The 72,089-nt window shown below is 37.4% G+C and overlaps 1 protein-coding gene and 1 long non-coding RNA gene across 3 annotated transcripts; one reads left to right on the top strand and one right to left on the bottom strand.

Moving 5' to 3' along the window:
• Nucleotides 1–16,566: 16,566 nt before the first annotated feature.
• LOC583105 (cubilin) lies at nt 16,567–65,739 on the bottom strand. Of its 2 annotated transcripts, XM_030994672.1 has the most exons (26): nt 65,545–65,739; nt 64,613–64,657; nt 62,744–62,952; nt 61,678–61,745; nt 40,361–40,428; nt 39,593–39,616; nt 38,402–38,574; nt 37,416–37,602; nt 36,880–37,085; nt 36,308–36,449; nt 35,721–35,753; nt 34,709–34,875; nt 33,086–33,245; nt 32,671–32,697; nt 31,358–31,636; nt 30,658–30,869; nt 29,878–30,025; nt 29,250–29,282; nt 28,455–28,624; nt 27,520–27,700; nt 23,998–24,033; nt 22,986–23,158; nt 22,220–22,379; nt 18,570–18,819; nt 17,992–18,165; nt 16,567–17,551 (listed from the first exon to the last, which is right to left on the bottom strand). In XM_030994672.1, the coding sequence occupies exons 1-26, from the start codon at nt 65,615–65,617 to the stop codon at nt 17,407–17,409; spliced, it is 3,543 nt and encodes a 1,180-aa protein (XP_030850532.1). In that variant the 5' UTR covers nt 65,618–65,739; the 3' UTR covers nt 16,567–17,406. The 2 variants fall into 2 exon arrangements, with proteins under 2 accessions (XP_030850532.1, XP_030850527.1); XM_030994667.1 differs by lacking the exons at nt 61,678–61,745; nt 62,744–62,952; nt 64,613–64,657; nt 65,545–65,739 and adding exons at nt 40,914–41,122; nt 42,242–42,286; nt 48,979–49,108 and having other exon boundaries at nt 40,361–40,496.
• Nucleotides 65,740–68,988: 3,249 nt separating this feature from the next.
• LOC582548 lies at nt 68,989–70,996 on the top strand. Its single transcript, XR_143713.3, has 3 exons — nt 68,989–69,182; nt 69,563–69,736; nt 70,430–70,996. It is a non-coding gene; the product is annotated as an uncharacterized LOC582548 (long non-coding RNA).
• The last annotated feature ends 1,093 nt before the right edge of the window (nt 70,997–72,089 follow it).

Here is a 72,089-nt window from a genome sequence, read left to right as displayed (position 1 = left end):
TGTTGTCTGTTCTATCTAAAGTAACTGCCATTGACATTTACTTTTAACGGCACATTTTAGTACAGGAAGTTGTTTTTCTCGTCACATCGATTGAATGTTAAACCCAAGCTTTGTCTTCTGTTACAGATGTTCAAACTCTTTGTCATGGACGAACATTATGAGTGCCATGGGCAGAATTCACTTAGAAAAAAAGATAAATACATGCCTATAACTGTGTGTTCTGTACTTTTGTGTATATATATTTATTATTATTTACACAACACATGTGTTGAGAAAGCCAGTTTTTAAGTGAAATAGATAACATAATCATGATAATTATGTGGATGCATACATACAGCACAGACAAAATCAATAATCGCAAACGAAAAATGGACATAAACATAATTATAGCCTTTCAGTCTCCATGCACACACAATGAACCGGATCGATTTACGATGAAAACTCACCTACTGTTTGCTTTGTACATTATGTTTAATATCTATTTTTTCTTACTATTTCATTCCCCCTCCAAATTTAAGAAAAAAGCTTAGTGGAGATGTAATGATTATGCTTACATTAATCACTACAAATCTTTTAAATTCAAACTTGAACTCACCAACATGAATTTTGATTGTTAGCAGATAACACAAAATGTTAATAACAATATTTGGTAACAAGATTTACTCTTTGAAACATGATTATGCTTTGTGATTAAATCGCAAATAAATTTCTAATGCAACATGATTTTACAACCAATAACACGAACATAATGAATAAATATTCGAAGTCAACAAAATGTCCCACTCTTACAATCAGGAATAACCGAGACATCACTAGGAGACACAGTTCCCACATCCCCGAGACCGTCGACATCTACATCAGTCGCCATTCCTTATCAAGATTCATCAGCAGCAGCCGCTGAAGTTTCTACTGCCAGAGACAGGTTAGAATTGAATCCTTATCGCGAAATAGCTAAACAAAAAAATGGCTTCTTAATCATTCTTGATCAAGATGACATTGATAAGATAGGATAAAGCTTGGGAAATAATATTCCTTCCGTAAAATGTTCTTAGATATTATTATTATTATTTTATTTGGCAAATCAAGTCACATAATACAACAATATAACAAACATGAATTGAGATTAAAAAAATCAATAGAAAGCATATATAAATAATGCAATAGCAGGTGCATCCGGTCGAGCTGCCCGGGTATGGAAAAAGTTAACCAAATAACTGTGATCCGCAGACCTTCCTCCCCACACCCGACTAGATGCACCTGATATTAGTTATAATAAAGCTTTAAAAAGAAAAGATAGATGAGAAGAAAATGGAGGAAAGAGGGAGAAAAAAGAAGGAAAAAGAAAAAGAAAAAAAGAAAAGAAAGAGAAAAAAAAAAAAAAAAAAAGAAAAAAGAAAGAAAAAGAAAACAAAACATTGCATGACAATTTTTTTAAAGTTGTGATTTCATGACAGGTATAGTAACATATTATTACTGTTAATCATTAACACCATCATCACGTTGTAAAAAATAAATATAATATCATTATCATTATCGTTATTAACATTATTACTACTACCGTCACTATCATTTTTTTAAAAGTGCTTGTTACTTTACCAACTATCAACTATAGCAAGCGTAGATCTAAAGTGTATAAACGAGATATGTTTGCGTTCTGATACAACGATTTTGCAATGTCTTTATCAACAACTATTATGGCTACAATTCAGACTTGTATTAAAAGGTGTATGAGTATATCCCCCTTAAAGATAAAGGTGAGTTCTGGTAATGCGATTGCATTGTGAAAGAAAAGGTGTGGAATGGATCAGAAACAGTTGATCATGTAGCGTGTAAGTATTGGTCTGCACTGCAAGGTTCTGGAGTCATCAAAATCATCATCAATTTTGCCGAGCCTTGGTAAAGTAACAAGCACTGTACACAGAAAGCTATATATGGGACAGCACACATGGTGTCGGGCTAGTACTACCTTGATTTCTTTGTCTTTCTATGCTCATTACTCAGCCAGTATACATTTTCTTCCAAAATTGTTTGGCACATGTCATTTATTTGTAATCTTGAACATTCAGTGTAAGTTTCGTTTGATTCTGTGAGAAATAATTTTCTTTTTTTTTACCAGAACTGGAGTTTATCTTTAAGAAACAAAAAGGAGAAATAAGTATAGAATAGAATAAGATTTTCCGAATTTGAAGAAATTGGGTCGTCCATTTTCACTCCTTTACTTAACATTGTTGAGCACTCAGTATAACAACGCAAAATCATACCAATATGTAAAATTTGGCCTTTAGATTACGTTCAGCCCCACCCCCCCCCAAAGAAGAGAAAATAATGAAGTAAATGAATACACATGGTAATGATGATAATAGAATTTAAAAAAGAAAATAATAGATCAACATGATGATAATAAAATGTAATCTATAGATAATTAATACAATTAAAAATAATGCTTTACAAGGCTTCAAATATTCGAAGAGAGGAAGCATTTGATATCCGTAACATGCGATAAAACATATTTATGGAGCGGAATATCATGTTGCTGGGAAAAGCACACGTCGTTGACGTTCTTTGTAAATAAAGCAACATTCATACCAGTATATGATTATACCTCTTCCAAACAACTGCCAGTAGCGTAATAAGGTCTAACATTTTGGAAGGGGACGGGGCGCAGATGCTACACTCTTGGTCAATCCAGTTTGAAATAGCTAGAAGCCCATAACCCCCCCCCCCCCTTCCCCGGCCATCGCAATATATTAGCGAGCTTTCGATTTAGGCACCGGACGTGGGCTACTACGCGTGACGTCATATTTATCCCCCTGCGCATGGGCGAGCTTCTCGGTCCACGTTCCCTTCCAAATCACACGACGGGAGTCGAGGGCAATTTCCGTAAAAACGTCAACGTGGGTGCAGTTTTATTGGTATTCCTTATCAAACTTCCAAGTTGAAGCACCAGACGACTCGGTATGTTCTTTATTTTAATTCTTATATGTAGTCATTGGGTAATTTCATCTTCTGGTATATTTTGTTATTTCTTATCATTCTATCATATTCATTGTCTGTTTTTCCATCTTTCATCTTCTTTCCTTTCTTTGAATTTGCTATTACTTATCAATTTCCCTTTCTGTCTATTGTTCGTTTATTTTTTTTTTCTATCTTTCGTCATGCTATTCTTTGTTTTAATTCTATCATTTCTCTTCCTGATTTTCTTATGTTATTTCTTGTTTTTCTATCTTTCATCTTTTCTTCTACCTTTCCATTATTTTTTCCTTATCACTTTCTCTTTCCTTATGTTTTTCCTTTTTTTTAATCTTCAACCATCTCTTATGTTATTGTTTGTTTCTTCTTCTATCACCTTCTCTTATGTTATTCTTTGTTGTTATCATTCTATCACTTTCTCTTTCTGTCTTTCCTTATGTTATTATTTTTTTTTCTTCCTTCTGTCACCTTCTCTTATGTTATTCTGTGTTTTTATTATTCAATTATTTCCTCTTGCTATCGTTTGTTTCTTTATCACCTTTTATTATGTTATTTTTGTTTGTTTTACCATTCTAACTTTCTCTTTCTCTCATCCGTATGCTACTCTTCGTATCAGATTGTCGCGCACTGTGCATTTAGTACCGGATCAGTCACCTGGTCTCAAAAATTGGTCACGTGACCGACGCAAGCACCATCGTGAAAATAAAAAGCACTGCCACGAAGGGAAGGGAACGGACATTGAGCTGCGCAACGTCTATGCTCCAGTAACTCGTAGTAGCCCACGTTCGGTCCAAAAATCGAAAGCTCGCTATTCTCAAACCACGCATTATGTATAGGCTCATAAATGTTTGTTGGCATTCATAAAGCCGAATAAGTTGATCTAAATGATTGAGGAAAAGGAAAGGTAAAAAAGCAAGTTGTAATCAATTGATTATAATTTAGAGTACTCCCTTACCTCTAACATTCTTACCTCTGACACTTTTACCTCTCATATTTTCACTATGATATTTTAACTCTGACATTCCGATATCCGACCCTTTCACCTCTGTCTGTATATTTCGTATATTTAAACAGGGAAGTGAGCGACGCAATGCTAAATGAGTTGGCAAGATACATTCCAAGTCACGCCTACAATACGTTGAGCGAAAAGCTTGGGATCCAGCACACCCAGGCCCAGAACATTGTGGTTAAGTTTAACAGCGACTATGAGAAGGCAACAAGGGAATGCTTTGCGAAATGGATGAATAGATCAACCCGTAGTGTGGCTGACTTACATGATGTTTTGAGAGAAGTTGAACTTGGGGGTTTAATTGTTCCCCATTGTGATTAACGCCAATAACAAAGCGTAAGCCACGTGGGAAAAATTGTTGGCCAACAAACACACACGCGATCGTGAACTCATTGTATACAGTGTATACGTATATATCTAAGAGATTATTATGTGTTGCGAGGGAGGAGATACGTATAGACCCCAAAACTAGAATAAAAGACTTAGTTGGCATGAATGTAGGTGAAAACGATCTATACCCCATAGGGCTTCTTCAAGATATTTATATATATGATGATGTAATGAGGCAGCCATGCATGAATGCCAATGAATTATTCTCCTATGCATCGAAAATAAAACGTGTTTTGAATTATTTTGTAGAGTTTGTCATTCATGAATTGCAATATCATTATTTATACCTCTGCCCACCGAAGGTGAAACAGTAGGCTGTATGTTTTCGGGTTGTACATATGCACGTCTGTCCCGTTTTCTCGTTATCGCGATATTTCAAGAACCACTTACGTAATAACTATAGAGTCGTTAAAATTATGTATCCCTATATGATTTACTTAAATTGTGGAGTAAATAGGTCAAACGTCACAGAGGTCAACTAATGAGATTCCAAGCATTGGCCTCTTTATCGCGATATCTCAAGAACCACCACATATGCTAAAAGTTGTTGATAACATGTATCACCGTAGGAAGACGAGAAAAGGTTTTGGGTTAGTAGGTCAATAGTCACAGAAGTCAACTCCTAAATTTCCAAATATTAGCCTCGGTATCGCGAAATCTCTAAAACCACTAGAGATATGAGGCTCAAAATAGAATATGATCTGATCAGATTTTTGAGTAACTAAGTCGAAGGTGACAGAGGTCAATTTCTGAGATTTCAGGTTTTATCCTTGTGTTTACGGTATCCTAAGAACCATTAGAGTCTGCACATGATAATGGTAAATGTTAAATGCATATATATTTCATTTAATATCATACTGAGATTACATTTTCATGCATAAATCTGCACATTATAATGGTTAATGTCAAATGCATATATATTTCATGTTATATCATACTGAAATCGGATTTTCGTGCATAAGTCTGCACACTATAATGGCGAATGTCAATTGCATATATATTTCATGCAATATCTTACAGAGATCACATACGTTTGCATAAGTCTGCACATGACAATGGTGAATGTCCTTTGCATATACATTTCATGTATTATCATACTGATTTTGGATTTTTGTGCGTATGTCTGCATACCATAATGTTCAAAGGTATTATGTCCCATTTGCAAGGCCAAAAAAATGAAAAGGTTAATTTCCAACGGCATTTGAAAGATAATAATAATTTAGAACTTTCCTAAAAAAAGGGGCTTGAAATTAAGTGGGAAAATAACCACTATTAGTTGTCAAATTGACTTAAGAGCTATAGAGCCAGTAAGTAATAGTCTGATTTTCAGACCATTGTATTGAATGGTCGTACGTTTTATGCTGCGCCAAAGATTCAATCAGTTTAATTTCGGTCATTACAAGAAGTGGGTTATTGTTGTACACAAATGCTCATGTACCCTTTAAAGCTCATGTTATGTATGTTATTACCAAAGAAGAAAAAAAGCCAGTCAGTCACTCAATAGTGTCTGACATTGAAGTCTAGCAAGCAAACGGGTTCCCTTGCATAATTTCAATATTAGGACACTGTTAATGTTTAAATTTCACAGATAGGACATGCATGACATATTCATAGTTCCTCCAAAGTTCTACAGAATTTGATGTTGGCTGCAAAAGGGACATAGTATCTTTAATTTCCAATGTTTATATATATTTCATGTAATATGAACTGAGATTGGATTTTGTTATGCATAAGTCTGCATATGATATTAGCGAATGTAAAATGCATTTCTATTTCATGTAATATCATACTGAGATTGGATTTATTTGCATACATCTGCAGACAACAATGTTTACTTTCCAATGTTTAAATATTTTATGTATTATAATACTGAAATTTAACTCTTGCGCATAAGTCTGCACATGATAATGGTGAATGTCAATTGCATATATATTTTATTTAACTCTTATCCTTCCACAGGGCTAATCCCCCTTGTGCCAAGCCACAAATCCCCCCAGTACCAAATTTATAACGAGAACATCGGATTAACGCGATGGTACTGCCAATAGCGCGTGCAAAACACTATAGGCACAGTCCAAAAGGGCATGAACAATAACTGATATTACGAAAGCGTGCATTCATGCAAGAAGCAGAGTAACAGTAGCTTGGTTGCGTGTACAAAGTACTGCAACAATAGCGTGCATGCAGCCGTATAGCAGGCTATGAGTTAATATTATACTGAGATTGGATGCTTGTGCATAATTCTGCACATTATAATGATGAATGTCCATTGCATATAAATTTCATATAATTCTCTGATTAGATTTTTGTGCATAAGTCTTCACATTATAATAGTTAATGTACAATGGAAATATATATTTCATGTAATATCATACTGAGATTGGATTTTCGTGCATAAGTCTGCACATTACAATGGTGAATGTACAATGGATATATATTACATGTATTATCATACTGAGATTTGATTTTCGTGCATAAGTCTGCACATTAAAATGGTGAATGTCCATTGCATATAAATGTCATGTAATATCATACTGAGATTGGATTTTCGTGCATAAGTCTGCACATTATAATGGTAAATGTACAATGGATATATATATATTTCATGTATTATGAGTGCATCTTCAATGCGAAGTCAGCGTTTCTCAAAGATCTCATCAAGAATGCTGACACTAAAGAACTGTTTCGTCTTGTGAAGACACTCTCAACGCCCACTCAATCTTCACCTCTTCCAGATCATTCTTCTGATAGTGAACTCGCCAACAGATTTGCTACATTCTTCAGGGAAAAAGTCGCCAAAGTTGTATCCTCTTTCCCTAATGTAGTACCAGCACCAGCTTCAAGATCTTTTGCTCCAGGCCCTCGTCAAGAACTCTCTGATTTCTGCCTTGTATCCCTCTCACAAGTCAGGAAGCTCATCACTTCACTTCCTTCTAAACACTGTAAGCTAGATCCGATTCCTACCTGGCTTCTAAAGGAAGTCCTCGATGAACTCCTTCCTCACATAACCAAACTGTTCAATCTCTCGTTATCATTCGGAATAGTTCCAGAGTCTTTTAAGACTTCTCTGCTTCTTCCCCTCCTAAAGAAGCCGAGTCTCGACACGAATGGACTTAAGAACTACAGGCCCATCGCAAACCTGCCATTCCTTGGGAAGGTTTTGGAACGTATTGTGTCACTACAGCTGAAAGCCCACATTGACAATCTCGGTTTGTTTCCAATCCACCAATCTGCCTATCGGAATCATCATTCTACTGAGACTGCAACTGTCAAGGTCCTAAATGACCTACTTCTAGCTGTAGATAAGGGTAATGAAGCTGTCCTCATCTTGCTTGATTACACTGCCGCATTTGACACTATCAACCACGACCTGTTACTCCATCGCTTAGAGAACGACTTCTCCATCACCGGCACCGTACTTCAATGGATTCGCTCCTATCTCATGCACCGAACTCAGAAGGTGATCATCAATGACACCAACTCGGAATCATTTCCCCTCATCTGCGGCGTTCCTCAGGGTTCCGTGGTCGGCCCCCTCCTGTTTATTCTTTACACCAGCCCTCTCTCAAATGTTATTAACCTTCATCAGAATATTCAACACACTATGTATGCAGACGACACCCAGATTTATGTAACTCTTCACCCAAACAGCAGGACAGTAGCCGCGAACAAACTCACCAGTTGCCTCAATGAAATCAAAACCTGGTCTTTTCAAAACTGTCTCTGCCTTAATGATTCAAAATCTGAAATGATTCATATTACTTCTAAATTTCGGAACTCAGACCCCTTTCCTGATCTTGTTATGAGTGATGGTTCTCTCAGTTGTTGTGCTTCTGTGCGTGACCTTGGTTTAAATATTGACAGCAATCTTACTTTCAAACAACACATTAGTAATATTTGTAAGTCTGCTTCCTTTGGTATATATAAGATCAGTAGAATCAGGAGGCTACTTGACCGACCCACAACTTCAAAATTAGTCCATGCTTTTGTCTCGACCCATATCGATTACTGTAATTCTTCTCTTTCTGGCCTCCCTCAGTCACATCTAGTCCCACTTCAAAGGGTACAGAATAGCGCTGCTCGGCTTGTGACTCTCTCGCGTAAATCAGAGCACATAACTCCAATATTGAACTCACTACATTGGCTTAAAATTCACCACCGCATATCCTTCAAAATTCTTCTCCTGTGCTACAAAGCTATCAATGGCTTAGCCCCCTCTTACCTTTCCGATCTCATATCCTTACGTTCCCGTACGTCGTAACGAACACTTCGTTCATCTTCCACATTACTGTTAACACCTGGACCCCGCACTAACACCCGGTATGGTGACCGCGCCTTTTCAGTTATTGCCCCCGCTCTCTGGAACAAACTGCCCGCCTTTATTCACTGCGCCCCCTCTGTATCTCAATTCAAATCTCTACTCAAAACCTATCTTTTCAAATTGTAAATTGCAGTTGTGCGTCGGTCAATGGATGTGCGCACCATATTTGTCTTTATTTAGTTGATTGCCACTGTTTTTCTTACCTTATCTATGTTACTTTTGTATTTTTGCTTTTTCTTCTAATTTAATTCTACGGGTTATAGTCTTCTCTTAATCAGAACACTGTGCGCTTAGAAACATCAGTATTAAGCGCCTAATAAATGTTATGTATTATTATTATTATTATTATTATTATTATTATCATACTGAGATTTGATTTTCGTACATAAGTCTGCACATTATAATGGTGAATGTCAATTTCATATATATATCATGTAGTATCATACTGGGATTGTATTTTTGTGCATAAGTCTGCACATTATAATGGTGAATGTACAATGGATATATATATATATTTCATGTAATATCATACTGAAATTGGATTTTCGTGCATCAGTCTGCACATTATAATGGTGAATGCCCATTGCATTTATATGCCATGTAATATCATACTGAGATCGGATTTTCGTGCATAAGTATGCACATTATAATGGTGAATGTACAATGGATATATATATATATATATTTCATGTTATATCAAAATGAGATTCGATTTTCGTGCATAAGTCTGCACATTCTAATGGTGAATGTACAATGGATATATATATATGTCATGTAATATCATACTGAGATTGGATTTTCGTGCATAAGTCTACACATTATAATGGTGAATGTCCTTTGCAAATATAGGTCATGTAATATCATTCTGAGATTGGATTTTCGTGCCTAAGTCTTGTCATTATAATGGTGAATGTCAATTGCATATATATTTCATGTATTATCATACTGAGATTTGATTTTCGTGCATAAGTCTGCACATTATAATGGTGAATGTCAATTGCAAATATATTTCATGTATTATCACACTGAGATTGCATTTTCGTGCCTTAGTCTGCACATTATAATAGTGAATGTCAATTGCATATATATTTCACGTATTATCATACTGAGATTTGATTTTCGTGCATAAGTCTGCACATTATAATAGTGAAAGGCCATTGCATATATACGTCATGTGATATCATACTGAGATTGGATTTTCGTGCATAAGTCTACACATTATAATAGTGAATGGCCTTTGCATGTATATGTCATGTGATATCATACTGAGATTGGATTTTCGTGCATAAGTCTACACATTATAATGGTGAATGTCAATTGCATATATATTTCATGTAATATCATACTGAGATTTCATTTTTGTGCATAAGTCTGCACATTATAATGGTGAATGTCAATTGCATATATATTTCATGTAATATCATACTGAGATTTGATTTTTGTGCATAAGTCTGCACATTATAATGGTGAATGTCAATTGCATATATATTTCATGTAATATCATACTGAGATTTGATTTTTGTGCATAAGTCTGCACATTATAATGGTGAATGTCAATTGCAAATATATTTCATGTATTATCACACTGAGATTGCATTTTCGTTCCTTAGTCTGCACATTATAATAGTGAATGTCAATTGCATATATATATCACGTATTATCATACTGAGATTTGATTTTCGTGCATAAGTCTGCACATTATAATGGTGAATGTCAATTGCAAATATATTTCATGTAATATCATACTGAGATTTGATTTTTGTGCATAAGTCTGCACATTATAATGGTGAATGTCAATTGCAAATATATTTCATGTATTATCACACTGAGATTTGATTTTCGTGCATAAGTCTGCACATTATAATGGTGAATGTCAATTGCAAATATATTTCATGTAATATCATACTGAGATTTGATTTTTGTGCATAAGTCTGCACATTATAATGGTGAATGTCAATTGCAAATATATTTCATGTATTATCACACTGAGATTTAATTTTTGTGCATAAGTCTGCACATTATAATGGTGAATGTACAATGGATATATATATATATATATATTTCATGTATTATCATACTGAGTTTTGATTTTCGTGCATAAGTCTGCACATTATGATGGTGAATGTCAATTGCATATATATGTCATGTAGTATCATACTAAGATTGGATTTTCGTGCATAAGTCTGCACATTATAATGGTGAATGTCCATTGCATTTATATGCCATGTAATATCATACTGAAATTGCATTTTCGTGCATAAGTCTGCACATTATAATGGTGAATGTACAATGTATACATATATTTCATGTATTATCATAATAATAATAATAATAATAATAGCTAGTTCTTATATAGCGCTTTTCAAGACCGAAGGCCCTCTTGAAGCGCTTTACAGATACATATATTTTTACCCCGGTGTTACCCGCACAAAATGTATGCACATTTTCAACTCCCTGGGGAGCATTCCTGCCAGGCGTCGTTTTACAAGCGCACACTTGCTAATCTAACCACATTAGCTTTCGCATCCTACCGGGTACCCATTTAACACCTGGGTGGAGAGTGGCAAATGTAGATCACTGTCTTGCCAAAGGACATTAGTGCCGCGGTGGGACTTGAACCGCGAACCTTGTGATCCACAGTCCGGTGACATATCCACTCGTCCACGACACCTGTATCATACTGAGATTGGATTTTCGTGCATAAGTCTGCACATTATAATGGTGAATGTACAATGGATATATATATTTCATGTATTATCATACTGAAATTGGATTTTCGTGCATAAGTCTGCACATTATAATGGTGAATGTCAATTGCATATATATGTCATGTATTATCATACTGATATTTGATTTCCGTGCATAAGTCTTCACATTATAATGGTGAATGTCAATTGCATATATATTTCATGTATTATCACACTGAGATTTGATTTTCGTGCATAAGTCTGCACATTATAATGGTGAATGTACAATGTTTATATTTATTTCATGTAATATCATACCGAGATTGGATTTTCGTGCGTAAGTCTGCAAATTATAATGGTGAATGTACAATGTATACATATATTTCATGTATTATCATAATAATAATAATAATAATAATAGCTAGTTCTTATATAGCGCTTTTCAAGACCGAAGGCCCTCTTAAAGCGCTTTACAGATACATATATTATTACCCCGGTGTTACCCGCACAAAATGTATGCACATTTTCAACTTCCTGGGGAGCATTCCTGCCAGGCGTCGTTTTACAAGCGCACACTTGCTAATCTAACCACATTAGCTTTCGCATCCTACCGGGTACCCATTTAACACCTGGGTGGAGAGTGGCAAATGTAGATCACTGTCTTGCCAAAGGACATTAGTGCCGCGGTGGGACTTGAACCGCGAACCTTGTGATCCACAGTCCGGTGACATATCCACTCGTCCACGACACCTATATCATACTGAGATTGGATTTTCGTGCATAAGTTTGCACATTATAATGGTGAATGTACAATGGATATATATATTTCATGTATTATCATACTGAGATTGGATTTTCGTGCATACGTCTGCACATTATAATGGTGAATTTACAATGGATATATATATATTTCATGTATTATCATACTGAAATTGGATTTTCGTGCATAAGTCTGCACATTATAATGGTGAATGTCAATTGCATATATATGTCATGTAATATCAAACTGATATTTGATTTTCGTGCATAAGTCTGCACATTATAATGGTGAATGTCAATTGCATATATATTTCATGTATTATCACACTGAGATTGGATTTTCGTGCATATGTCTGCACATTATAATGGTGAATGTACAATGTATATATTTATTTCATGTAATATCATACTGAGATTGGATTTTCGTGCGTAAGTCTGCAAATTATAATGGTGGATGTCAATTGCATATATATGTCATGTAACACCATACTGAGACCATACTGATTTGCAATTTTCTGCAAGAGTCTGCAAAGTTTGTGTTGATTCTCTTGTTGCAAATATATTTTCCGACATCTGTAGGCTTTTAACAAAATTGGATGTGCGTCCATAATTCTGTACATTGTTTCTTGGATATCTGTAAACTACTGTGCGTATAATCAAGACAGACATTTTCAGAAAAACGCAACACTTCAACAGGGCAAAACCTGGGCGCTTATTATGATGACGTAGCAGTTGTATACTTGAAAATACAGAGCTCAGTGAATACGCGCAAGTCCTTTGTTGCGCGCAGTTGTTATTCATTTACACGTTACACAAGACGTTCCACATCTGACGAAGCCTCTAATGCTGTAAAGGTAATATGCTCAATATCATATACCACTGTTTAAATAACATTTCAGTTCATACGTCGGCAATGATTCCTTGTTCCTTGACGGATTCTCCTTGTAAATTTCGTTGCATTCGATGTAAATATGTTTTCCGTGCATAACTCTGTATACTTTAATGGTGAATTCGTTATATAAATGCTTAATTTTATATCATATTTTTATGACTGATTAGATATGAGCCCGTGAACTTTCAATGAATTAAAATGTGTCGACTTCGTTATCTGACTATTTATACCAAGTTTACTTTATTACTTGCGTAATTGTTTTCTTTTTCATAGTTTTTACGTTCATGATGTTGATGTTATGTTTACCTTTACGATTTTATATTGAATATACAGATGATGTGTTACTGTAATGCTTCTATTAATTTATATAAGCTTGTTAAAATAACTGGTCATTTAAAGAGAATGAAAGGGATTGAGAGAGAGATATAGAGGTACACAATTGTACAACGTAGGGGGCGTAACTTAAAAGGCAAATGAAAACGAGATCATTGACATGACAGATGCAATTAACAGACGGAGAAGAGAAAAAGAGAATGGAATAAGAAGCAGAAGGTGGTAGCAGAAGTCCGGAGAAGACGGAATAGATTAATTGATGTGATGAAGAAAAAATAATAATTTGAAAATGAGAAAAAGATTGGATGACTCAAAATAAAAAGCAAGGAGGATTGGAATATTGGTAAGAAATATTCATAGATGGTTTTCTCGCCCAGTTTCTTATTTTTGGACCTCAAATCGATCAAGGTGCATTGTAGATTGATGTCGGTCTTTCATATTTAAAGTCCGTGCATAGGAATTCATTTAGAGACGCGAACATTGATTCATGAGCATCCGAACTAATTAATCGGCAAACTTATTCCAGTTAATGGCATTCCGATTTTTGATATCAGCATTCGATTTAATTTAGGGCAAAGCAAGTTTTAACGTCATAAAAGACGTGGAAAAATCCGGAACTTCGTTACTCCGAGTGTTTGTAATTCCGAAGCTTCGTTACTCCGAAAGTTCATAATTGCGAAGGCTCGTTTTTCCGAAAATGAAATAAAATTCAATATTCCGAAAATTAATTGAGGTTCATAATCCCAAGGATCCGGAAAAAAAATAGAATCCTGTATCTTTTAAACTTTCACCCTGACGAGGTTTTTATTATTTTTCGCAGTTCATATCTGCAAAATTATATCATCTACTTCAAAACATGTGATTAGCGTTAGGAAATATTCGAATGGATTACAAAATTTCTTCGTACGACGGAGACGGAGAATGTGCTGTTTCACGCTCGTCGCACGGTGAGTTTATACACGTGTACGAATGGAGAAATGGCGGTCTCGTTCACGCAAAGTTCTCTTCAGCAATGTGTCAATTAAAATTATGTTTTATACTCACATGCAAGATTCATTTGCTGGAACCACAATTTTCGCAACAAGTGTATTTTTATATTTTTACTAACATTATCTTAGTCTTGTACCATTAATCTATGCAACGAACTTGAACGGAAATCGCGCTCGGCCCACAGCCTACTAAGAGTTTAACATCTTTATGAAATGGACTAACGGGTGATTCATTTATACTAACCGCATGTGTATTTGTTGTTTTATGAATTTGGTCCCCCGTTTCAATGTCTGTGTGAGTTGTATTGGTGCATGGTGCCATGGTCTCCGCCGGTAACTAATACTTTTTAGGCGGGATCGAAGCATCAAATTTAGTCAAGCGCAAGGCATTAAAACACATATGGGTGTAATTAATTACACCTAAAACGTCCCTTTCCTTCGCTTGCTCTGTGTCAGAAACTAATTCGGTACTATGCGTTACCCCCGCCCTTCATGTTCTACACAAATTTGGATCATCGCCTGATGCCATCGAGTGGGGTGGTGTGGAAGAGGGTACAAACTATAACATTCCCATCTTCTTATATTATCCTGGCCCCTCTTTTCGCTGTGTCGTGTGGTTACAGCGGGCGGGAGGGAGGGAGATGGGGGGGGGGGGGGGGGGGGGGGGGGGGGGGGGGGGGGGGGGGGGGGGGGGGTGGATGGCAACCGGTATTTATTCACCTTACATGAAACAAAATTATCGGCAAAACATAGGGGCTGTCACTGCTTTCCTTGAATCCCCCATCTTCTCTCTATCCTCTCGTCTCCTTTCTCTCTCTTTCACACTTATTAAGTGTCTCTATTCTTTCTATGCATCTCTCTCTCTCTCCAGATTCACCCTCTCCTGTCGACCCCACCTCTCTCTCTCTCTCTCTTCAGTCTCCTTATTTGTTTTTCTTCTCATTTTATATGTTACTTCTTTCACATTATAGGCCATTCTCCTTCAACTTTCTCAATATAATACAGCGAAACCTCAGTATAAAGATCTCTGATATAACGAGGTATCTATTAAAACAAGGTTATTTTGCTGGTCCCAACTATTTGTATTCTTGTTTTGCTGGTCCTAAGGACCTCGTTATAACGAGATTCCACTGTATTCTAGTCTCCTCTCTTTCTCAATCTCTCTCCTTTACCTACCTCTTTATCAAATATTCCTTATTTTTAGTTACCAATTCCCTATCTCCAATACTCCTCTCATTCCCCATGTAACTCTTTCATACACACTTTCCTCGTCTCCTTTGTCTTTCTCTTCATTGGATTAATATTTCCGTCTCTGTTTTTCCCTCTCTCCCCCATCCACCCTCCCTCGATCTTCCTTGTTTTGTTCTATCTCTCTCGTTGATGCCACTGAGCTGAGAACACATTCAACTACCCTTCGATGGCACAAGCATGACATACATGTACATGAACTCTAATACAATTAAGTTGAGTGACTCAAGAAGTCGTAATTTCTGTATTGCGTTATTACCAGTCTGTGCTAATGAAGGCTGTAGCTGAATATTCACAAGTAACTCTACGTAATGTTGGCTCTGTTTAATTATTCATTTACCTTTTTGGTATGATATCATTCTGTCATGTCGAGTCATTTCAGGGAAAGATGCTGACGCAGTCCTAAAATACGTCATCCAAATGACGGCGCATATGCAAGGGCATTACACACAATACGGCAAAAAAATATAACTTCAACTCATCATCCATACGAAGGCAATTTGCTCATAGAGTAGTAATTCAACCAGGGGCGTACGCAGGGGAGGGGGGGGGGGGTGTTTTGGGGGGGTTAAACCCCCCCCTTTGGTATTTTAATGTGTGTAAACCCCCCTAAAAAATCCCTAACCCCCCCCCCCCCCTTGATTTTTTTTTTTTTTTTTTAATTATTTAATAAAAAAATAAAAATTACCCCCATGGCTGACCTAAGAAAGGTGACCTTACCCCCCCCCCCCCAACGGAGCAAATGTCAATTTTTCAAATTTTTGAGACAAAAAAAAGAAGTGTCCTCTCCCCCCCCCCCCCCCCCCCCCCCCCCCCCCCCCCCCCCCCCCCCCCCCCCCCCCCCACTGAGCGAATTTTCGTCTGGCTGAGTCGTTGCGTTTTTTTTTGGGCTCCCAAAAAAAATAAAAAATGTCCGCTTAACCCAAGAATAATTATACTAATAATTTAACAAACACACAGCAATCAACTCAATGAGATCTTTATATCTCTTTATTAGTCACGTGATAATACAGCTAGCGTACATGAACGTTCATTGTTATCTATTTACACATCTTTAGAAAAAGATACAAAAATCGAGCCTTTTAGTTTGGAGAAGGATAAAGCTTCATTCTATATAAACCTGCAGTCACTTTTAAAAATGATTTACATGACATGTTTACTGTAAAAAGGTCATCCAGATGGACAAACGGTATTGAAACACATTACTATAATGGTCATAGTTCACAGCAGGAATCGGTGCAATATCGTATTTACTTGGTTTGGGGTCTATTTAAGGATCATTGTATACTGATATAATCTAATGTCACCAATACAGATTCGTTCTTTTTCTCTCTTTAGAGGTAGGTAAAAAGTTTCCTTTTTCCATACAAGAAACAAAGTACATAGGCATACATTGTAGACTATTGGTTTTTACATTTAGGTTTTAGACTAAACATTATCAACATAAAAAAATCTACATTAACGACACTCATACAAGTTTAAATGGAGAACCGACAGTCTTTTTAGTGGTATCGAATCTTCCAACATTGTCTACAAAATATTCAATATTTGTACCAATTTATTCATTTAACTGTATATTTTATTACATTAATAAGAAGTAAAGAAGATGAACTCGTAAAGTGCTTTCCCATAGGGCAGTCATTCTCATTCTTTATCACACTTAATGCTTGCAATTTTCTGTTCGTTATCAGATCAATATACAAACAGCCAAACACTTGTGAGCTAACGTATGGTAACAAACGTTGTAGAAGAAGTTTACCTGGTAGCTAGAGTATAAAGAGCAACGTTAACATTGAATGATGAGACGATTAGAAGCCAAAGAAAGGATCGGCTTGGTGGAAGAGACATTCCTCAGGGGAGTTAGGAGGTAAGAAATCACTGCCAGGTCCCTCAAATCCATTTGCTCCAGCTTTCATACAGACAACCAATGTAGAGCGCACACTACCAATACATCTGTAAAGAAAAAAGATTGATAATAATGGTAGCTGGTGTTATTTCCTATTCAATCTCCATTTAACACCCGCTTGTGATGGACATCATTGTTTTAAATATAAGCCCTTACATGGATCGACCTCTGTAGGCCTATAAAGAGCATTGTACCGGTCTTTAAGAGTTCGACAGTGTCTTCTAGGTAATTTAGATGCTTGGAAAAAACTCATCAAAAAGAAGAAGTGAACCTTTTGATAAATATTGGAGATAATGAATAATGTCATTTAATGAAAGTTCAACAATCACTTGATCATTATGTCACAACAAACTCTTCTCATTTATATCTCTGTCAAGTGACATCTGAAACTGTTCGATGTTGTAAAGTAAAATATTAATACAATGCAATTTGTTAAATCTAGACAATAAATGAAGAGAACAGATACAAATGAGAATATAAAACCTACCTGCAATAGTCGTCTCGCCCATCATTATCCTCATCCTTCATGTACCATGTATTGGAATAACCTGGATCAAACCATTCTACAGAGGGGTTGGGTGAAGTATAGGCGAGTAAATCATCTTCTTCAGATCCAGCGAGAAGACATGAAAGGAATGGCTTTCCATCGGTGCGCACGACCCTATACAAGAAGATTAAGTAAAAATAACTTTTTGCACACGACCCTAAATTATTTAAGTTTAATAACCTTAGTACACAATACCCTACATGGATTCGTGTACCAGAAATTGTTGCCCACTTCTACGCATACCTGTGTATCAATGAGGAAGATATTACAGAGGAGTAATGGTGTACAGTAGTTGAATCACGTGAGCGTCATTTTATGCAATGCTGATATCGAAAGCTTAAAACAATCATGTAGATCTTTTATCAAACTCATATACAAACAAAAAATGTTAATCAATATGTTTGGATTCAATTAGATCTGGACTTACAAAGCCAGTCTATTTTTACAAACCATGTAATGCAACCAGCTAATATAATTAAAAGGGGAGAGACAATTGATGATCACTGATGATGACTTACCTGCAGAAATCGTTAGGGGCGCCCTGGCCCTGTACATCGACCCACCCACGGAACATCTGCACCATTCCCCGGTCTGTGATGGCGTAGGAGCGGCGGAGAAGCTCACCCGTTGTAACATTCGTTACATTCTGCTGTATGGGAACTACTGCAGATGGTGTAGATGAAACGGGTGTTGTAGCCCTGAAGGTAGTTGTCTGAGGGGTAGTGGTTCCCTCGTTTGGCTGCCCGGGGGTCATAGTCGTTGAAACACCTAAAAGACAATGATAAAACATGTGAGTTCTCGATTATATTAGCTGTGTAAGAGTTCATTGACCAATGACGCCCTTCAGCGTCATTTTTATGACCTATAATTATGTCTGCATCAACAAATGGTTCGATCTTTAAAGCGCTATAAAAGGATCCAAGGGACAAAAACTGAAGGTAAAATGAATAGCGTAACAATACTTTGAACTATCGGGGGTATGTGGCATACTAAAGCGTGTCCCCGGTTTGAATAGCGCACACGAGTCGTCATTTCAATTGGGTCATAATCTAGGCCTAATCAAGCCAGAGAAGGAAACATGTGCATGCGCCATTTAAAGGTAAAGACCAGTTATGGTCATGCGATTGCATTGTGAAAGAAACGTTGTGGAGTCGATCAGAAAAGGTTGATCATCTAGCATCTAGCATCTGCAAGGTTCTGGAATCATCAATATGATAAGAAATTTGGCCCATTCTTGGTAAAGTTACAAGCACTATACACAGAAAGATGTATATGGGACTACCATATATCTCTCACAGTCCATGAGAGAAACAAATTTACCAAATATATGAATTAGTAAGCGGTTTCCCGGCAAATTTTTTATCATCATGTATTAGTCAAAACATATTCTTTCACATGATTGGTAATGAGAGCTTCCATTTCATTTTTTGAAATTGGAGCGTTTCCAATACTGGTCTTTACCTTTAAAGGAATGTTTAGAGTTTTAGTTCGTTTTGCAGTCACGCTATGTACGATGTCACATTGGCATGCTGTCTTAAGATACGCGCTAGTCACTCATACAAAAGTTTTGCGTCGATAAATGACTCTTATGGATGTGCAAAACAAGACCTACATCCGCGACTAACTAGTATTTGAGTCGCAGTATGAGTGTGATAGGGTGTAAAACAGATGCAAGCGAATATTGCATGGAAACATATTACTGAAGCCAGGGGGTGGCGGGTTGACTTCCAAAGTGGAGGGGGGGGGGCACCAAGAAAAAAGGCACTTTCTGCAGAAATAAAGGGAAATCTGAAAGCAAAAATGTACAATTTTGTAGACATTGGTACAGTATTATGAATCTACATTGTAATTCAGGCGCACCGGAAGGAGTTTTGGATGGGGGGGGGGGGCAATAATTCAAAGGGGCTTACCTTCCAAGGGCAGTGACGCAATGAGCAAACACGTTAGGAGGGGGGGGGGGCAGAAGAAAAATCTGCATCACCACCACTCTTACACGTTACATGCAGGCCCCGCGGAACGTTTTTCAAAGTGGAGTATTAACGATCAGGTAGAGCGTGAGTTGGCGTAGGGTCCAGGGCATGAGCCCCTGGAAGATCAGAGTTTTTAGGCATTAAATTACGGTCAGATAAGCACATGTAGATACCTTATTTGTGACACTGGCAGGTCACTAATTGGCGGAGAGTCAAGGGCAGAGCTCCCGGAAGCTCATATGTTTTAATATTTAACTACGGTCAGATGAGCATCCAGGGGCCGCCCTTTAATTAGGGCCCTTGGTGCGGTCCAGGGGGCAGAGCCCCCGGAAGCTCAGGGGTTTTAGGTATTTAATTACGGTCAGATGAGCACACAGGGCCCCACCTTAGGGCTCTTTGTGGGGTCCAGCGGGCAGAGACCCCGGGAGCTCGGGGTTTTTAGGTATGTAATTACGGTTAGATGAGCATCCAGGGGACCGCCTTAGGGCCATTGGTGGGGTCTAGAGGGCAGAGCTCCCGTAAGCTCAGGGGTTTTAGGCATTTAATTACGGTCAGATAAGCATATTTTGATACCTCATTTGTGACATTGGCAGGTCACTTATTTTTTTCTTCTCTCTTTCTTTCTTTTTCTCTCTGACATACTTTTTCAAAAAATCCCCGAGCCCAGCCGTTTTGCAAGCCATGACATAAAGGCTTATAAAAAAAACATATTTTTCGCCCGAATGTAAATTTGGGAATATCTAATTTTCTAACAAACGCATAAAAAGGTATGACTTACAAAATAATTGAGAAAATATACCGGAAAATCATGTTATTTCAGCGACATTTGTAAATCACTGGTATCGAAAAAGAAATACCCACCCCCATCAGTACGCCAGCGTTCAGGGGCTCATGTCTTCCTCACCCCTATAACCAAAAAGAGACACGCTTTCTCATTCTCTCACAATATGTCCACGATGTGCGCGTATCGCTATTATAAAAACCTCCATTGATAAATATAGATGGCATGCGCAATGTTTAGGAAATATAATTCCTGCTAAACTTTCCTTTTCTTTGAATGGAATTTTATATGTGATTTAATTCAGGTTCTTTTAATTGTTATGTTCTTTTAGGTTAAAAATAAAAACCATCTTTACTTCTTTACTGCTTTTGTTAAGGGGGAGGGCAGAAATGCATTTTGCCCCCCCCCACGTTTTTGGTGGGGGGAGGGGGCAACTGCCCCCTCCCCCCCTTCCACCCCACTTCCGGCGCCTATATTTTGATTTCATGATCAGGGATGATTTGACTTTTTTTTCTTCTTTTTATTCACCATACAAGATGTTGCTTTAATAAGCATCATACTTTGCAGTTGGGTGTGATATTCTGAAAATTCTTTTAAGAGCGTGGAAAAAATGTTAAGGTCGCCGTGCGAGAAAAAAAATATCACATGAAGAGGAAAAACTAAATCTTGATGGGGTTATAATCATTGAAAAGACCTTTCATAAGTATCATAATTCTATTATCTATAAATGCAAGCGAGTGTAGCGAGCGAGCTTTGTGGGAAATTGCTCTTAGTCGCTTGAAATTATGGGCGCGTTTAATGATGAGAGGACATCGAAATGGATACTTATTTTTAAAAAAAAGGAGCACGACCCCGTGTCAAAGTATCAAAGGGTAATTATCAGAGTTGAAAAATATGGCACTTATTTCACCTACAAAAAGAGGCATTGACCAGGGATGAAAAAAGGGGAACTTAATATGAGAATGGGAAAAAGTTATTGTCGACGGGAAAAGAGCACCCATGAGATTTTGATAGGGGCATTTATGAGAGGTGGAAAGGGGCATTTATATAAAGGGGATAGGTCCCCTATTAAAAAGTAAAAGGCACACGTATCATTGTCAAAAGGAAAATTATCGCACCTGAAAAGGGGCACTGACCAGTTATGAAACGGGGCACTTATAAGAATGAAAAAGGGGCACTTATAATTAAAGAAAATGTGTATTAGTTGAAATATGTTAACAATTTTTCCATTACGACTCTGTAAAAACATTTGAAAATATTGGTTTTTCCCCTCTTATTCTTTTTTGTGTTGTTGTTGCTTTCTTGCTTGACCGAATTGCTACTTTATTTATCTTGATGAACACATACAATAATAACTCTAGTTTTTATTTAATTGTTTTTTAAAACCCTTGCATTAGTTATGTTTTGAATCTCATACCTTCTTCGCATTGCGCTAGGAGGTTCGCTCTAAACCCTTCATATCCTGTGAGGCCGTCACTGGTAAAACGGATGACAACATAGTATGATGTGACGATTAAAGGGGCGGGAATGACGTCACCATAATAGATGCGCTCTCTGCCCTGCGTACTGATGTAAACCTGTATTCAGTAATATTACTCTCTTTATAAAAAACAACAACACAAACTTGATATGTGAAAGTTATGACACGAAATCGGTTCAAAGTGTGAGGTCGCAAGTTGAGAAATGTATGTTTTACCTTCTAAATTAAACCTCGTTTAAGGTGAAACCTTTGACATACATCTATAAGTTTGATTTAGTATAAATATTTCGAATGAAGTAATAAAAAATTAAAAGAAAAGGAATGGTAAAATTACTCCTGCTTCTAAATTGTCTCAAATTTATACGTACCCATTGGAAAAAACCGATTGAGTTTGATATTTCTTATGAAAATTGAATTGGATGTTTGGGTTTTCATGATTCATTTACAATAATTGAAAGGCAAGATGAAAGGCAAGATGAAGAGTTAGTAAATCGATTTATTTCGTATTGTGAACTTATGCTTACCTAACACGAGTTCCTGCGTCAGGCAATAAGCCAGCATTTCCGTATTATGATGGTTTTAAAGTACACTCGTTACCATGGGTAACTTGTATAATTAGCATACTTAACATAATAATTTCTGAAGGAAAATAAACGTTATTTTGAAACAAACTAGATCAATCTTGTTGATATAACATACTTACCTTGTCAAAATATCTTTCCGTTTGGAAAACTTGAAATGTGATGCTGAGTTGACATCGTGGATGCGTTAGATAGATATGCCACGTGATATCTTGTCTGGCAGGATATTTACCATAAGGGTAGTTGGGTGAAGCGATGGAGTACCTGCTACCATCAGAGAGGCTGACGTTACCACCTGTAAAACAAAAGGTTGATTGGAAGTATCTGCATCAAGCATTCTCTTAAGATTCTCTCTCTCTCTCTCTTTCTCTCTCTTGCTACCTCACAAAGGATAGTTGGGGAAGCGATGGAATATTTTGTCACAAGCAGAGGGGCTGATGTTACGACCTAAACAAAATAAGTTGACAAAACTTTAGTATGGATAGCTGAGTGAAGAGATGTAATACGTATCTCCACTCGACATAGTTACGTTGGAACCTATATGAGTAAAAGCATTTCAAACAACTTTATAATAAAGGAGATTTTATTTAAATGCATTTAACATAAATGTATTCGCTAGGGAAAAAGTAATCTTATCTGCCTATATGTTTATCCTAATTACGCAAAGATACGGTGATATTAAGTCATCATTCCGACAGGGAAAGTAAACAAGAAACACAAATCTTCAAATAGCTATGAAACTAAAAGTATTAAGGTCGTAAAGTGGGCATCATCAGTCCGCACTGATATATATATGTCTTCTTTCTCAATACACTAGTGTTCATCTATTAGATCGCGCAGTTATTCCCTATTTTGGGATTATTTTGTGAATGTCAATAAAGCCTAGATTAACTCATGCACATGGATTAGTTTTATATATACAATATCACTAGCGGGCGTAGGTAAAAACACTCTTCATGGAATTCCATCAATGGCACTCACAAAACAATAACTACAAATGTGATGTCTCAAAGATAATAGACTATCCTTCATATGCGTATGCAAAGACTAAATCATTCACAAAATAAACTTTTAACATTCAACTCATTTACACAATAGGAGCATTGAGATATGTAGAAGTACTGTTTTACTTACCGATTACATCAACATACGGCTGAGTATCATTTGTTTCTATAGAGATAAAAATGAGTTGGTTAGAAATGAGCCTTCTCGTATAAGTTGTTATATATATATATATATATATATATATATATATATATATAATTTCAATACGAATGTAATATTATACTTCTTGCTAACTCTCTCAGGAGACGGATCATTATCAAACATGTCAAAATAGTGATCTTCATACTTTTACTTGCCTCATATTTCATGAGACTCGAAATAAATTGATATATAAAACTTCTTCTAGAAGTGTTACTTTATCTGTGTGTGTATATGTGTGCGTGTTTATTTACGCATAGTTATGTATTGATATACAAAACATTCATATGGAAGTTTTACCGTCCAAATCTTAAGAGTTATTATGAAAATGGTAAGAATAGTTTAACCATTTATCCAGGGGTGGTAAAGCGACTTCTAAAGTGTTGGAGGGGGAGGGGGACCAAAAAAAGAAGGGCACTTTCTGAAGAGAAAAAAAGGGCACCTACAAAGAACAATCTCAAAGCGAAAATATCAGTTTTTTTTTTTAACATTGGTATATACCCCTACGACGATTATGTTTTTTCTTTATACATCATAACAGATATTGCTTTTATTAAGCATCATACTTTGCATTTAGGCTTGATGGTCTGAAAATTTATTTGTTAGAGGGCAATGCGAGCTAGGAAAGATTTTAAGATTTATGAAGTCGCAGTGCAAAATATTACATCTTATAAAGAGGACAAACCCGAATCCTGATGGGGTTATAAGCACTTTCTCATATTTGAAGACTGTAAAGACCTTTGGTAAGTATCATACAAATATCATATATAAATGCGAGTGAGCGTAAAAGACTGAAACACCTTTGATAAGTAACATAATAATATCATCATATATAAATGCGAGCGAGCGTAGCGAGCGAGCTTTTTTAGGGAAATTGCTCTTAGTCCTTTGAAATTAGGGGCGCGTTTAATGATGAGAGGAAAAGGGGACAATAATCAAAAGGGATAAGACACTTATTAGAAAAGAAAAAGAGCACGCGTCAAAGTACAAATGGTAATATTCTTACACCTTTGCAATTTGAGTTGGACTAGCGGCACGCTCTCTTAGTCAGCTGTCTGTCTTCGCCTACAATCTGGCTCAGACGACCTCGATTCGAAACTGAGCCACGCCTTTCGGATGGTGACGTTAAAGGCCGCTCCCATGACGTAAATTATCATATATGATTGATACACGTCTGTAAAAACCCAATTACACGCACATACACACAGACACACCTACAAGAAGAGCGCTAAGAGACTTCGGTGATAAGCGCTTTATAAGCGCCGTTTGTATTAGAATTATTATTATTAATAAGAGGCACTCAACAGAGATAATAAAAGGCACTTACATGTAGGAGAATGGGAAATAGGCATTTGTCGACAGAAAAGGGGCACCCATTAAATTTTAATAGGGGCATTTATGAGAGGTGGAAAGAGACATTTATGAAAAGAGGATAGTTTCCTTATTAGAAAAGTGGCACGTATCAATTTTAAAAGTGAAAATATCAGAGGTGAGAAAGGGCACTTATCGCACCTGAAAATGGGCACTGAACAGATATGAAATAGGCACTTATAATAAAGAAAATTATGCATTAGTTGAAAAAAAGTGGCACCGATCGGGTTTTAATAGAAGCATTTATCGGAGGTGAAAGGGGGCTTTAATGAAAAGGGGATAGTGGGATTTTATGAAAAGCGGAAAATGGCTCTTATTATGAAGAAAACGAGGCACATGTTAGAATAAACAGGGAACTTTCATTAGAGATGAAAAGGGGTCACTATGAGAAAAGGAAGGGGCACTTATAAGAAGGAAAAAGAGCATTTATTCAAAAAGTACCTAAGAGGATACTGAAGATAAAAAAGGGCACATATGAGAATGGAGAATGGACCCTTAGCTCTTAACCAGTTCGGTTTTAAAGCCAAACATGGCACTGACATGTGCGTATTTGAAAGTTTTTATTGCAAGTTATCGTAGGGGAGGGGGGGGGGGGGGTAGTGAGCACTATTTTTGTTTTTTGTTTTTTTTTGTTTTGGGGGGGGGGGCCTCGCAAATTTAAAAATTTGCACCCCCCCCCCCTCGAGCGCCAGGGAGGGGGGGGGGGCGGTTCGTCTTCAGAAAAAGGTAAAATTAACGTTAACAAATGTAAAAATACACTTTTTTCCAGGGGGAGGAGGGGGCCTGGGCCCCTCGCCCCCCTGGATCTGCCACTGTTCCTAAGAACCTGATTAGGATACTCGTGTTTTGGTAAACCCATCAAACAATGATGGCTAGATGGGAAAGTAGTGTGTCTGAACCATTCCATGTCAGTGGTTTTAGACAGGTAAGTATTCTTTCTCCCTTTCTCTTTAACCTATCATGGATGGTCTTTCCGACAATTTGAATGCTTGTAAAAAAAGGCTGTATAGTTGGCAGTATAGTAGTCAATCATTTAATGTATGCAGATGACCTCGTTATTATTAGCCCGTCAACTGCTGGGTTGCAGAGTTTGCTCAAGGTTTGTTCTGATTATGGATATGATAATGATGTCAAATATAATGAAAAAAAGAGTCATGTTATGATAATTAGATGTAAGGAACACCGTAGATTGGTATTCCCGGATTTTTATTTATGTGGAGCTAAACTCAATGAGTGTACAGAGGTCATGTATCTTGGTCATTTCTTTACTGAGGACCTTTGTGATGATAAAGATATTAGTCGACAGTGTCGTAAATTATATGCTCAAGGTAATATGCTCGTTAGGCAATTTCATATGTGTTCTCCGGATGTGAAGGTGGCATTATTTAGGGCATACTGTACACCTTTGTATACTGCGCATCTGTGGAGTAAATTTAAGAAGAGCAGTTTGCACAGGCTTACTGTGGCCTATAATGATGCCATAAGAATGCTTCTTAGGGTACCTAGATACTTTAGTGCCAGTCAAATGTTTGCTGAGTTGAATGTTCCAGTCTGTTCGGCTGTATAACGTAATCTCATGTATAAGTTCATCCAGAGAGTGGATGTCTCTGAGAATGGTATTGTAAAGGTATTAGTGAGCCCCACGTATAGTTGCCTTAGGTACACATCGGGCCTCTGGAAATTTTGGCTTAATAGCCTGCTGACACCTCGGAATTGATCATATTTTGCATTATGTTACCAAGGATTATCCAGCCTCTCATGGTTGCAGTACAGTCCTTAGTCCGTGTTGCTTGTTATAACATCTAGTTATCTATTATTAGTATTGACTTTAGGCATTCTATCCAATCGCATCATGCTTTGTTATACTGTATATAACAGTCACGTATACCGCGACAATCCAAGTTAATATTATAATAGGTGACTAGCTATAATTTTACAACCCGGTCGAATTTCAATCATGGTAGATTACTCTAGAACATTATATCGTCTGTTTAGAGCAAGAAAAGTTCAACAAATACATTTACACAGCGGCCCTTCGAGCTCTGAACAGACGATATCATTGTATCGTATCTGATCGATTACCTGATTCACAGTCAGCGTATAGATGAGCTTTGAATCCTAAGGTGATATCAGAGCCATAGTACGATCTGCTGCTGAACCGAATGAGAACATAGGCTGAAGTGAAGGTTATTGGTTCCGGTATGACGTCACCATATAAGGTAGCACGAACGGTGTCTAATGAAGCAGATGGACTGATCTGAAGCTATGTGAATGAATGAAGAGGTTGTAAAGAAAAAGGTTAAATAAATGGATCCCATTCGCAATAATTAGTATAACTACATTCCAAGAGCTTAAGTAAGTGCGATTTACCTTCGCTCTAAAGAGTTCTTAACTTAACCACATAGTAAAAAAAAAAGTCTTCAACATTTTGATTAAAATAATACGGTTTAGGAAAGGGCAGGGGATGATGCCCCCATTTACACAAAAAAGCGATTATTGGTAAGCAGCGCCCATCCAGACATAAAATGAAACCCCATCCCCCAATATCCTTTCCCTTTCTTTATCTCTCAAATCATGAAGTTTTTAGAAGATATTATAGCCTATCTGCACTAGTTTGGCCAGGAGGGATTAGACCTCCCTGCGTGGTCACTGGCAGGTATCTATCTCATCAAATCAACTCTCAATTAACATAAGAAAAAGGGGACCATGGGGAATCGACAGGTACTGCTTAGGCATTGTTGGCTATATAGATGGGCGCAATTAGCTACAAGTACTGCAGTCCCGCTTAACATAGCCAAATGTCTTCCTGATATTTAAATTCAAACCAAAAAAATACACTCAGACTACTAATTCAGTCCATGATGAAAGACTCGGTTTAGGAAGAGGGCATAAGAGAATCTTTCAGGCCGGTGCACCCCCTTCCCGTTCCGCCCTTCCATACCAAGACTCACGCTACGACATTGCCCCAGATAACCATTCAGTAAAACGCAGGATGAATGAATAGTAAGATCGTTTACCATGTTATCTACCGATGTTGTTGTAAAATTGTCAAAATCGATGGTAAGTTGACAATCAGGTTGAGGGAGTTTGATAAGCCAGATTGTACTCGTGTAAGTAGGATGGTTCTGAGGGAAGTTAGGTGAAGCTATGGTATAGGAATCCCCGTTTGATAGTGATACACCAGAGCCTGGATAAAAGAATGAGACATACGTTAGCTTTCTACAATGATTTGTTGTAAAGGTCTTTCACAAAAAAGAAGGAAACCTTTAGTTTCATGCATGTGTCATCATATTATTAGCGTTGATCTCTCAGTGTTTCGACTGTTTCTTTTTTTAAGAGGCCATGTACAAATTGAATATAACTGTTTTATCAGTTTTACTGTAGGTCTATCTTATTACTTCTTTCATTGCGTCTATCGGTTGAATACTTTCTTAAAGCCCCTCTGCACATGTATGGCATGGAGGGATAAGACATCCCTGCGAGGTCAATTGCAGGTGGTTATCTCATCAAATAAGCTCTCAATTAACATAAGAAAAAGGGCATCATGGGGGATCAATGGGTACCGCTTAGGCATTTTCGGCTGTATAGAGGGCGCAAGTAGCTATAAGTAGTGCAGTAGGGATTTAATTTAACAGTTGAGCGTCTTCAGCAAATTTTTTATCCAGATTCTTATTAATAAGGTTTGATTTATTACAAGTCGCTGGTTCACACAACAATTTTTACTGCATACGAATCAACTTTAATAGATTAATTTCTAGATATGTAAGAACTAAATATCCTGGGAAATAAAGCTTGATAATCTGTATATTTACCTCTCGTGTCAATGTATGACTGGGCGTTTACATCTGAGAGAAAAATTAGGAAAGAAGTAAAGAGTTACGTTGGTTTGTGATGCCAAGAAAAAAGGTATATCAGTCAACTGTAATTCAAATACAAATTTAATTTAAACTATGACGCAGAAAATTCCTTCTATTAAAGCAACTACGTGTTATTTTATACCTAATCATTAAGGGATAGTTGAGTTCTGTTTTCAAACAGCAAATGCCTTCAAAGTGCATGGTCATTGCTCTTGTTCTTATCTATGACATTTCTAGTGCCCTTTAGGAACCTAAAATTGCTATGAAGGGAATTTTAAACCCCAAAATGTGTGAAATTTAGCCAATCCAATCATACCAATTCAGCTCCACTTTAAAGAAAACACCTTGACCGTTAATTAATTATTTGATTAAAAATAACAATACATGGGCCGGCTGGTTGTGCGTAATAATTATAAGCAACACAAAAAGCCAACATCGGCATTGGCATAAATACGACGTAAAATGCGTTATTTCGTTTTTTTCAACGGTTTTTTTTTCAAATTTGTCAAAATATCTAATATTTGTGGTGGTACACATGTGGCCATATGGCGCTCTAGCATTTCAAACCAGTATATTAACATACCTTGATCACACGTAGGCCTTAGAACGGCACTGAATCCAGATGATGCAGGAATCTTGTGGTCGTTTGGTCTAAACCACATCCACACAACGTTTGAATCTATTTCGAACCACGTCGGGATGTTCGCCTCAGTTCCAGTCAAGTTCCAAATCTATAATGGACCAATAACACGATAGCAATTACTGTACCTTAGGCAATATCAATAGAGAAAAACAAGAACAAAGGTTGAAAAGTAAAGATGAGGAAACAAAATTGCCAGAAGAACATTGTACTTAGTTTTTCGTTTCCGAAAATAGGATAATTTCACAGAAAACAGTGACACATACATTAGACTACACTGCATCATTAATACGAGAATTGTTGTTATTTTTTTTAATTACTTTTCTTTCCCTCCTGTACCTGACTACCATTTTGCCAATAACTTGATGTTTTAACGAACTGTGTGGGGTCAAATAAAAAAAAAAACCAACCCCACACAATTAAACCCCCACGGGATTTTTAATACTTCAGGTAGAGTGTTAAGTACGCTTTCCAATGATACTGTGTAATGGTACGGCACTGCGTGATTGCATTCAGATATTTTTTTAGTTGAACATTATTTGTATCCCTACCATGGGTGTCGATCTGTCACTGATACATATTCATCAGGGGGGATGATCTATTCATTCATCCCCCCCCTGATGAATAGGTATTACGTAAGTATCGACACCCATGATCCCTACACATTGTTATACATTTTCACTATCTACCTGGAAAAAGAAATAAACAAATAAGTTTATTTACATGATTTGTAGATATATTGTATCCTGATCCGATCTCCAGAACATCTCCGGGTACCGTCGCTGTAAGGCCACGAAATTCAATCCGGACAGTACAGTTCTGCGGAGCTTTGACAATCCAGGTATAGGAACCTACTACGTCCCCAAAATATGCCCATATATATTGAGGTGTCTTGACGAACAACGAATCGCCACGTCCCAGTTCGACCAGGTTTTCTGTAACAACAAATAAAATAACGTCTTCCTTCAAAGGATCCGGTAAATTTGTCTCAGATTCTGAAACAAAATCAAGGATTTAGCTCTACTGCAATGATAATTATAAACCTTTAGGTCAGTCAGGAACTTCTTTACTTTTACAAGCCGATCGCCTGTCTGATTATCAAGATATTTTTGACAAATTTTGAAAACCGTTTGCCAAGCGGTTTTCATAACACTACAGTCTACTGGGTAACACAGGTATGGTAAAACCGGTCACTCAAAGATTTTTTTTTTTTTACCTCTAATGTGTGTGGGTGTATGTGTGTGTGTGTGTGGGGGGGGGGGTGGGCTCCCAGCACTCAGAGTGGTTTTAAGTCTCACATTGCTGGTTAATTCATCCATCCTACCAAACCAGAATATTCGCCGAAATGCCTCTTTTATTTTTTATATATTATGTAATTTGTAACTGTTTCCCCCAATTTTTAAATATTGCAAATTAGGCCCACCTTGTACAGTAAGAGCTGTTGTATAGTTGACTGCAGCAGCTAAGTTACTTGCTTCACATGTGTAGCGACCATCATGTACAATAGAAGCATCAGCTATCACTACGGAGCTAGAGAAAGCACCATTTACAAACTCAACTCCAACTCCAAGAGGAATAACATCTCCATCTTTTAGCCAGCGGAAGTGAATAGGGAGGTCACCGAGTATTACAGTACACATAACACGAGTCGGTTGACCTCGTAGAACGGTGAGGGGTTCGATTGGTTGAATGACCGGAGAAACTATGTGGAGGAAAGAAGCTTTTACCCTTAAAATGTAAACTTCATCAAAACAATACTATGTTTTGGTTACATGTATTAATCCTGAAAAAGGGGTCCTGGATTTGGTGGAAACATATTTAGTATAAATATCATTTATGTATTAAACGTATATTGTTATTATTAATTAATCAATTCATTAACGGTGACCATATTTTTGTTTAAAGTGGGGCTGAATTAGTATAATCGTATTGGATAAATTTCATACATTGGGGTCTATACTTATCTTCATAGCAATTTAAGGTCGTACAAGAGCACCAGCAAATACGAATAAGAGCAATAACCATGTACTTTGAAGGCATTTACGGTTTGAAACGAGAACTCAACCATCCCTTTAAATCAAGCACTGTTGAATCATTAAGGGTCAAACATAACAAATGTCTTTTAGATCCAGAGCATTGCTTTCAGGAGATCTGAATGGGTAAGGGGTGTTCGGTTAAAGATAAAGGTGAGTTTTGTTTTTTTTTAAACAAAGGGAAAAAAAATTCTCACAGAATCTAACGAAACTTACACTGAATGGCTCAATATTACAAATAAAAGTCATACAGTGCCAAACAATTTTAGTAGAAAATGTATACTGGCTGAGTAATGACCATAGAAAGATTAGTAAATCAAGGTTAGTAGCCCTGACACTATTTGTGTAGTCCCATATAAATATGTCTGTGTACATTGCTTGTTACTTTACCACGACTGGGCCAAATGTATTATGATTCTGATGACTTCAGAACTTTGCAGTACACACCAATACTTACATTCTACATGATCAACTGTTTCTGATACATTCCACACCTTTTCTTTCACAATGCAATCGGATGACCAGAACTCACCTCTATCATTAAGCTTCATACCTCTTTTATGTGTGAACTATCTAGATGGTCAGTTCTAAATCATGTAAATCAACGGGTTCGTATAAATAGGCTTGACGGGTTACGCTTTTGGGACAGGCTTCATTCTACTAAGAATGAAGCTTGAAACGAAATAATCCAGCATAAACTTACTTGTTGAAGGTGTCTCTGTAGTAATGACTTTGAGAAGACAAAGGAAGAGAGAGAGAAGAAAAAAAAAGGGCGAGCATTAGTGTCGTCGTTATTTTTGTTTAACTATACAAACATGTTTGAGATGTCTAAAGATTTTTTAAAAAATGGAATAATTTGCATATAAATTAATAACTTAAAAATTGAAACTCTCATCAAACTTAAATTACAAGAAGGCTTTTGATTTTTATTAGATAAATGCTTACCTTAGAAACACAACAAACAAACATTCTAGGACCTTATCAGTTATCAATTATGATGACAACACCTCCACCGTCCCTTACAAATAAAATACCAACTGTCCCAGAATTGCCGCCGGAATGGTTGGTACTATAGTTCAGAGTTAGCCCCGACACCAACACAGATTGTTTATACTTACTGTCACATATAGGAGAGATATCAGCTTGAAATCCTCTAGACGTGCCACTAAAACCGCTGTCGAATTTAACGATTGTCACCGTGGAATTGATGAAGCTTGGTTCGGGTATGGCGTCACCATTAAACTCACTGACCACAGATTCCGGTGTCCTGATTGTAACCTAAAACGTGAAATTGAAAATTACTCGCAACCATTCATACAGAACATGGCCACTAAGATTCTCTTAATATTTGGCGGTGCCCCACAAATATTCGATAATTTGAACCAGCCGTTGAAAAAACAAAAGAGCGCCTTATACGTTTTACTCCAACCAAGGCCGATGTTGGATTTTTGTTGGCTTTTTCGTGTTGGTTGTAATAAGCACATCCAGTCGGCTCGTGTATTGTTATTATTAATTAATTAGTTAATTAACGGTCACCGTATTTTTTTTTTAAGTCGAGCTGAATTAGTACAATCGTATTGGCTAAAGATCACAAATTTTGGTGTAAAAAATTACTTTCATAGCAATTTTAGGTCCTAAAAGAGCACCAGAAATGTCATAAATAAGAATAAGAGCAATAACCATGTACTTTGAAGGCATTTGCGGTCTGAAACAAGAACTCAACTATCCCTTTAAGTCAATCTAAGGCAGCGTGTCCAATTACAAATGTGGATTAATATCTTGCTAAAGGACGTTTGTGCCGGGCTTGCATTTAAACCCTCAACCCTTGGATTTGGGGGCAAGTGAATGAACCGCTATACCACGAGACCTTCAAAATCGTGTTACAATGCTAGTAACTGTCAAACCGACAATTACCGACTAACATATTATATGACTTTATTTCTAAATCATGTACAACATTTTTTTAAACATTCTTTGCTCAACTCTGGTTATTCATGCTCAGTTTGTTTTGGACAAAACGTTATCAAAATTGTGCGTGCGATTGCATAACATTGTAACTACTCTTCCGTTAGCCGCATTCCGATTTCTTTTCAACGTTGTGCATATTTGTTTCCTTCATGTAAATTGAGAGCTTTGGTACTGCCAATGAAACAAACCACTTCCAATTGTCACCATGCCAGAAACACTTGTCGGGCTTTTACACAAACATATTGTGTAAGAGCCTGGAACCTTCTACTTATGTATCAAGAGAGGCTGCACTCCATACAGTCATTCATGTGATGCAGCCTCCTGTCCGATCCCAAATGCAATAAACACAGAGGCAAACGCTCGGTGCAGACTCAGACGCTCGGTGCACACTCAGACGCGCGATGGCTCAGTGGTAAAACAATGGCAGAGCTCATTGGTAGAGTAGTGGCCTCTTAACCGCTCGTGCTCTTTGGTAAAAAAAAAAGTTATCATTCCCAAGTCCCTCAGAAAGGACTTAACGCCGTCGTTCTATTTGTTGGTTACTTACAAGCATACATTAAAGCAGTCAGGTAAAACAAACAAACGAACAAACGAAGACTCATTTGAATCTACATAATTATGTGATAGAGCTATCGTTTACCATGGCATCTCAAACTGACGGACATCATGTCCTCATCCCCAAGAAGCTTCTAGGAGCTGCTGAAAGGGAATATCATTTCAAGGTTTCAAGGAATCATAAATAAAAAGATAAGTTTAATGAAATCGAATCAAACCTTGTCATCAGTGCCGTCTGTTTGGAAGTCATTCATAACGATATTAAGCTGACAGTTATCTGGTATCCTGAACATCCATGCTATGTGTTGTTGGTTCCCATAATCATTTGGATAGTTGGGTGATGATATGGAATAAATATCACCGTTAGACAGTGCTACAGCAGTGCCTGAATACATTGAGGGAAAACGTATTATTAAAGGTAATACAAAGTTTTGGTATGTGGTCATGAATTTGGTTCAAATGAAAATAATGGAAGCAAATGCGATTCTACAATATTAACTGATCGTTGTCGCGGTTGAAAACGAGTCTAAAGTTTTGAAATTGTAAATAATAAACTCTTTATGCTGTATAGCTCCCTCTCAAGGTCAAGATATTAATTAAGCTATAAGACAGTGTTTCTTGACTAAAATCGACCGATTAGCTCTTCCCTTTCGTAAATTATATATCACAACTACATATTATGAGATTTTCATGGTCGCAGCTAATATTGTATGGCCGTATAGGCGCTAATGGCAATTTATCAAAATTTACCGGGAGCACCGGTAAATTTGTATATTCAATTTTTCTCGAAAGCAGAAGTGTTTTAGGGCCTAATTTTTCTAGTGCTTATAAAACATCCACAGGGGCATCCAAATATATCAAAATGGCAAAGAATCACTATCCACCCAATTTATAAATTTCCCAAAACTTTGTATTACCTTTAATGTGTGTCAACGGAAATTGGAGGTGAGATAATGCATCGTAGGGCCAGACAATTATCAGGGCTATGCGGTAAGCCTAGCCGACTGGTGTTTAATTGGCAGAGTATTAATGCATTCAAATTAATGGATACTTCTGCGACATGTAGCTAGTAATGAAATATCTAAGTCGTCTATTACTATCTGTAAAAGAGAAGGCAGGTGACATACATGGTATATAACGCTAGGTTGGATAAACCTCTGGCAAGCTTTTACCTTCAAGGCAAGCGTATGAAATCCAAATATATAACAAAGGTTTACAGCGTGCACTTACCTCTCGTATCAAAACTATGCTCGATCGCGGCATCTGTACAAAGACAAGAACAAGAAAACCTTATCAGTCAAAGAGTATTTGGAATATAAATGCATATATAAGGCTTATATCAGCTTTCAAGCTATGCCGATAACCAACTACATACTGTTCTAACAAGGAGGATTGGAAGTTGCTCTATAGCCTTGATGCCACCAGTTGACACCTATCTTCATACAGTGGATAAGGACGACTAATGTTAGGTTTAAAACTAATGACAAAGATTATCTTGGTATCTTCATAAGAAGACTTCACAATTACCTCTAAAGCAATAATCAAATAATTAAAACCTATATGACACCCAATGACGGTGGCTGACTTACCGGGGAGGGGTGCGAGCAGAGGCACGTCCCCTTCACTATGAAGGTCAAGAAGGGTGGGGATAGAGAGGAGAAGGGACAGACAATGTAAGGAAAGGATAACTCGACCCTCCCCTGATAAATTGCTTAATTATGTACCAAATATTTACGTTGCCCCCCCCCCGCCTCCCAATTGCGCCAGTGCCCCTTCATGGCACTACTGACGCTACGCCAGTGCTACAAGAGACTAACCATTTCTACAAGTAGATGTGACGTGAGCATCGAAGCCGTGATGTCTGGAGCTATCATCCTGATCTGATGTGAATCTAACCCAAGCCAGGTTAGACTTTACCTCAAGGTATCTCGGCACCGAGTTTCCAGACAAGAAAAACAGCTGAAAAATATAATGTAAAGAGATATATTAAATCGTTTCAATCTCACAAATGAACAATTTCAAGCCCCAAAATATTCAAAAGCCAGTTGCACACGTGACATCATTTCGATATCGTTATTGAACGTGCAGGAATTAAGATTAGGAAGGTAGTTAGTGCATGCATCGGGAGTCCAATGAAAAAGTTTGCAATCTTCATTTCACTCTATGTACCATTTGTCTCCACATGATATCGAACATGTTAAGGAACTCTTAGTGAAATGTATACAATATACTGTATGCATGAATCTTATGAAATATTCCTAATTTAAACAAATTGTGCTGTCAAATAGTTAAAAGAAATATAAGATCACTTATAATTGTTTTTAAAGCATGTTCGAAAGTGGCTTTTTCCAACACCCATCCCATCGCAATGTGTTTGATGTGAACCTACTTCATCAGCAGACATATTATATCCCTTTCCGATATGAAGACCATCTTGGTTGAGTTGTGTAGCGAATCGAACGATTTCTACGAGAATGTCACAGCTTTGTGGAACCTTTATCACCCAAGACTCGTCACTATCTGTCGGGTAATAGAGAGGATAGTTCGACGTCTTCAGCCGATATGTCTCATTGCGCTTCAAGTCTAGGTGGTATCCTAAAACAAAACAAAAAATGGATGAACAGATGAATAATAAAAGAACAATAATAAGAACAAAATATTCATCTCGTGTACTGCGAGATGGCATATTTATTCGTCTGCATCTGAAATGTTTTATTAATCCGACTCAGTTCTACGTGAAATTCTACGACAAAATCAATTTCTAAGGTCTTATGACCAGAGTGCTGTGAGGGGGTCATGCTTTTATCTTGCCCATTTTACTTATTATAATTTGAATATAACTCATTCGATGCTGTGGTCTAGATAAACGTAAGTCAATAAAAAAACTATCAATCAATCAATTAACCGATCAATCAATTAACCAACCTGGTTCGCAATCTGCTGTGACGTTAGCCATAAAACCACGAGCCGTGGGCGATGTTTCCGATGATATAAACTGAACATAAGCGTGGGTCGAAGAGTCTTCTGATTGCACCAGGAAAGGATAGTTCAGCAGTACGCCCCTTCCTGAAAATGTTTCTTTGACTCTAACACCCTGTGTACCAATAATCACCTGAAGAACAGCAACAAAGAGAATATAATGATTGATTTCTGGAATGGGGTCTAATTAAAGCTTCCTTGATGAGTAGGCGATAAGACGTACCTTCACCCACATCTACACCCGCCCACAGGCACACAAGCTGGGGAAAAAGTAAATTACATTAGGCTCATCAACTTTGTCAGGTTTGTTTGAGATGTTAAATGATCAACAACCTACAAATTCCGATGGGCATTGTTTAGTGTTTAGTGCCCCCTACACAAACTCAACGCACACATACACAGACGCACACACGCACATACACACGCACACGCACGCACAAACAAACACATCCACCCACCCCCCCCCCCACCCACACCCACACACACTCGCATAAACAAACACATCCACCCCCACACACACACACGCACAACACACAAATAGACATGAACGCACTCATATACACTACTCTCATGCCCCATCCTCTTTTTTCTCCATCTGAACTACATTTGAACATACTATCGACTGACAGACACTCAATGAACCGTGCTTTGATGGGACATTGTTTTGTTTGTCATTATATTTTCATCAATTATGATCAGAGAAATTTCTAAAATTCCTAGTAAACTTCCTAAAATCTATTAGTAAAGATAAAGTAAATGGTATGAAATTAACGAAAAGCTCTCATTTAGTTCCCAGTTGATTTTCGCTTCTACTTCATCATTTCAAATTACTCCGATAAGTACAATGCAATTTTGTATTATTCAAAGATATTCTTTAATGTGATGTAGAACAAATTTGGTATATCGCAGATCAAATGCTATTTAACTATTACCTGATCATTATCTTGTTCAGTTTCAAAGTCTAAGAAGGTGACATAGATTCTGCACTCTTGTGGGTTTGGTAGCTGAAAGGCCCATGTTAATCTTGTATTTGGAGGAAAGTTGTTTGGATAGTTCGGTGAAGCGATCTGATACGTTTCTCCATCCAATGCCTGAAATCCAGAACCTAAGAAATTAATCAAATTAGACGTGAAGAGATCCAACATTATTAGAGGTATGGAGAATCCTAGTATAATTATACACCAGTTAACGTAATAATAATAATAGTAATAATAATTTTAAACAAATCATTAATATAATAATGATATTAATATTAATAATCATAATAACAATAATAATAATAATAATAATAATAATGATGATAATAATAATAATAATAATAATAATAATAGTAATAAGTTCCCACTATAGTGCTAATGTCTGAACAATTGAGACTCCTGACACTCTACAATGAAGTAAATGTAATATTACAACTATAACTATATTCCAGCGTGTATATCTTTATTACCTTACTTTTTAGCAAAACTTTTAATTTCATGATTAGAGTATTAATTTATGAACTTATGCAGGTATTTCTCATGACTGTTTTCAAGCTAAAGACCAGTTATGGTCATGCGATTGCATTGTGAAAGAAACGTTGTGGAATCGATCAGAAAAGGTTGATCATCTAGCATCTAGCATCTGCAAGGTTCTGGAATCATCAAAATGATAAGAAATTTGGCCCATTCTTTGTAAAGTTACAAGCACTACACACAGAAAGATGTATATGGGACTAACCTATATCTCTCACAGTCCATGAGAGAAACAAATTTACCAAATATATGAATAAGTAGGCGGTTTCCCTGCAAATTTTGTTATCATCATGTATTAGTCAAAACATATTCTTTCACATGATTGGTAATGAGAGCTTCCATTTCATTTTTTGAAATTGGTGCGTTTCCAATACTGGTCTTTACCTTTAAGGACGAGCAGGAAATGTTTCAGGAAATGTCCTTGGTGTATAAGGTATAAATATCAATTTGAGGATTATGTATCTGGCAACGATTTCCTCACTTAACTGAAAAGTGAGGTGTTCTATTTTCTCAATTGGTATTTTTTCCAGGGGCGAGCAAATAATCCTTTGTGCTTTTTATATAGGCCAATGTTGATAAGTACAAAAAAACAATTACATTTCAAGAACTTACCCACCGTGTCGACTGTTGTATTATCTACGAAACAAACGTAAATATAGTATTATAAATTCAGGATTTTAGTAGCATTCCTTGGCCTAATAATTAATATATTACGCCAATCAATGCGTAGACTTTAACTTAAAAATTAAAATTAAAAAAGAGGGACATTGCACCAAAGCATGTAGACCTATTTTAATGTCGGTAAAATTGATTAATCTTGATCTCCGGAATGACATTGCAGTTTGGGTGGAACTGGTTTGCATCCATTGGGGGTAGTGAAGACTGTATGAACCACTAGATAACAAATTCGGAAAATTTTACCCAAAACCTATTGAAACATGTGTTAAATATAATACACGCATCTCAGTGAGTCGTCGGCGAACTTGGAATCATGACAGTTTAATGAAACACTGCCCAAGTCAAAGGAAAATCACAACTCCAAATTTACATGTCACATGGAGTGAGTGCAGCGCTCATTGAATATTTTGTTTCATGAAATGTTTTATTTCTTCACGAGAAGTAGTACAAATCAAAACAAAGTAAATACAAATGACATGATCCAGAAGTTCTTTGGAAAATGAAATTGTAATTTACAAAGGTACTGATTAGGAGGACGGGGGTGGAAGGTGGTGATAGGTATCTAGTATCGTCCCCACCCCCCACTCTCCTTCCCGTTCCTCTCTTTTCTCGGGGTTTTCCCCTTGTTTTCTTCTTTTCGGGGTATGTGCATGTGACCTCGTGCCCCTTCCCTGTAGCTACGTCACTGTATAAGTATGTTACCTTGACTGCATTGAGGTGTGATGCTAGCTCTGAATCCACGATATCCTGCAAAATCTGATGTGCTAAACCTGATCCATACTGCAGAGAAATTCATCCTGATCTGAGATGGTATGGTACTCCCAAATAAAGCCCATGTCTATATTATTAGGAAGAACATGAAATGAAATATTTGTTATACTATGAAATAAAGGTGTGTGCAGAATCGTAGTTGAAGTGACCCGGTTTATATTTAACATGAAATCTGTCGGTCACGTTTAGGCGAAATATAAGAAACAGTTATTATCATCAGCACTTGTATTCCTCTTAATATCATCCTTCTTATTATTATCATTATTTTTATGTTTATCAGTATTATTATCATTTTCATTATCAGTATTATTATCATTTTAATTATCATTATCCATATTATTAATATTATTATTACTATTATGTGTATCATTATCATCAAGATCTTCATTATTGTTACTAGGTTTACTATTATTTATGTTATACATGTATATATGGTAAGGATGATTGAACGGAACATTTTGAATACAGTAATGACGGTTCTTACCGGATATTTTGATTTCTTCGTTCCATTTCCAATATACAAAAAATCCTGTCTAAACTGTGTTGTGAAGTACTCGAATACGATGAGAACATCACATGATTCAGGGACTTTCACTTTCCACAATATATCCAGATTGTCATCATAATTACCGAAGCGGTTAGTTGCCGTTTCGATGGTGAAAGATTCCCCTTCATCAAGCGTTACTTTACCACCTAGAAACATGTTCAACATAATCACACCAACAATTAGTCATGGAAACTTATCTCATTGTATTGTGATTCGCGCTTTTTTCATTCCACATTGATGACGGTAGAATAGTAATAGATATACATTAAGATATAAACAACCACTCTGACAACGATAATAATGATAATATTGATGATGATAATCAGAATAAGAATTTTAATAATAATAAAAATAACAATTATTTTAGCAATAGTGATAACAATAATGATACAATTAATGATAATAGTAATAGTAGAATTCAGACCTTTGGAAACTTGGAATATTAGTAGTAGTATCAGTATTAGTATTATAGTATTAAAAGTATAATTAATAGTAGCTGTTGTAGTAGTAGTAGTAGTAGTAGTAGTAGTAGTAGTAGTAGTAGTAGTAGTAGTAGTGGTAGTAGTAGTAGTAGTGTAGTAGTAGTAGTAGTAGTAGTAGTTGTTGTTGTAGTATAGTATTATAAGTAGTAGTAATAATAGTAGTAGTAGAAGTAGTAGTAGCAGTATTTGTTTTGTATAATAATAGTAGAAGTGGTATTATAGTAGTAGTAGTAGTAGTAGTAGTAACATTATTATTAGTAGTAGTAGTATTATAGTAGAGATAGTATTAGAAGTATTAAAGTAGAAGTAGAAGTATAGTAGTAGTATTTGTTTTTGTATGTTAATTGTAGTAGGCCTATTAGTAGAAGTGGTATTACAGTAGTAGTAGTAGTAGTAGTAGTAGTAGTAGTAGAAGTAGTAGTAGTAGTATTAGTACTTCGTAGAAGTAGTAACAGTAATAGTGGTAGAAGAAGTAGTAGTAGTAGTAGTAGTAGTAGTAGTAGTAGTAGTAATAGTATTATTATTAAGTAGTAGTAGGGGAAAATAAGTAGTAATAGCAGTATACTTTCATAAATAACAGTAGCACAAGCGCTTCTGTCACAATATCCATCAAGTTTGATTCTTATGATGTCTATAATAAAATTCAAAATTCAAAATTCGAACGTATCCCGAAAGGCTTTTTCTGAGGTCGGGTTCATGCATTGCTCTTTACATGCTCGACCTAAAAAGTTTGAAAAGCTTGGAATAAACGGAAGCAGTATCAAATGAAATGACAGTCATTACCTGTCTGACTTCCGGCAGACGCAGCCTTGGTTCCAGACGTTAGTCCTAATTGAAATAAAACATCAGATTATTTTACGTTATCAAAATGATTGATTAGTTGGCGCAATGGCTCGTAACCGGGAGGTCTCGGATTCGAAACCAGGTCGATGCGCCAGCGCTCTTTGGTAAGGTATTAAACCTCCTTACCGAATCCCCCTGGGAGGACTTGAAATCGTCCGCCCCTTGGTTGCTTACTTACAAGCACAAACATACTTTTTTAGAAGTCAGGTAAAACAAACTAATCGTAATATCCTCTCTGCATAATAATGAAGATAATAGACCAGTGGGCCTTTTGGACGGCCAGTGGGAGCCGTAGGGGGCAGCTGATTCTACTGGCACCAGAAGTGATTCCTGACATACTGCTAAAAGTGCTGAATGTAAATTCCTACTCCTTTGCATTGAAAGAGTCGTCCTCATAAGATTTAATAACACTTACTTAAATTTTAAACTATATTTCACATTTCAAAATACTATAGTTACTGTAGACGAATTCCTGGATTGGAAAACCCACATTAAAGATGTAACTTTGAAAGTATCTATTGGGGTATTATCAAAATTATATTTAACCGTTCCCCGAAATGTGCTAATGTTATTATACAACTCAATAGTATTACCCCATTTGTCTTACTGAAATAAAGTGTGGGGAAATTCATATTCGTCTCATCGAAAACAAATGAAAATACTTGAAAAGAAGGCGATTCGAATTTCAACATATTCAACGTATTGTTCTCATACGAAAGTATGATTTAGCAGAAAAATAATAATAATAATAATAATAATAATAATAATAATAATAATAATAATAATAATTAAAAAAAATAAAAATAATAATAATAATTAGGTTTTATATAGCGCTTAATACAAAAGTCTTTTAGCGCTTTAAAAATATACTATTACCCCGGTCATTGGATTCAGTGCTTACCCGCACACGCTGTGTGCACAATCTCCACTCCCTGGGGAGCATTCCAGCCAGGTGTTACTTGACGCCCAAAAACTGTTTGACGAACATTGACGGCCGCATCCTACCGGGTACCCATTTAACATATGAGTGGTATGTAGCAAGTGCAGGTTGATATATTGACAAAGGATATTAGTGCCATGTCGGGATTCGAACCCTCGACCTGAATGAGGGTTCTTCTTGTCCACCTATTATTATTTAATACTTGTATATTTATGTATCATTTCCACACTGGTAATCTTCCGCACATTTGTCAAAACATGTTTATTAGTAATTCATCTGTTCATTCACATAACACAAGGCAAAAAATGTTATTACACAAACCCCTGTACGTCCAACCCATGCATTGAAATCATTTTGAAATGTGGGAATAAGCAAATTAAATTATTTAACGAGGACATAAGATCAAGTTTGTCTAGATTTAAAGTTATGTGCAAAAGGGAAGTATTTATTAATTTGTAAAACTAGGTAGGACTATACATTTTAATATCATGTTTCGCTTTGTTCATGTGCTTTCTCTTCTTCCTTTTTTCTTTTTAATATTCTACTCTCTCTCTCTATCTCACTATTTCTCTGTCTCTCTTTTATAATATGCTTTAAAGTGCATTGTGTGTGAGTGAGTGAGTATGGCTGAGTGTGTTTGCAAGATATTTTTAAGTGTTTTGTAATAAGTATGAATATACAAATATGTTTTTTTTTGTTTTTTTTGTTATAGTATGTTTTTCAGTGGCGGATCCAGGGGGGGCCGAAACGGCCGCGGCCCCCCTATTGGCGGCGCAAAAAAAAGGGAAAAAACAGAGGAAGAAAAGAAGGGAAAAAAGAAAGGAGAAGAGAAGAAGAAAAGGAGAAGAGGAAAAAAAAAGAGAAGAGAAAAGAAAGAAGAGAAAAGAAAGAAGAGAAAAGAAACAGAGAGAGAAACAAAAGGAGAAAAGAAAAAGAAGAAAGCCCCCCCCCCCCCCCCTCGCTTGTGCTTGTATTTGAACTCATGTTGGTAGTAATCATGGACAGGGGCGGCAATCTTGGGCCCGATAGGGAGAAATATAGCGGAAAGAACGTACATATTGGGCTTAGGGATTTTCTAGAATGCTTAATTTCAGCATTCAACATTGCAAAATCTCGCTCGGTCGCTACGCCCTGGCCCTCGCCCGATAACACAAAACTTCTTTCATTTCTACATTATTGCTTCTATCACAATCATAATTGTTTCATTTTGCCTTTAAAGCAGGCGCGTAGCCAGGGGCGGTAGGGGCAGTAAGAGGACATAGGACGAAAAAGGAGCAGACAAAAAAACATTTTTGAAAATTCTGACAAGTTGAGAACGGTACAACGAAGCATCTTCTTTCTCTAATAATTTTATGAAACATCAAAGCTACCACGCTTCGCGCGGGAGGGGAAAAACTGCATTCAAACAAGGATTAAGAGTCGAGAATGGTACAACGAATTGTCTTCTTTTCCTTAATAATTTAATGAAACGTCAAAGCTTCCGCGCTTCGCGCGATGGGGGGGGGGGGGGGGGGGACAAGGATTGAAGAGTCGAGAACGGTGCAACGAATTGTTTTCATTCTCTAATGATTTAATGAAACCTTAAGCTTCTGCGCTTGGCGCGGGAGGGGAGAAACTGAATTCAGAGAAGGATTAAGAGTCGAGAATGGAACAACGAATTATCTTCTTTCTCTGATAATTTCATTAAACTATGAAAGTTCGAGCTTCAAGGGGGGAGACTGAATTCATTAAACTATGAAAAATCAAAGCTTCCGCGCTTCGCGCGGGAGAGGGAAAACTGAATTCAGACAAGGAATACGAGTCGAGAATGTTTCAACAAATCATCTTCTTTCTCTAATAATTACTGAAAGGTCAAAGCTTCCGCGTTTTGCGCGGGAGGTGGGAGGAACTGAATTCAGACAATTAGGATTAAGAGTCGAGAATGGTACAACGAATCCTCTTCTTTCTCTAATAATTTCCTGAAACATCAAAGCTTCTGCGCTTCGTGCGTAATGGATGGTGGTAGGGGGGGGGGGACAGCGACCTGCCCGAATATGAATTTTGATATCTTTCTCGTTTATTTTGGTGATAAATAACACTTTCACAAAATACATATTATGCTCAAATTTTTTCTCGCTCGCTTCGCTCACTAACCGAATTGTGAAACAAACAAAAAAACCTTTTCGGGCAAGATGGCTATAGCCCCCCCCCCCTTCCCCCGATGAAAATTTCAAAAATTGGGTATGGTGCTTCTTATATGACCTTGTCAGTATTGGTATGTTGAGTTGAAAAAACGGTCTGCGCAATTTTCTATTTCCGGCCCCCTCTATTGGAAAATCCTGGATCCGCGCCTGTTTTTATTATATTCGTAAACGAAAGACTTCATGCATGGCTGATTGTCAACGAAACGGAGTTAAGTCTGTTGTAAACTCTTTTTTGTTTTGTTTGTTATAGTATTGTTTTATTATATTTGTATGTAATTGTATGTTGATGGGCCCCATTTACCAGCTTTGCTTCTCAGGGGGTCCATAGCCTGTCATCATATAATAATTGTACCATTACCAGTGTGATTAATTTTTTTTTTTAATTATTGGCTGAAAAAATTGAATTGAAATTGAATTAAATTGAATTGAAAATGGATGTTTCCCATCTGTTTCTCACTAGAGAATAGAGATGAATGTATCATCAAAGGGACTTGGGCACATTGTTCAGATGAGAGCAAATAGTGCTACTGTAATGACTTCAATGCTAGATGTAAAATTAAAGATAATCTGAAAGTTTGAGTGAAAACAAACCGTTATTAATGATTAAAATTGGGAAAACTGATCTGATCGATTCCTTAATTCTCCCAACTATATTAATTCAATTCATCTTTATTCAACGATATAAAAACAAAATAGTACAATACAATAAAACATATTGACATAATCATATACATGTATAAAATTAACATATCGTTAGGGGCAACCAAAAAGGATCTTGTGGACTGGTACCCCTTTTACAAAATTAACAAATTATAAGTAAAACATTGAAAATAATCACAAGCGGACACATCCAACACACACACACACGCACACTCACCCAAGAGAAGGGAAGGAGAAAGAGAGATTACATTACAATTTAATTACATTTTAGGTGAATGTAAATCGTAACAAATCTATGAATTGGCTCTTTATACCATTCCAGAAATTTAAGTGTTGAAAGATTTTTTAAACCCTGTCTTATGTCTTATTTTCATGGAAAAACGGTTGGGAAAATTTACTGTTAAAGGATGTTGACCAGTGACACCTTTACAAAAAATGAAAATCTTTGTGATTTGAGATTTTTTTTCAGGACTGTGTGCACGCTAATAGTACAATATAAGGAATATAATGAGTAACATTTCATACACAAATTACGCAGTTTTTTCATCAACCTTCAACAATGTTACCGAGTCACTTTAAAAGAGGGTCAATTTTACAGCAAGTCACGTTGGTCTATAAATTCAGTTCTAGTTCCACTTTATTTTTCACATTTCACATATATTTAACATTTTGCAGTAATTTCACAAAGTAAATTGTAAAAGTAAACGTGGATATTATTAACAGAGACATAATCAATCAAATGAGTAGTTCATATCAATTTGTTTGAAGGCATTGAATTGAAAGACTACACTACACTTAGTGTAAAAGAATTCGTATTTTAAAAAAGACAATGTTAGAGGCAAATTCACTTTAATAATATAACAAATTTACATCATTTGAATGAATGTGTGTTATTTACACAAATTTGCGTTACTTTTAGAATATGGCAACAAAAAAACACATGAAGAACAAAAAACAATTACTGCAATCGTATCAGAACGATGCGGATGCATTTAGTCTGTACTTGCTGCGATAGTGGAGATAGGTAGGCCGAAAGAAAGGCCCCCAAAACAGCCCGAAACGGACAAAATGGCGCCTTAAAGGTCACACATGTGTGATTTTGGAGAACGAAGAATTTAGTGACCTTGATAGGATGCTAGAGACTACGCCTAAGAAGTTTGAAAGGAATTGGAATAGAGGAAGGGAACTGGAAAGGGCTCGCAAGCACTGCGTGTAAAGCAATGGGACTTCGGTACATGAAGAACACGTCGTGACGCGCGCTGCGGCACTATAACAGCCGTCCATACTAACATTTATGCAGAGTATAAAAGGGCGTGTAAAATGCCCAACCCCCTGACAAATTAGAAACATCCGGCTTCGAGATGCCCTGCATTTGGCCAACCAGAATACGCTTGCAAAAAAAAAGGGGGGGGGGGACGGTAGGGTGTCTTGTCATCTGCGTCAAATTCTACCAAATGTGGCAAACATTTGTCATGTGCTTGGATACATGTGTCTGTCAAGTTTCATTGGCTTAAGTATAAGGATCGTCATTTTAAAGGACCAAAATAAATTAATTTCAATAGAAGCAAAAAAATCAGACAAACCAATCAAAAAAAGTTTGAGCAAAATCGGATAACTAATAAGAAAGTTATAATTTTGTGAAAAAGTATGTAAAAGTATGGAACAATGAGAATATGAAAAAAGTATCAACTACTGTATTCTATAGTCAACGCATTTTTCACTCAGTTTTTTTTTTCTTTCTTTTTTGAAATAAAACTATTGGTTCTATCATGAGCTTGGGTGCTCTTTCGGATGTAAAGAAAAACAATCCTCTGTAAGGCCGTGCATTGTGGCTTAAGGCCATGCATTATGGCTCAAGGCATGGGCACACAGAATATTTTTTTATGTTGGGGACCGGGGGAAATTATTGCATTTTCTTTGTTTGCTTTATTTGTGGGAACTGCACCCTATCCTAGCCCCCGCTGCGTACAGTCATGGTTCAGTGGCAAAGCAATGGCCTCGTTACTGTGAGGCCCCAGTATCAAAACCGTGTCGATGTGCTATATTAGTGTCCTTTTGTGGGGCATTAATCCTCATTACTGTCAGTTATGACTAAATGGCGTAGGTCCCCTAGTTGATAAGCATAGTAGCGTACACATGATTTAGCAATCACGCAAAAAAACACTGGCAAAATATTATTCAATAAAATCTGAGAATGTATACTATTATCTAGATCTTTTAGGAATAAATCATTGTCAAAATAATTCCATAAATTGAGGTTAAAAAAATATTTCAACTATATGAGCGACAGTGTAGTTGATATCAATGTACAACTTTTACTTGCAAGCGTTTTTGGGTTTGGCTGTCGTGCTTTCGGAAATACGTCTACATTAAAAAAAAAAAAAAAATCACCCTTTCTTTTTATATCCGGCTGACACAATGCGCTTGCTAACTTCGTCATTTTGTATGTGTGTATCTATACAGTGAATATATGTACAAATGTAGTCATTATATTATTATCTGAAATGTTCGTTTACTAGCTGAACCGTAGATGTTCATTTGTCTAAATCGTACGAAAAGGCAGGAAAATATAAACAACATAACCGCGTGTTTCTTTTTCTTCCAATTTTTAATTTTTAATTTATTTGGATAGGTTATTATTCAAACTCGTCCTCCAATCATTACCACAAATCATTTCACCTAGGCCTACAGATTTACAAGCTTGCTTTCATGTAGGTCCCATCATATTTCTCTAAGTTAAATCAGTACTTTATATTGACCACTTATCTTTATGTTATTTATTATGTAATATTGATTGTAATTTCAGTACAAACAAACAAAAATGTATTATGTTATATGAGAAATATAAAAAATAAATGAAATGAAGAACAAAAAAAATGATATAGAACTCTTACCTGCCACCATGATGATTATTGCCCATAGCATGATGATAGAGATCCGCTTCACCAGACGGTTCAGTCTGTCCATGGTCAATGAGTTCCTCAATCACAATGACATACAAACCTTGTCCAGATACGACTCCTAAACTATTAGTCTCAGCTTCGAGCTCCGTTACTTATCTCTCTCATGTGCTATTATGCAAGTTTAAATAACCCTTATATTCCGCCAACATTATTGAGAGGCAAATAAAGAGATTCTCTCTTGGCACTGAATTAAATGATTATAATCCAGTAATCCGAAAGATATGATTGGTTAAACTAGATTTGACAACATTTTTAGTGATGGTGGCGAGTTGGGCGGGGGGGGGGGGGGGGGAGTGGGATGTATACGTCATATTGTATTATTCATTGTCGAGTCATGATTGGCCAATTCTTCGTAAAAGACAAAACACATTGTATATGTGCACTATTAGGGGGAGTAGCCCAGTTTCCGGGGGCGGGGCTGACGTATGTTCTTTCCATATACCTTGCATTACAAACCAAAAAACAAAAACAAAAAAAGATTGGAAGTCAACAAGGCTTTATTTAGCGAAATACTTTGAGGACCTTTCGAGGATTGCTCATTTTTTTGGTCACGTCTTTAAAGAAAACGTTGAGTTCTGGGAAGAGGTGAGAAATAATTTGTGGGCGTTATCATTGTATTATGCAAGTGTGGAAGAACATCAGATAAAAAAATGTTCCTTGAAAAGCATCGCTCTTCAAATGCCGTAATATTCTAAATATGGCATGCAACATCATAAAATATGGACGGCTTTTTATGCAACAAGTTCGTTTAGCCTCATATACATCTGTATGTGTATATTGCTTGTAACTTTACCAAGACTGGGCTCAATTTCTTATCATTTTGATGATTCCAGAATCTTGCAGTACACAATGCAATCGCATGACCAGAACTCAACTTTAAATGTACTATGTTTCATTTGCAGGTCAACAAAATGAAAAGGTTACATTTCAAAGGCATTTGAAAGACAATACTTATTTAGAACTTCCCTCAAAACGAAAGGGTTTGAAAATAACGAACTTTAGTTGTCGAATATACATACATGATAGCAATCCCCTGAGTAATAGTCCCATGTACCGAATGGTCGTATATTTTGTGCTGCACAAAGATTCAATCCGTTTAATTTTGGCCATTATACATGGTGGGTTATTGATGTAGACAAATGCTTATGTACCTGTTACAGCTCATTTTTTTGCATGTGATTACCAAAGAAGAATGATGTCAGTCAGTCACTCAATAGTGTCTGACAGGGAAGTATAGACAGTACACAGTTTTCCTTGCATATTTTGAATACTAGGACACTGCTAACGTTTAAATTTCACAGATAGGACATACATGACATATTCATAATTCCTGCAAAGTTCTACATACAGTAATTTGATGTTGGCTGCAAAAGGGACATCGTATCTTTAAATGTCAAAACAGCGGGGGTGTTTATGCATTATGAACGGCATAAGCGCTATGAACTTAGCGAAGAGAAAATAATTTGACAAACAAGACGAATCAATCAGTAGAGATTTGATGGGAACCTCGAAGTACATGTCGCTTATTTAACCTCGATCACGGTAAAAATAATATCCGGCGGATTCAGGTCAGTTTGTGAACGGATAGCCGGCTCATGCACACCTTTGACACTTTGATCTAATTACCTTCTGCATTAACCGATTGAATGCCAACATGTCCAGGGGTATTTTGAATACTGGTCAATATGCAGTGTAATGTGAAGAATATAATAAAAGACTAAAAAGGTCTAACATGACAAAATAACTGACCATCTGAAACTTCCCACACTACACAGTGATGCAAATCGAATAATAGATTACCTCAATGGACAAACTATTATAGTTATGAATAAACTCGAAGACAATTCCCTCTTCCCTCTTCCTGATAGTCATCAGATGACCAGAACAGGGGGGGGGGGGGAGCTACAACTAACGAGATCCAGACTGGTTTTGTGGCAGAGTCAGCGGGGCGTCTTTCAAAGTGGGGACACATCAGCAAAACAGGGCACTTTCTGGGGAAGAAAGGGATAACCTAGAATGGGTCAACTTAAAGCGTAAAATTACAATATTTAGACATTGTATACACCCCTACAATGTAATGAAAACATTATCTGGGGATGATTTTCGTTTTAGCACCAACACTTGAGGGTGTGTGTGATAGGTTCACTGGACCGACTGGCCCCAGGAGACTGACATTGTCTTACTTGTATCTGTCCCTATGAATTTCTGTGATTTTACTCTTCTTTTTATCTGCTTAGGTTATGTGTTTCCCTGTTTCACCCTTCTGTTATTTCCTTATTTCTTGTATTCGCTTTTTTTGGTCCTCTTCTCAGATTCGTGATGTTCACCATTTAAAAAGAAATATGACTTTATCTTCTACTCCTATTTCTTATAGTTTGTCTGTCTCGTAGACCTTATAAATATGCTGGTATCAAAGGCTGTTGGTCCACTGGGATACTCCACCACCGATACATCACAAAATGACTTATGGCTATATATACGTTTCACGCATATCGATTTTTTATATTTTTATTATCAAGCCTTTGTTATGAGGAGCCTATTGAACTGAAAGACAAGGAATGGAATTGGTTTACTAAAATATTTAAATTTTGTGCATACCTTTTATACAAAGGTTGTTCTTGATAACCTGGAAGCTTGCCCAAGGCATGCTTGACATAACAACAAGTAACGTATGCAGACTGAATTCTAAGTATGATATTTTATTCATTAATAACAGTTCAATGGAGTAACTCGTCAATATAGGTACCCAAGAAATGAATCTCCATAAAGTTGAACTGTTAGAAAACCGGTATATTGATTTGGAGACTTTACTAACTAGGTTCGAGGTGGGCAATTTATGGTGAATGCTTTGTTTGGCAAGCACAAATAGAAGAATAAACGTCATGATGTGACAGACTAAAACCAAGTTGGCCATAGATCCTCACGGGGCAATGAAATGTTCTTTTATTTGGCAAAGATGAGGCTCGTGTGATACAAAACAGGGAAACCCTACTAAAACTTCTATTGATATTCCTGTTCCGAAATATTGTTGTCAAACACGATTCTATGCAGGTGGTGTATGATAACATTAGTATTAGAATTCAAGTGTAAAACCTTTCAAAGGATTATGTTCACTCTTAGCAAGAACTACCCCCATCTCCCCCTCTCTCTCTCTCTCTCTCCAGTGAGCCCCAGTTTACCCGTCTCACACTCTCTCTTCCTTCTACTCTACCTCACTCTCTCTCTCTCTCTCTTTCCCTCCCCTCCCCCTCTCTCTCTCTCTCTCTCTCTCTCTCTTTTCCTGTCTCTCTCTCTCTCTCTATCGATCTGGCTCCCGATCATTTCTCAAAGTTCTTTCTTTCTCAAATTTCGCATTAGATGGAACTGTTAAAGCCATTATATAGGCCTACCTGGAAACTGTCGTGTATCTGTTGATATATTTGATTCTGAGTTCAATAAGTCCTTTCCTTTAATACTTATAATGACTTGCATAACATTAAGACAATGATAACATTTTTTTTTTTTCAGTATAAAGCCTTTATTATGGTCTCGTATTTCATAAACATCTTATTATCAGTAGTCTAAAGTATATAGACGTGTAACATGTTAAGGCATTATAATGTCGGATAATCTTGTTTTTCATGTGATAGAAATCTAATACAACTGACGAATCACGCTTGTACTGTATATACATGTACACTCAAGTCAGGAGTATATTTTTTTTTTTTTTTTTTTTTTTTTTTTGGGGGGGGGGGCAGTGCACGGTGAACCCCTCCCCGATTCATTTCACTATCTATGTTGTCAGATTGATTAGAGGTAAAGAAGATGAACCCGTACAGTGCTTTCCTATAGAGCAATCACTCTCGTTCTTTATCGCACTTAAAGGTATTACAAAGTTTTGGTATGGGGTCATGAATTTGGTTCAAATGAACATATTGGAAGCATATGCGTTCCTACACTATCCATTGATCGTTGTCGCGGTTGAAATCGAGTCTAAAGTTATGAAATTATAAATAATAAACTCTTTATGTTGTATACCTCCCTCTCAAGGTCAAGATATTAATTTAGCTATGAAAGGATGTTTCTTGACTAAAATCGACCGATTAGCTATTCTCGTTTGGAAATTGTAAATAACAACTACATATTCTGAGATTTTCATGGTCGCAGCTACCATGGTACGGCCATAGGCGCTATCTGAAATGTATCAACATTTACCGGGAGCACCGGTAAATTTTTATATTCAATTTTTCTCGAAAACAGAAGTGTTTTGGGGGCTAATTTTTTTAGTTCTTATAATACATCCACAGGGGCATCCAAATATATCAAATTGTAAAGATTCACTTTCCACCCAATTTTCAAAATTTCCCAAAACTTTGTATTACCTTTAATGCTTGCAATTTTCAGTTCGTTATCAGATCTAATATACCAACAATGTTAGCATGGGATCGATGAGGAGACGATTAGAAGCCAAAGAAAGGATCGGCTTGGTGGAAGAGACATGCTTCAGGGGAGTTAGGAGGTAAGAAATCGCTGCCAGGTCCCTCAAATCCATTTGCTCCAGCTTTCAAACAGACGACCAACGTAGAGGGCACACCACCAATACATCTGTAAAGAGAAAAAGATTGTTAATAATGGTAGCTTGTGTTATTTCCTATTCAATCTCTATTTAACACCCGCTTGTGATAGACATCATTATTTCAGATATAAGCCCTTACATGGATAGACCTCTGTAGGCCTTTATAGAGCATTGCACTGGTCTTTGACAGTTCGATAGTGTCTTTTGGGCACCAATGTCTGATTACCATGGCAAGTATTCATTATCATTAACCAAATCTTATGAAACTATGAAGTATGAATAGTACATCTTTGTAATTTGAAACCGATACGAGTGTCACCTTGAAAGGCAGATAATTCATAAGTTATACATTAACAAGGATAGGCCTACGATAAACGCTCAAGCCAGTGACAAAAACAACGACAATAGGCCAATAACCATTGGCGCTATCAGTATTGAATACTGATAAGCACATGAACAATATACAATAGAAAAATATATAATCAAATAGATAATACACCGTAGCAAATGTACAATGACATAATCATATGGAAACACGGATATAAATGTAATTTTGATGTTCTTGAAAAAAAGTCTCAGAAAGATGAATTGAACTCGATGATAAATATTGGAGGGAGATGTATAATGTCATTCAATGAAAGTCCAAGAATCACTGGATCATTATGTCACAACAAACTGTTCTCATTTATGTCTCTGACTCTGTCAAGTGACATCTTAAACTGCAAAAATTGCGAAATTTTCGGTGGTATTACTGTTTGTACAATGCAAACATTTTACCCAAGACAATGAATGAAAAATAGAGACAAATGAGAATATAAAACTTACCTGCAATAGTCGTCTCGCCCATCATTATCCTCGTCTTTCATGTACCATGTATTGGAATAACCTGGATCAAACCATTCTTCTGAAGGGTTGGGTGAAGTATAGGCTAGTAAATCGTCTTCTTCAGATCCAGCGAGAAGACATGAAAAGAATGGCTTTCCATCGGTGCGCACGACCCTATACAAGAAGATTGAGTAAAAATAACATAACCCTTAAAGTTTAATAACCTAAGTGCACAAGACCCTACATGGATTCATGTACAAGAAATTGTTGCCCATTTCTACGCATGCCTGTGAATCAATGAGGAAGATAACAGGAGTAATGGTGTACAGCATGTGTCATTGTATGTAATGCTGATCGGATATCGAAGCTTAGAAAATCAAGTTGAATTCAATTAGATCTGGATTGACAAAGCCACAGTCTATTCCAACAACCCTATATATAATGCAACCGGCAAAAATAATTGAAAGGGCGAGACAAATAATAATCACTGATTATGACTTACCTGCAGAAATCGTCGGGGGCGCCCTGGCCCTGTACATCGACCCACCCACGGAACATCTGCACCATTCCCCGGTCTGTGATGGCGTAGGAGCGGCGGAGAAGCTCACCCGTTGTACCATTCGTTACTTTCTGCTGTATGGGAACTACTACAGATGGTTTATATGGGACCGGTGTTGTAGCCTTGAAGGTAGGGGTAGTGGTTCCCTCGTTTGGCAGCCCAGTGGTCGTAGTATTTGAAACACCTAAAAGACAATGATATGAAAACATGTTGTGAGTCGAGTAGGAAATGGACATTTGTCGACGGAAAAGGGGCCCTCATCAGATGTTGATAGGGGCATTTATGTGAATAAAAAAGGGGAACTTGTATTAAAGGAAAATGTGCATTATTTAAAAGAAAATGGACACCGAGATCAGATTTTAAAAGGGCATTTATCGGAGGTGAAGGAGGCACTTATCTGAAGTGAAAATGAGTAACTTCTCGTACCTGAAAAGAGTCATTAACCAGAGAGAGAGAGGGGGGGGGCACTTATGAGAAGGGGGTAGGGGCCCTTTTTTAATTGGGCACTTATCATTAGGAAAAGGGGCACTTATTAGAAAGGGAAAAGGGCACATGTGAAAATATAAGGTGCGCTTATCCGAGTTAAAAAGGGTGTAGTTATAAAAGGGCAAGGGGCACTTCTTACAAAGGAAAAGAGGCACTTGTCAAAGTAAAAGAGGCACGTATCTCTCAGATTTAAATAGGACAATTATCAGAGATGAAGGGGGCACTTATCAGAAGTGAAAAGAGGCACTTATTGCAAAGGAAAATGGGAACTTGTCGAAGGAAAAGGGGCGCTTGTCAAATTAAAAGGGGCACTATTGCTATGTAGAAAAAGGGGCACTTCTTAAAAAGTCAAAGGGGCAATTTTCCTATGTAAAAAGGAGCACTTTTCGGGTGCTTGAAAAAGTGGGGGAGCACTGTCCCCACCCCCCCCCCCCCCTTCCCCGGAGGACCGCCTCTGAGTGCAATATGCGGCCCGTCTTTCTGCGTATCAAACGAAATAACTTCACTATCCAGAGCAACTTGTAAAAGTCTGTAGCTTCTGTAATAGTGGAGATAGGTAGGGCGAAAGAAAGGCGTCAAAAACGGTGGCGCACGAGTGATTTCATAGAACGAAGAACACAGTATCCTTGATGGGATGCTAGAGACTACGCCTACGAAATTCGAACTAAATTTGGATAGATTGTGGGACCTAAAAGGCTCGCAAGCACTGCAGTAAATGAAGAACACGTGATGGCACGTGCTGTGGCACTAACAGCCGCCCGCCCATACTAACATATTATACAGAGTAAAACATGGCGTCTAATATGGCCCTCTTGACAGATTTTGAAAAAAAAACGCCTTCGAGGTGCTCTGCGTATTGTGATTCTGACTATCACTGCAGAATTTCAAGCAAAAAAAAAAAAAAAGACGGAAAGAGGGCGAAAAGCAGTCTGAAAAAGACATCATAGCCGATAGGTGTTATAACTGGGCTGAAACTCAGCGGAATTCGTATAGTGACCCTTGTTCAAACGCGATTTACTGCTATCTGCCTCAAAGTACATTTGAGAGATTGTATAGTTATTTGTCTGCAGTTCAAATTTTGTATTAAAGATAATACAAAGTCTTGGTATGGGTCATGAATGTGGTTCAAATAAACATATCGGAAGCATATGCGATTCTATTCAATGATCTTGTGTGTGGTTGAAAACGAGTTTAAAGTAGTGAGATTGTAAATAACAAACTCTTTATGTTGTATAGCACCCTCTAAATACTGATATTACTTTAGCTTCAAAACAATATTTATTGACTACAATCGACCAATTTGTTATTCCCGTTTGGAAATTATATATCAGAACAGCATATTCTGAGATTTTCATGGTCGCAGCTACATTGGAATGGCCTTAGGAGCTTTTTGAAATATTCGAAATTTACCAGGATCACCGGTAAATTTTAGATTATTCAATTCTCGAAAGCAAAGGTGTTTTAGGGGCTAACTTTTCTAGTGCTTATAATTCATCCACAGGGGCATCCATATATGTCAACATTTTAAAGAATTGCTATCCATCCAATTTTCAAAATTTCCCAAAACTTTGCATTACCTTAAAAGGGATCCGGTGACTTTGTCTCAGATTCTGAAATAAAATTTTGGATTTAGCTCATGATGCAATGATAATTATAAACCTTTAGGTCAGTCAGGAACCCCATGACTTTTACAAGCCGATCGCTTGTCTGATTATCAAAATATTTATGATTGGAATTACAAATTGTGAAAAACGTTCGCCTGACGGTTTTCATAACACTACAGTCTAATGGGGAAAACGAGTATGGTAAAACCGGTCACTCAAAGATTTTTACTTTTTTGAGGCACTTCTTGATCATTTTGAAGCGCAATTTTTTAGGGCTTCAATATTACACCATATCACAGACACTGATAACACGTAGGACCGTGTATCTCAGATTTAACTTTGTTAAACGATCCCTTTAATACGACTCAGTTCTACGGGAAATTCTACAACAATTGTTTTTGTCTTCAAAGTTTAATGACCAGAGTGCTGGGAGAGGTTTGTGTCAGACTAGAACATGTGCTATTTTCTGGCATATCTTACTTATTTTAAATGAATGGCCCCCTTGTGATGCTGTGGTCTAGATAAACGTAGATAAAAAAAAATATAAAAAATAAATAAATAAAAAAAATTTAAAAAAATTAATCAATAAACTAACCTGGTTCGCAGTCTGCTGTGGCGTTAGCCATAAAACCACGAGCCGTGGACGATGTTTCTAATGATGTAAACCGAATATAAGCGTACGTCGAATAGTATTCTGGTTGCACGAGGATAGGATGGTTGAGGGGAACGCCCACTCCTGAAAATGTTTCTTTGATTGCACTACCAAAAGTTCTGGGTGTAGTACCCATAATAACCTAAAGATGATTCACAAATTAAAGACAATATAGTTATCAATTTCTGGAATGGGGTCTAGTTGATGCTTCTATTATGAGTAGTCGATAAGATCATGGACATGATAAGACGTACTTTCATCCACACCCACACCCGCCCACAGGCACACAAGCTTGGGGAAAAAGCAAGTTTACGTAACTTTTCAAAGATTGTTTGAGATGTTAAATATTGAACAACCTACCAATTCCGAAGAGCACTGTTTAGTATGTCATCCCGCAAACACACATACATACTCACACACACACACACATATACACACACGCGCGCCCACACGCACACGCATATTTCTCTATTTTTCTCATTCTAATTCTATCCCTCTGCGCCTTAGAATAGTTTACTAGATCGATGGCGCATAATAAATGCTGTATTATTATTATTACATGCACACAGACATCCTTTTGTTTACACACACGCACCACCCGGGCGGCGATTCTGGGGGGGGGGGGGGACACGTCCCCCCTCATTTTTGTAGGGTTATCGTTCCCCCCCCCCCCCTCCCTCAGAATTTGATAAAATGCAAACAAAAAATGTATAGCAAATACTAATTAAAGACTGCAACACATTTTTAGGCTCTGGAGGGCCCAAGAGGGCAGCGTTTAGACAAATAATAATGAAAAAAATTCTCTCTCGGTAGCTACGCTCCCTCGTATAATATCCTTAAAAATATTCAAGTACATACCAAGAAAATTGAAGTATGAACAAATTATATTGCTTGTTTTTATACTATAGTTTTGCTAAGGAATGTGATTTGTTAATGCAACTTAACTTCAAAAGCATGTGAGGGGATAGTCACTTCCGTCAACTTCACCCTCTCATTCACTATGCACCCTCGCACTTGCGTACTGATGTGGGGGGGGGGGCAAATCCCTCCCAATGAAATTCAAGCGTGTTTTATTTCTAAGACGATACCAGTGATTTACAAATGTTGATAAAATGGCATGATTTTCCCCTAAGCTTCCAGGGGCTCTGCCCCCTGGACCCCACCAAGGGCACTAAGGCGGTCCCCTGGTTGGTCATCTGACCGTAATTAGATGCCTTAAAAGCCTGAGCTTCCAGGGGATCTGCCCCCCCCCCCTGAACCCCACCAAGGAGCGCTATGGCGGCCCCTAGATGTTCATCTGATCGTATTTTAATGCCTAAAATCCCTGAGCTTCTGGGGGCCCTGCCCCCTGGACCCCACTCCTGTTAGTGACCTGCATTCCAGTGGAGGTATCAAAATATGCTCATCTTACCGTAATTAAATGCCTAAAACCCCTGAGCTCCATGAGGCTCCGCTCCTTGACACCCGCCGAGGCTTTGCCCCTGGACCCCACGCCAATTTATGCTCCACTTTGCTTTGCCTTGCTCTATCTGATCGAAAATACGTTAGCCCGCCCCCCCCCCCACCCCTCCCCCCACTTTGAAAAACGTTCCGATGGCCTGCGTAACATCTAAGAGTGGTGGTGATGCGAATTTTTTTCTGCCCCCCCCCTCCCCCAAACATGTTTTGCTCATTACGCCACTGCTCCCTCGTCCCTCGCATTTTGGTCAAGAAAATAAATCGCCGCCCCTGCGCACCACACACACACCCCATGCCCCACCCTCTGAGAATAAACAGGTTGAATGATCATATACTCATCCTTTTCTCCATCGGAACTACATATGAACATATAGATCAAAATTATCAATCCTTTACAGTACTTTACTTACCCGTAGGACGAATGTTGAACCAGAGTGCTCTGATGATACATTGTTTTGGTTGTCATCATAATTGTTTTTCATCAATCACGATTTTCTAAATTTCTAGAATTCCTAGTAAAGATTCTAAAATCTGTTTTAACGACATACGTTTAATACAAAGTTAGAAATTAACGAAGAGCTCTCCTTTAGTTCCCAGTTGATTTGGATTTCTCTCCATCATTGCATATTACTCTGATAAGTACAAGACAATTCTGTATTATCGAAAGTAATCATTAAATGTGATCTAGAAGACAGTTGGTATAATGCAGATCAAATGCTATAAGGTATTACCTGATCATTATCTTGTTCAGTTTCAAAGTCTAAGAAGGTGACATAGATTCTACATTCTCGTGGGTCTGGTAGCTGAAAGCCCCATGTTAATGTTATATTTGGAGGATAGTTGTTTGGATAGTTCGGTGAAGCGATCTGATACGTCTCTCCATCCAATGCCTGAAATCCAGAACCTAGTAAATCATTAATGATAATAATGATAATAATAGCAACAATGATAATAAGTTGTTCCTTTTAAAACGCTCATGTCTGTCAAAACAACTTTACATTCCAGAGTGTATAGTTATCTGTATTACTTTGCATTTTATCAAACTTTTAATTTTAGGGTTAGAATAATCATCTATAAACTTATGCAGGTATTGCTCAACATATTACATAGTTTGATGTGATTTCTTTAAGGAGTTTGTTGCTTTAAGATTATGTATCTTGCAATGATTTCTGCAAAGACAGTGAGGGATTCTATTGTATTGGTTGTTACGTTTACAGGGGCGTGCAGACTACCCTTTGTGCGGCTTAAATAGGCCAATGCCGATAAGCATGAAAACAAGTATATTTCAATAACTTACCTACCGTGTCGACTGATGTACTATCTACGAAACAAAGGAAAATATAGTATTAGAAATTTAGGTGTTTAGTAGCATTGAACTCGGCCTTATAACTAAAATATTGCATCAATCAATGCGTAGATTTAAAATAGAAAAATGAATAATGATTGAAAGGAGGAGCCTTGTAGATCAATGTTAATGTCGTTAAAAATGATTAATCTTGAACCCCGGTATGACATTGCAGTTTGGGCGGAAATGAGTTTGCATCCGATGTGAGTCTGTCATGAAGACTGTTTGTTTGAACCATTAAGATAACAAGCTTAGGAATATTTTCTAAAATACTACTTCGTTTCATGAAACCGTCATAAGTAAAACTACGCCGACATCCTATTGAAACATGTGTTATATTTAAGACACGCATCTCAGTTAGTTGCCGGCGAACTTGGAATCATGACGGTTTCAAGAAACGCTCCCCAGTCAATTAAAAATGACAAATCCCAATATACAGTGCGTCCCCCAAAATAAATCGAAACCGAGAATTATCGATGTTTTATCATAACTTGATCACAATTATAATTGATAAATGACACATATTTGTAAAGCTTAGATCCTCCTCTTTCATTTGATACTACTCATATAATGAAATTTTCTCGTTGAAATTCAGATACCGTCCGCCAAATGACTTTTTGGTTTCCTCTCTTCAAATAGATTTTAATCCCCAATGCGTGAAATGTGTATCATATGAGTTGCATCAAATGAAAGAGGAGGATCTAAGCCTTACAAATATGTGTCATTTATTAATTATAATTGTAACTTTAATAGTTATGATAAAACATCGATAGTTATCGGTTTCGTTTTTTCTGGGACGTACTGTACATGTCACATAAAGCTACTAATTAGGGGTTTCCAACATGTATTTCTTATATTTGTTTTAAATGCTTATAATTCATTTGTAATGTTTTGTTGGAAACATGAATAAATTTGAAATCTTGAAAATCTAGGTATTTCCCCCCGTTTCCGTTCCTCTCCTTTTTTTTTCTTCTTTTCTTCCCTTGTCTTCCTTTTCGCAGATCAAAGGAAGTGGAGGGTTGGGGGTAGTGACCCCGTTACCCTTCCATTTAGCGGCGCTATTGGAGCAGTATGTTACCTTGACTGCATTTAGGTGTTATGTTGGCTCTGAATCCGAGTTTTTCTTGTCTTTTTGATGTACTAAACCTGATCCATACTGCAGAGAAATTCATCCTGATCTGAGATGGTGCGGCGTAACCAGATAAAGCCCATGTCTATAACATCAGGAACAACAGGAAATAACATATCTGTTATACCATGATATTATAGTGATTGCAGAATCGCAGTTGAAGTGACCCGGCTATTAGTTAACGTGAGATTTGTCCGTAACGGTTAACTGCTTTATTCAATAACATCAATAACCCATTACTCGTAAGGGCCAAATTTAAACTGATTGTGCAGCACAAAACTTACGACCATTCGGTTAACGGGTCTGAAATCAGAATATTTCTTGGGTCGAGTGATTGCCAGCAATCACTTAAGGCGATTCGACAACTAATAATCGTTATTTTCCCACTAAAAAGCCATATCCAAGCCCTTTCGTTTTGAGGGAAGTTCTAAATTAGTATTGTCTTTCAAATGCCGTTGGAATGACAAAAGCAGAAAATAAATAAAACAAATGGCTGAAATCGAAATCGGGAAAGAACGACGAAGAGAGACAGAGACAGTTCTTTGTTCTTGTTAAAATGTTGTAAGGGAGATCTCGAGTTAAAAACAAGGTTGAATTGCGCTGTCTTATCAAATAAATATATGCATATTTATGTGAAAATGAAAACAAGGCTTATGCTATGCTTGACAAAATTAATCGCAAGAATAAAAGTTACAAACTTTACCTTAAAAAAAAAGAATTATCAGAGTGACAGAGTCTATTATGCAATATGTTTTATATCCTCTCCCAGCAAATAGTCCTAAAGACCAAATCATCCACCCATTGAGTTTATACATGTGTTATGTCTCGTTCGAGGCAGATTTGTCGCAGTGACGATTGTCGAATTCGATGTCTAGTTGTTATTATGTTCTATTATTATTAAAAATGTTATTTCAAATATTATCATTGTTACCATCATCATCATCATCATCATCATTATCAAATCTGCATTACTGTTACTAGGTTTACTATTATTTTCGTTATATATATATATATATATATATATATATCTAGAGTATAGATGGTTGCACGGACAATTTTGAATACAATAGTTATGATTCTTACCGGAGAATCTGATTTCTTCGTTCCATTTCCAATGAACAGATAATCCATATAAGTCTCTGTGATGAAGTACTCGAATACGATGAGAACATCACATGATTCAGGGACCTTCACTCTCCACAATATATCCTGATCACCAGCATACTTACCCCAAAGGTCAGAGGTCGATTCGATGGTGAAAGATTCCCCTTCACCGAGCTTTACTCGGCCACCTAGAAACATGTTTAATCATGGAAACTTATCTCAATGTATTTTGATTTGCGCTTTTTTATTCCGCATGTGAGTTCAGTTTGTATTTTGGTGATGATGGTAATGATGATGATAAAATAGAAATATGTGTACATGCATATAAGAGCAACCGTAACAACGATAAAAATAATCAATATGATGATGATGATAATGGCTCTAGTAATAATGATAATAAAAATAATAGTAGTAATAGGCCCATAGGTTAATGATAATAATGGTAATAATATTACAAATATCAATATTGATGATGATAAAGATAATGATAATAATATCAATAACATTTATAAAGCACTTAATATGAATGTTTCTAAGAGCTGTAATATTGTTACCCTAAATAGCCGAGCTACCTTGACAAGGCACTCTGACTCTCGTAGAATTTCCTCCTACCGGGAACCCATAAGAAAAAGCAAAAAGTAGACTATTCCAGATTTTACCACCAGCGTATCTAAAACAATTCTTAAAGTATTCACAAGAGTAGACTGTGGAAAAACAACATTCAACGTATTAACAAGTCTACTACCGTGTGAGTCAACAACAAAGTTTACACCTAGAAAATTGCTAATTATTTTAAAGATCATATATGAACAGTAAATTAATATACATCTAATAAATGTGTTTTGTCCCAAATCTTTTGGTACCATTTTTGTGTGGTATTTGTTCACGCTTGGATGAAGAGAAGGCATTGTTTGCGAGAGTGCAAAAATCGACTTGCGCCAAAGTTATGCCTATACAGTAGGTATTATGTTGGGATTAGCGGAGTGAGAGAACGAATTGAATGTATCAAATGAAATGCGTTGCATATGCTTTTTGTAGAAGCAAAGTCACTCACACAAACAAACACGCGCACAAATGTTCGTTGATATTTGATATTTGATATGTGTGGCATGATTAATTTTGTTAGGGATGTTATTTGGATCTGCAAAGACCGAATTAATACCCAAATCCTAGTTGTTTTATTTAAATATCACATAAGCAACTTTGGCGCAAGTCGATTTTTGCACTCTCGCAAACAATGCCCCCTGTTCATCCAAGCGTAAACACATACGACACAAAATTACACTAAATGATTCGGGATAAAACACTCTTTCATAAGATGTAAAATAATTTACTGTTCATAAATGATTTTTATAACAATTAGCAATTTTCTAGGTGTAATTTTTTTTTGGACTCACACTGTAGTGTTAAAACCACCTCATTGCACAATCGGACCAGGGCTTTTCAATGAACACAGTTGTACATATACTACATGCTAAAAATAGTCACGTCTAGTGAAAATGGATTGCAATTTTAATGCTTTTTTATTATGTATATTCAAGCTATTTACATCATAATCAAATTCCTACAACAATAGGTGCAGCTCTTTTCTGTAGTCTTAACAGAATATTTATGTTTAGTACAGAACAGTTCCCACACACGGAACAAGAATACTCAAATATTGGATGTATGGTACATTTTGATATTTTATTCAAAATAATAGAACTTATAAATTTACTGAGCTTTCTTCAAACATATCCGGAAAGGCTTGTTCCGAGGTACCTGTAATGCTCTTTACCTACTCGACCTCTAAAGTTTGAAAAGCTTAGCATAAAAGGAAGCACTATCAAATGAAATGAAAGTCGTTACCTGTCTGACTTCCGGCAATCGCAGCCTTGGTTACAGACGTTAGTCCTAAACATAGAGGTGATTTAGATATTAACAATGGATGATAGAAAGTATATTTATCGAAATAGACATGTATGTAATAGAAACAGAAATAAAGGAGTAATTTATAGGCCTCCTGATCAGTCTGTGCAATAATGTTTAGATATAGCCAAACTGGTTCAACCTTTCGCAAAATAAACACAAATACCACATCATGTCATGAAGCTAATGAATTGTTAAATCTGCTGGTAACCTTTTCTATGTATCCACTCATTAATTACACTACTTGGATGACCGTTCATTGTGTTTCTTTATTAGATTATGTTATTACTAATGAATCTCAGATTTGTTTTCCTGTATTTAGTGTTTTTCATCATAAGATCAAGGAAAAGGGGGGAGGGTAGTGAGCACTAATTTATTATTTTTTGTTTTGGTCCGGGGGGGGGGGGCACATGCCCCCTGTGCCCCCCCCCCCCCCTGGATCCGCCACTAGACTGCTCTTTTTAATTTCACCTTTAAAATAGTGGAAACCAACAATTAATGTCAATCACAGCAGTAGAATTTGTATTCCAAAAAATGATGGTTAGTCACTTACATCACAGTAACGTTACACATTCTTTTTTAAAGAATAAATTTGCCTTACCTGTTATTTGGGATATTTAAACACTTTCGCAACAACCACATCAGAAACAATATGATAACAATATTAACAATCTCTCTCTTTCTCTCTTTTTCTCTCCCTATATCTCTCTCTTTCTCTCTGTTTCAATATCTATCTATCTCTCTTTTCTCTCTCTCTCTCTCTCTCTCCCTCTCTCGTTTAATCTCTCTCTCTTTCCCTGTCTTTCTTTCTCTCTCTCTCTCTCTCTCTTTCTCCTTGGCTCTCTTTTTTATAGTTGATATAGAAGTCTTACCTGCCACCATGATGATCATTGCCCATAGCATGATGATAGAGATCCGCTTCACCAGACGGTTCAGTCTGTCCATGGTCAATGAGTTTCTCAATCACAATAACATGCAAACCTCGTCCAGATACGACTCCTTAACTATTAGTCTCAGCTTCGAGCTCCGTTACTTATCGTTCTCATGTGCTATGTTACAAACTTAGTATGTGACCATCTCAAATCCCGCCAAAATTATTGTGAGGGCGAATAAATAGATTCTCTTTTGGCACTGACTTAAAGGACTATAATCTAGTAATCCAAAAAATATGTTTACTTCAACCTATTTAAGTATTTGTGGTGGTGTTTACGTTATAATTTATTATTCATTGTCGAGTCATGATCGGTCAATTCTAGCTGGTATATCTTTGGTAAAAGACAGAATACATCGCATACATGTACTATAAGGGGGTAATGGCCAAGTTTCCGGGAAGGGGGGGGGGGGGGGCTGACGTATTCTATTTAACATATAAGTTGCATTAGAAGAAGAAGAAAAATGGAAGTCAACAACGTTTAGCTAATACATCGAGGAAGGCTATAATCTTGGAGGTTTGCTAACTGTTGTTATCATTTTAATTTTGTCACATTTTTAAACGTCGAAACGTATGTGTCCTCTGGTATCCGCACCTCCTGTATTTAAAAGTGCGTTGTACATTTCGAGATGCCGCCGTGAGGGACCCGCACGGGCAATATTCATTTTAAATTGCCCTCGGACGGCAGACGCCTGTTGTTGTGCATAACATCCGGGGCTCTTGAGGGGCCGTGAGGGCGCCGTAGCGTACACGTACTGAACCCTTGAGCACCGCAAGGCGCCCGTAAAGATTTTTCATGAGAATTGACCCCCAAAATCGTGAGGGGCCCGTCCGGGCAACGTGCGGAGCCCGCATGGGACCCGTAAGGTGCCCTACTGGCCCTTTACGGACTTTCTACGGCCTAACGGTCAGATAAAAAACGCCGGGAGAATTGGGAGCAGCCAACTCAGCACCACGGCGCCCGTACGGCTTAAAATACTGTCCCGGCGCCCGTAGGAACTTTACGGCAACCGGCCGGACCTCGGCCGAAAATTCCCAAAATGTCTGTTTTGACTCGCCGTACGGGCCCCGGAGTGTATGTGTGAAAGCCCCATTAGTACATACCCCCACTAGTTCGAAGTATTGTTTACGCTTTTCATTTTACCTTCACTTTGGCCCGAATTCACAAAGGAGGTTTGTCGACAAACCTTGGTTTTCGTACGTCATATGACGCGTTTTACGCGTTTTTTACAAACCTGGTTTGTAAAGAACAAAAGGAGGTTTGGCGAAACAAAAGGAGGTTTGAGCTCAAACCTTGATTTGTGAATTCGGGCCTTTATGTCCGTTGTAACCTTTTATAGCGCGTCAAAATTCTAACCAATTGTTGATGCTGACCTAGGCCTATATGATATAACAATGTCGCCTGCCTGTCTCGTGTGCATTAGGCAGAAGGGCGTCATCGGTCAATGAACTCTTCCAGAACTAATCGAGAACTCACGTGTTTTATCATTCTCTTCTAGGTGTTTCAACGACTATGACCCCCGGGCAGCCAAACGAGGGAACCTCTACCCCTCAGACCAGTGGCGTAATGAGCAAAAACGTTTGAGGGGGCTGACAAAAAAAAATCGCAGCACCCCACTCTAACATGCAGGCCCCGCTGAACGTTTCGCAAAGTGGGGTCTAGGGGCAAAGACCCCGGCGGGGGCCAAGGGGCGGAGCTCCTGAAGCTCAAGGGGTATTGGCATCAGTGGCGGATCAAGGAATTTCTTACCGGGGGGGCACAAGATGGCATGGGGTTAAATAAATGTAAAACGATGAAGCGACAGAACGAGGCTTTAGCGGAGAGCGAAGAGGGAGCGGAGCGACCAAGCGGGGGTGGCTCTTGGAGGGGGTTCTGGCCCAATCCCAGAGTAAGACGCAATTTGCATTTGCAATTTTAGAACCAAATTAGACGCATTTTCAGACACTTCCTGGAGTAATATGACGTAAAATTGCTTTCTCCTACCTTTTCCAAGAGTAGGAATCTTTTGCAATTTGAGAAACACATTTGGCGCATTGATGTCCACCGGCACTTCCTGGAAAAAAATCGAGGCCTTCTGATTAATTAGAAGTTAGAGAAAAGTGATCTGTCACGTCTTTAGACGTTGTATATGCTTTGATGCCGCACAATGCACAAAGACGGTGGTCCGGTACTTCATCAGTAGTACTTGCAAACATTTTCTCGAGTTTATAACCTGTGTCGTTATCAGGGGCGTCGCTAGATCTTTGTCAGTGGGCAGTGAGGGAGTGGGAAGGGTGTAGATGCCACCGATTACCGACAAAACGAGCAACCAATTACCGACAAATATATTAATGCTAATGTCCAAATGTCTACAAATTTAACCCTATAAACCCGGGGCCAGGAACTAAGTTATTTTTCAGTCTCCCCCCTCCCGCGCAAAGCGCGGAAACTTCGACACTTCATTCAATTATTAGAGAAAGAAGACGATCCGTTGTACCGTTCTCGACTCTTAATTCTTGTTTGGATCCAGTTCCCCCCCCCCCCTCCCGCCCGAAGCGCGGCAGTCTTGACGTTTCAATAAATTATTAGTGAAAGAAGACGATTCGTTGTATAGTGTTCTTGTCTGAATTCATTCCCTCCCCCCCCCCCCTCCCGCGTGAAGCGCGGAGGCTTTGACGCTTCATCAAATTATTAGAGAAAGAAGACAATTCATTGTACCGGTTCCGACTTTTAATTCTTGTCGGAATTCATTTTCGCCCATCTCGCGCGAAGCACGGAAACTCTGACGTTTTATTAAACTATTACTCTTTATGCTTGTCTTAATTCATATTCGCCATCCCGCACGAAGCGCGGAAGCTTTCACGTTTCATTTAATTATCAGAAAAAGAAGACGATTCGTTTTATCGTGTTCTTGTCTGAATTTAGTTTAACCCCCCCCCCCCCTTCCCGCGCAAAGCGCGGAAGCTTTGACACTTCAATAAATTATTAAAGAAGGAACACGATTCGTTGTAACGTTCTCGACTCTTAATCTTGTCTAAATTCAATTTCCCCAATGGGCCCCCCTAACGGTACATGTGCAGTGTTACATGATGTGAGTATGGAACGCCCGGCAGTGCTTGACACAGTTGCCTCTGGAAAGGATTTTTTTTTTAATAGTGTTACTGTTAGGGGCACGGCCCCTTAGTGACTTTAAAAAAATATTTGCACCCCCTGGCCATTTGGGAATGTGCCAGTTCGCAACAGAAATTGAGAAATGCGCATTTTGTTGAAAATCATGTGATATCACGAACATTTATACATCACTTGTATATGGAATTCAAAATAAGTCATGGTTCAATTTTATTTCGGGGGGGGGGGGGGGGGCTGGCGCCCCCCCCCCCCCCCCACCAGTACGCCAGTGCCTCAGACAACTACCTTCAGGGCTACAACACCGGTCTCATCTACACCATCTGCAGTAGTTCCCATACAGCAGAATGTAACGAATGGTACAACGGGTGAGCTTCTCCGCCGCTCCTACGCCATCACAGACCGGGGAATGGTGCAGATGTTCCGTGAATGGGTTGATGTACAGGGCCAGGGCACCCCAACGATTTCTGCAGGTAAGTCACCGTCAGTGATCACCATTTTGTCTCGCCCCTTTCACTTGTATTAGCCGGTTGCACTACAGGGTTCTTGCAATTGACTGTGGCTTTGTCAATCCAGATCTAATTGTATTCAAACATTTTGATTTGATTTTGATAAAAGATCTACATGATTTTCTAAGCTTCGATATCAGCATTACATAAAATGACACTCACTTGCTTGTATTACACCATCACCCCATTATATCTCCCTCATTGAAACACAAGTATGCGTAGAAGTAGGCAACAATTTCTTGTATGAAAAATCCATGTAGGGTCTTGTTTACTTAGGTTATTAAACTTAATCATCATTTAGGGCCGTGTGCAGAAAGTTATGTTTACTCAATCTCCTTGTATAGGGTCGTGCGTACCGATGGAAAGCCATTCCTTTCATGTCTTCTCACTGGATCTGAAGAAGATGATTTACTAGCTTAAACTTCACCCAACCCTTCAGAAGATTGGTTTGATCCAGGTTATTCCAATACATGGTACATGAAAGACGAGGACAATGATGGGCGAGACGACTATTGCAGGTACGTTTTATATTCTCATTTGTCTCTATTTTTGTCATTCATTGTCTAGGGTACAATGTTTGCATTGTACAAACAGTTACCATCGACAATTTTGCCACTTTTGCAGTTTAAGATGTCACTTGACAGAGTCAGAGACATAAATGAGAACAGTTTGTTGAGACATAATGATCCAGTGATTCTTGGACTTCCATTAAATGACATCATTAATCTCCCTCCAATATTTATCATCGGGTTCACTTCATCTTTTTGAGACTTTTTTCCAAGTACATCTAAATTACAATACTGATAGCGCCAATAGTGTAGTGACCTATTTAAAAAAAAAAAAATTGTCGCCTTATTGGAGCGTTGATAGTAGCTGTCGTTGGTAATGTGTAACTTATTAATTATCTGCCTTGAAAGACTGCCATGTCACTCGCATCATTTTCATATTACAAAGATGTACTTTTGATACTTCATAGTTCCATAAGTTTGTTGTAATAATAGTTGCCATGGTAACCAGACAGTGGTGCCCGAGAGACACTGTAGAACTTTCAAAGACCACTGCAATGCTCTTTATAGGCTTATACATAGGTCGATCCATAAAAGGGCTGATATCTAAATTAATGGCGTCCATCACAATCGGTTATTAAAATGAGTCTGAATAGGGAATGACACCTGCTACCATTATTTATTATAAATCTTTTTTCTTTATAGATGCATTGGTGGTGTGCCCTCTACGTTGGTTGTCTGTATGGGAGCTGGAGCAAATGGATTTGAGGGACCTGGCAGCGATATCTTACCTCCTAACTCCCCCGAGGAATGTCTCTTCCACCAAGCCGATCCTTTCTTTGGCTTCTAATTGTCTCATCGTCCAATGCTTACATTGTTGGTTTATCGGATCTGATAATGAACTGAAAATTGCAAGCATTAAGTGCGATAAAGAACGAGAGTGATTGCTCTATAGGAAAGCACTGTACGGGTTCATCTTCTTTACCTCTAATCTATCTAACAACATAGATAGTGAAATGAATCGGGGAGGGGTTCACCGTGCACTGCCCCCCCTAACACATATACTCCTGACTTGAGTGTACATGTATATACAGTACAAGCTTGATTCGTCACTTGTAGGCCCTATTAGATTTCTATCACATGAAAAACGAGATTATCCGACATTATAATGCATTAACATGTTATATGTCAACATACTTTAGACTACTGATAATAAGATGTTTATGAAAATAATACGAGACCATAATAAAGGCTTTATACTGAAGAAAAAAAATGATATCATTGTCTTAATGTTTTGCAAGTCATTATAGGTATAAAAGGAAAGGACTTATTGAACTCAGAATAAAATATATGAACAGATACACGACAGTTTTCAGGTAGGCCTATATAATGGCTCTAACAGTTCCATCTAGTGCGAAATTTGAGAAAGAAAGAACTTTGAGAAATGATCGGGAGCCAGATCGATAGAGAGAGAGAGACAGGAAAGAGAGAGAGAGGGGGAGAGCGAGAGGGAGAGAGAGAGAGAGAGAGAGGGAGAGGGAGAGAAAGAGTGAGGTAGAGTATAGAAGGGAGTGAATATAATCCTTGGAAAGGTTTTACACGTTAATTGTAATACTATTTTTATCATATAGAACAGTGTTTTACAACAATATTTTGGTTCAGGAATATCAAATGGAAGTTTCCCTGTTTTGAATCATACGAGCCTCATCTTTGCCAAAAAAAAAGAACATTTCATTGTCCCGTGAGGGTCCATGGCCAACTTAATTGGTTTCCTCTGTTACATCATGACGTTTATTCTTCTGTTTGTGCTTTCCAAACAAAGCATTCACCATAAATTGCCCATCTCGAACCTAGTTAGCAAAGTCTCCAAATCAATATACCGGTTTTCTAACATTTCAACTTTATGGAGATTCATTTCTTGGGTACCTATATTGACGAGTTACTCCACTGACCTGTTATTAATGAATAAAATATCATACTTAGAATTCAGTTTGCATACGTTACTTGTTGTTATGTCAAGCAAGTCTTGGGCAAGTTTCCTTTGTATAAAAGGTATGCACACAATTTTAATATTTTAGTAAACCTATTCCATTCCTTGTCTTTCAGTTCAGTATATGTAGCGCCTCCTCACGACAAAGGCTTGATAAAAAATATAACAAATCGATATGCGTGAAACGTATATATATATATAGCCATAATTCATTGTGTGATGTATCGGTGGTGGGGTATCTCAGTAAACCAACAGCCTTTGATACCAGCATATTTATAAGGTCTACGAGACAAACAAACCATAAGAACTGAAATAAAGTCATACATAAGAAGAACTAGGAGTAAAGTGATATTTCTTTTTAAATGGTGAACTTCA

The sequence above is a fragment of the Strongylocentrotus purpuratus genome, unplaced genomic scaffold (assembly GCF_000002235.5).
Source record: "Strongylocentrotus purpuratus isolate Spur 01 unplaced genomic scaffold, Spur_5.0 spur5_contig_851, whole genome shotgun sequence".
Taxonomy (NCBI): Eukaryota; Metazoa; Echinodermata; class Echinoidea; order Camarodonta; family Strongylocentrotidae; genus Strongylocentrotus; species Strongylocentrotus purpuratus.
The sequence above is the reverse complement of the archived record's forward strand: the minus strand, read 5'-3'. Positions and strand labels throughout refer to the sequence as shown.

Coding starts and splice junctions, on each gene's coding strand:
- LOC583105 (XM_030994672.1), bottom strand. CDS start 65,617: ATGGACAGACTGAACCGTCTGGTGAAGCGGATCTCTATCATCATGCTA. Junction 36,450..36,879: donor ATAATATGTCTGCTGATGAA/GTAGGTTCACAT, acceptor TATATTTTTCAG/CTGTTTTTCTTGTCTGGAAA. Junction 33,246..34,708: donor CAGACGGCACTGATGACAAG/GTTTGATTCGAT, acceptor TTCACGTTTTAG/GTTACAATCAGGACACCGGA.